Raw genomic sequence first — 71,911 nt, 5'->3', positions numbered from 1 at the left:
TATATATATATAATATATATATATATATATATATAGGGTGAAGCATGTAATTATGTAAAAAAAAACATCAACAGACAATTTCGGAAAAACATATTTCTTTTCAATAATCACGTCACTGATGATTTGAAAGACGAACCAATTATTACTTAGAACCCAGTATTCACTCTCATTGTAGTATGTCTCCTGTCGTGATATGTTGGCTAAGTTGTACTGCGATGGTAATGTTTGTGGTTTTTTTGGCTTGGTTTTTTTGCTTCCCTCGAGATGGCTTTTCAGGGAAATAGTATCCACGTCAGACAAGTGTCTCAAAAATACACGTAAGTTTCGTCTCTATGGTTTCTTGATATGTTGGTAAATTAGCACCAAGATCAGCTGTTGATGTAGTGTCCCTTTCCACCAATTTAACAGATTCGTATAATGATGGAAGTTGAACGGAACATCGAATAGCGCCCTCATCGGCTTCAACAGTTCTTTCAATCTTCCTACAATGCAAAATGAGCAAATAAAATTTGATATTTAATTTCTGTTTTCAGTGTACTTTCAGCCAGTCAGTTCGTCCATCCGCCTGTCTGTCTGTCTGTCTGTCTGTCTGTCTGTTGTCTGTGTGATCCGTCCCACACTATCCCCTCCTCCCCGCCCTCCTCCCCGCCCTAGCTCTTTCTCTTTGTACACGGAATATGCATCTATTCAACAATGAAACAAATATCAACGAGAAAACCATCCATGAATGCGCGTCATAAGTTTTAAATTCTAACGACAAACTATCACTGGCAATCCAGAGATGGTATTTAAAAAGCCTTTCAGCTACTTGAAATGTGGTGATAAAGTCCATGAAACTGATGTCAATGTCATATGTTTCCAGCTTGAAGTGTGATAAGACCGACCTAGCTAGGCCATGTCTCTAAGATAAAGCGTCAACATCGTTTCCCGCCAAATGTCATCTCGTCAAAAAATTAACATCGTTATTTGATCAAGTAAGGTTGTACTTTCAGAGATACACAAAATATAAAACGATAGACTGTTTTTTTTCAACTATTGTTGGGTTCTCAATTCTCACCACATGTACAGGAGGAGATTAAGTTTGGTACCCAATAAACGAACGGGTGTAATGTCTGGCCATGACATACACAAGGGCTACTTGTTTATACAATTGATAGATAGAGTATCTGAATTAAATTGCTTCTACATAATATTTACAGATAAGGTGATAAAGGTCAATAACCTTAAAAATAAACTTGCCATCAACAAAAAAATCTGAAAACACTCAGTAGGTGTAGGTGCAACTAATGACAATCTTGATATTAGTGTATTTCAGAAATAATGATGAAGTTGACACAAAACAACCTGGTATAAGTTTGACTACGTCATGCAGGGCAATATTTCTAATCGTGTTTTGAACTTTTGGCTGTTTATCAAAACCACTGCTCGCTGAACTGCTTTCTCTGTCTGTCTGTCTGTCTGTCTGTCTGTCTATTTGTCTGTCTGTCTGTCTGTCTATCTGTCTGTCTGTCTGTCTGTCTGTCTGTCTGTCTGTCTGTCTGTCTGTCTGTCTGTCTGTCTGTCTGTCTGTCTGCATGCATGCATGCATGTATGTATGTATGCATGCATGCATGTATGTATGTATGTATGTATGTATGTATGTATGTATGTATGTATGTATGTATGTAAGTATGTATGTATGTATGTATGTATGTATGTATGTATGTATGTATGTATGCATGCATGTATCTCTCCTCTCTGTCTTTCTCCCTGTCTCTGTCTCTGTATGTCTTTGTCTGTCTGTCTGTCTGTCTGTCTGTCTGTCTGTCTGTCTGTCTGTCTGTCTGTCTGTCTGTCTGTCTCTGTGTGTGTACGTGTGTCTTTCTCTCTCTCTATGACATGTATCGTGTGTGAACTTTACCTTGATACTGTAAATTCGCTCTCTTCGATGGCAATAACAGATTGCTCCAAACTTCGCGCGTCTCTGTTTATAACAGTCGTTGTTTGAGTTGCATTCCCAACCAACAGCGTAATTAAATTGGAATTGACAGTCGAAGTTTTCCCAAAATTATTACCGTATTTGATAAGCGAAAGATATTCCATTTTTGATCTTTGACAATGCATGCTAGCGTTGTCATGATGATGCTCCACAATACGATTACAATTTCTATGGGAGTCGGAGCAAACAGGTTGCTTATTACCAGGGTACCGACAGGATCGTCTGAAAATAAGCGTCTCCTTATTACCACTGGTTATTACAGTACACTTTTCGGGTCTTTTTTGTTCCAGGTATTCTTTTATACACCTCCAGGGCCAGCAAACACAAGGATGGCTGAAACAACAAGCAGCAAGAACAGAAATTCCACAGAAAACTCGTCCCACAAATGTCAAGTCAGGTTCGTCCATGACAACTCCAGATAACCAGAGGGCGATCGACATGGTTACCATCGTAAAACATATCACAACAGAGAAGACACAGTCTGGATTTAAAACACACACGCGTTTCATAATTCTTAGTTTGAATTTTGTGAACGGTAGCATGGACGATGTTGTTTTAACGCACACGTAACCTAAACGTATCAATGAGAGTGTTACTCACACTCTGGACAAGATAGTGGAGGCGTGACCTCGACCTGACCCCGTAAAGGTCATGGGGTCAATTATTCTGCTAGCAACACGTTACAAAATATATCTATAATGCTTTCTTTTACATTACGCGCTGATAAGTCGTCGTTACGAAAACAAAGATATATAATTTTGTAATACGTACGATATAAAAAAAAAATGTGATACCCAAAATACCTGATGTGCACGCTATTACTGTATATAAGCTTCAGACATATTCAGATATGAGATACGCTTTCAGAAATATGACAAATCGAGATTGCTATCAGTTTATAAATCATGGCTCATTCTTACTTTACAACATGTTCACCTTTTAAATGGGCTGTTTTATCTGACTTAGTTTTGTTTATTTTAGGTGCTTCAGAAGTTTCCGCTTATCTACACACGTATACCTGGTACTTGTCGAGGGCTGTGGTCGTGAACAAGCAGGAGACATAGAGCTTGACTTTGAAGGTTACATAAGCAAGTAGAGTTCATGACTCTAGCTAGAGGTCACAATCACGGTCAAGGATGTTGACTAATGACGTGAAGAACACAAAGAGTCTACATCATTGTATCGAAGTTTGGAATACCATTTTTCAAATCCACCTAAGGTTAAAGATGCAGATATTGGGTGTATGAACTTTGATATAACACAAACACACACGCACGAGCGCGCACACACACACACACAAACAAACAAACAAACAAACGAACGAATGAACAATCACGCACACACACACAAACACACACGCATGCATGCACGCACGCATGCATGCATACATACATACATACATACATACATACATACATACATACATACATACATACATACGTACGTACGTACGTACGTACATACATACATACATACATACATACGCACGTACATACATACATACATACATACATACATACATACATACATACATACATACATACATACATGTGTACACATACACACACTGCGAGGATATAATCTTTTTTTAGAGCACAAATTCGAAGCAGGCAGTTAAGTGCATAATATTACATGCTTATTTCATACAGGTAATATTTACAACAATTTATAATAAAAATTACGTCTAGTTAAGTAATGTACGATTGACATAAGGTGACTTATCGCCAAACATAATGGTGATTTGGAAAATAAGTACTCCAGAACCAGTGACATAGACACAGGTTGTCATAACCTTGGATTATCATGGTATACGATAAATATATATTTTTTATTCAACGACAACATCTTTTCGAGCGCATGCTATGATAGAATATATTTGAATCTATTTTGGACTTGGTGAATATCAGCTACACAACCAAAATAAATAAAGAAAAGCAGAAGTAAACAAATTAATTGCAACGTGGTATTTTATATATATCCTTTAGGCCAAAAATGAGAAAATGGAGATTGTTTCTGGTCCGGACATTTTGTCTAAAGTGATGCGACGACGTGATTTTTTTTTTAAAATTCTCAACAAACCTGTCACTCAATCTACTATTTATGGCAGTTACTGTTCTTTTTGTTTAGTACTTTAGAGCAAGTGTGTATGTGGAGCAGATGTCATTTGCTTGTTCATGATTGACTTTGCAGTTGTATTCATTGAAGTAGGCATATGGAGGGTTATTTTTGTGTTTCCCACAGATTTGCAGACTGCACGGGCTGTGATGCACACGCTGACCAGAAACTATTTTTGGCCTTACTATATAACATGCTTACAGTTCATTTTTTTCAATCTTTGTTGTTTGTTATTTCGTTTGGTTTTTACACACTATTGGACTTAAATATTGTCGTCAAAAATAATATCATCGGTTTTGTGTTATTGCCTTACATAGACTGGTTCGTTCATCTACAGACTTGGACGAAATCGCCTATAATTAACCATATACACAGGGCACCTTGCACACCCCTGTATATACCTAGGGTTGTGCATATAGCTGTACCACGTTTTAAGTAAAACTAAAGTCGTCGCCTCGCTCCGATCGGGAACAATACTACTATAACCGCCTACGGTGCTCGCTATCAGTACGCCGTTATAGTAGTATTGCTCCGGATCGGAGCGAGACGACGACTTTAGTTTTAGATAAAACATAGCAAAAAAGGCACGAGCGACTGTCGACAGCTAAATTCCCAACAGCGAAATTATATTATATCACCCGCTAAAAATATTATTTGGGTGCGTTCCGATGGTACAGGCTCTGAATGACCCTTGACCTTTAACCTTATCATGAAGGTTTGGTATTGTCCTTACTGTTGTCTGCTACTTTCGAAAGTTCACTTCAATTCACGTCTACAATAAATAAGACGAAGAAGTAACTATAATTATTTATCAACTTTGATATAATTGCATTGTTTCCTGTGCAATTCACCCGTTGTTCAACAATATTCAACAGCTTCGAATAGTTTTTTTTTTGTGTGATAATGTGATAATGTAATGATTATCTTTTTAATCATCAGGAAAATTTGTTGCATTTTTCACTGAGTTATTTTGGAATTTAGTTTTTTGGAAATATTTGGCGCTAACCTGCTCCTTTCTGTCTAAATCTGTCCATATTTTATGTCAATGGTTCTGGAAAGAACATGTTTAACTCGGTGGAACATGACTGTGTAGATAGATGTGTGTATGTGCTATTTTCAGTGTACGAACTGACATAGAATCTATATGCCTATATAATAATACAAGCTAGAAAGCAAATAAAACATATTATGGGACAATACTTGGAAAAATAGTCGTAAGATTCAATTCCAAAATGGCAAAACGTGTATGGGTTGTCATAATCATAAGATAAAGATAAACTCACACGCAATCTATAACAACTTATTACGCCATAATGCTCTTTGTGCGAATCTGCGCACTACTATGATAAGTATATACTCACCTGCGGCTCAAATTTGTGGAATCATACTCGGAGCATTACGTAATTCTTATATTAATTCCTTGGGATAAGCATAGACGTAGGGTCTATGGGATAATATAGAAAGCAAAGACCAAGCCTATATGTTCCAGGTGCGCAAAGACATATTCTCAGTATTGCAAACGAAATTGTGACACTATAGCTATTTAAAGAACAGCAAAGATTAGTACATCATATGTGCTACTTTGATATAAGTTGGAATTCTTCCAATCCATTCACCATTGTTAGTGCAAGTTCTGGTAGTGTCACTACAGGCAGGGTTACACCCATCATCGACGTTGATTGTCACTTCTATTCAGATGGCAATGGCAACAGTAGACAACATATCATTCGTTGGGTGTGATATTTATAAATATACTGTTACATTAGAATTATCTTCTGGCATTGTTAGAACATTTGATTGGCGGCTGCATATTTGGGGATTTTCTCGACATTTTTAAACTTGTAATATATTATGTCGTTAGGATTTGAACGTTGACAGAGACATAAACAGAGACGAAATGGTCACTGGACATTGCATAGGTTTAATTTGTAACCTCTAAATAGGGCAAGGTCATTACATTGTCGACGTCCTTTTATTGATTTCAAGTTGTAAAGACATCGTATATTGTCCCTTTATTGATTTCAAGTTGTAAAGACATGGTCTTACTTTGTATAAAAAACATAATAATATTGGGTTCTTATATAGCACTTTCCCACGCCGTGCTCAATGTACAATTATTACCTCTGGCTCGGATCAGACGGGTACAACGGCTCTTTAGTCTTCCTTAACTCCCCGGGGAGCATACAATTCATTGCAGCCATTTAAGCGGATGGGATTAAAGCCTTTATATTATAACCTACATCCTACCAGGTCCCCAATGATACAGCTGGGTTGACTGAGGCACCAATCTTGCCCAAAGACTTTAGTCACAGAAGCAAACAGTAGGCAGCAAGAGGGCTTGAACCTGCACCATGTAGATTCCAAGCCGGTCACTCTAACCACTCATCCATCACGACTCCACATATCCACTGTTATCAACATCTACACAACTGTTTCATTCAGGCATATCATTCCTTTATTTATTTATTTCAAGTTGCAAAGACATATACCGACCCTTAGTCTGCAATATATCTTCACAGCTGTATTTTTATTACACTTGCATTTGTCCTTTAAATTCACGTTATTTTACGAGCTCAAGAGGAGTGTCTTCGCTCGTAAAATAACGTGAATTCAAAGGTACCAACAGACCATTATCAGAACACACAACGTTGTAATATTTGTATAAATTGTCCAAATATCCGACATAGACGGGTTGTCGTTAATCAAAACACGCAAACGAAACATTTGAGGAGTTTTTGCAAAACTTGGCTGAAAACGTGTACCAAAACCTCGCAATACTTTCTTCCCGTTATTACTGAGAACACAACATAATCAGGTCATGAGCAACAGCTAAATTTCTTACATATAAATCTACAGTTCATCGAAGTTAATTTTTTTTAGCGACGGATGTCAAGAAACATTCCGTGGGTTATTACTATCTAAGTAGTTTCTTTACAAACGTATATAGTCTTTACAATCGACCAATCGGAGAATGTGTCTCTCAATGTGGGCGGGAATAAATCGTAACGCATGCGTATAGGTAACTATACAACCAAGTGCGAATTACCTATTTGTTATTTGTATTTGTACTGAAGACGGTGACAAGAGGAAACCAAGAAAATGAGGTAAACTTACTTTATTTTTCAAAGCAACTATTTGCCTTTTTAAAATTTCTTTTGCGATTTTGTTTGCGCCTGCCTTAACATACATGTTCTCATTTCTGCATATATTTACTACATATACGTTCAAAACACAGTTTAATTATCATGGATACTTTTGACCTGAGTTGATCATGACAGACCTCACAGAACACGTCCCTGCTTCAAACAGAACCAAGCATAACAACGTCGACTTCTCTAGCGCATTTTCAAATTCATTTGGACGTGAACTTTCCGATTGTCGCGTCGTGGAAACACTCGATGATGGATTGAATTAGCAGAGCTTATGACGAAGTGCCCAGGTATCTTCAATTCAATTCACTAACTTTATTATCCATATACGAATGCGGAAATTTGTCTTTAGGCTCAAACGTCAATTTACAAAACAAAGACATCCAGATGGGAGTTTATCAAAAGATCTGTGGAAGGGTTGCACATGCATATGGTCATTGACAATTTTCTAAGAGCGAGCTTTCCTGTTAACTGCCTTGTGATAGTGACATGCCAATGTAACTTGACGACAGTCAATGATCTTCTCTGCTGTGTTTACAATTCGGTTGAGTTTACTCCTGTTTTTAACTGTGAAGTTACCATACCAACAAGGATTACATTGAAAGTCAAAACACTTTCAATGATAGACCTATATACCAATTGCAGCACATTCTGATTGACATCAAATGACTTTAATGTCCTAATAAGGAGATACAGTCTCTGTTGAGCCTTTTTTCGCGATAGAGACTGTGTTTTCGGCGAAAGAGAGCTTGCCATCAAGAATTGACCCAATGTATTTGAAACTAGTAACAACTTCGACAGAATCGATCGTCATTCATTGATACAGGCGTGAAATGATAAATTACTTTGTGTGCTACAACCAATTCTTTTATTTTTGCAACATTCATTTCGAAAAAGCTGTCTTTACACCAATTATTTAAAATGTGAATATTACAAAAATAATCAACTAAAGAGTCTTCATCAAGTAATAGACCAATAAGTGCCATGTCATCGGCAAATTTAAACAGACAACTTATTGCAGTATTGCATCTCATGTGATCAGTATAAATGTGGGTGATACACCCAACCTTGGGGAGCAACAACGTTCAGTACAATTTCATCAGACATATAACCATTAACGCAAACCCGCTGAGGTCTATCCTTAAGAAAGTCGCGGATCCAAAGAACTAAGTTAGAATTAACATTTAACTCAATCAAATGCTTTAATAGAACGTATAACTGTATAGTATTAAATGCGCTGGAGAAGTCTATCAAAACGAATCCGTACGTACGTACGAATTCTAACGTTCTAAATGCTGTACAATTAAGATAGTGTAATAGATGCATCCCCTACACCCCTGTGGGCTTTATACGCAAACTGAAAGAGATCTAACTTGTTAACTACCTCACAAAGCAATAACTCAATTCATAACAATACTCCCCATACACTTGCACAAAATTGATGTCAAGGTAATCGGCCGGTAGTCGCCGTTTAACTGTTTAGGGTTGGGCTTCTTTGGAACTGGAATGATTGTGAATGTCTTCCATGTGTGTAGAACAACATGTCAATCTACTTGGCAACGTATTACAATCATACAGCCCCTGGTTATTAACTCAGACGATGGTCAGTGCTAAAAAGGAGTGTTGACTCATCATGTAAATTAGTCGGAATATTACCAGTTACTTTGTCACCATGGTAACATAAATAATATACAGTGTGTGGCAAACGTAGTCACTTTTTCCATTTAGCTTGTCTACCTTTTTTTATCTTCATTCAAATGTTTGGCTCTATTGTAGTCTTGAGTTATTGAAGACCACTTGAAAAGGCACAATAATACACAATGGTGGATGGACTGAGTGACCCGTGGAATCGAACGGTCGACGTCATGACCGGCTTACACCGTCTCTTGCTCGGAATAGTTCGGCTGAGAAATCAATCAAGTGCAGGCTGACAGTGTTCATATATTCAAATATGACATCTCCCGATAGATGTCATAAAAACTTGCACAGCTACCCTAATATTATATTTCAACTCTTTTCTTTATATGCAAGAACGTTATTTTGCTAATTTAAGTACATATAACATATATATATTATAAACTTTCATATTACGTTTATCACTCCCCGCCGCCATGTTTGACCATCTATCAGCCTGGCTATTCGGGTTTATTGCCGACAGAATGTGCGCCCACCATCCCATATCAAACAAGTGTAAAAAAACTGAACTGGTACACACTGTGATAAACCCGGTGAGGAATGGTGTACATTGTACTCATTAGAGTTAAAAAAACAAACTGATTTAAATGTCTCATAAAGGTGATCATATTGTTTTGTATGTTTCTCTTAGCAACTATATGAGTCATTCGGTTAATTATAAAAAGTATAAAAAATTTTTTAAAAATCATCTTCTTCACGTTTCTCTCCCTCTCCTCTTCCTCATCTCTAACTTCTTTTTATTGGATTCCTGGTAACAAGCCCTTCCCATAATCTCCACAAAATTGGCATGTTCTCAAGTCCACTACTTGAATAACTTTTGTCATGAAAGAAATCCTCTGTTTGTGAGCAATTGTCGTCGCCGCTGCCATGACTGTAGAGATGGCGTCGACAGTCCAGACACTTGCCTATTTTGCCAGCGAAAGTGCTGTGTACAACCGACATTTGTAATAATTGCCGAAATTTGTAATAAACCGAAATTTGTAATAAAAAAAGTAGATGTCGGAGCTAAACATTTGGGTCGGTTGGGTAATGAGAAACATATTGTTGGAATACAGTCCTATTAAGATATAGCCTAATTACCGAACCTAATTAATTATGCATATTAATCTTTAAAAATAAAAACTATGCGAGGCTTTATAGGATATTTTGGCCTTTTCTGGTTGATGTATGCACCACGAAAGTTTGTGGAATTTGAAGTATGCACTCTCTAGATATATATGACTTAATTACTGAAAATCAATAATTTATGCAAATTACACACTAACATTAAAAACTAGGCCAACTGCCTTTATAGGGCATTTGTGCTTTATTATGTTAGATATATATACCAAATATTGTGGAATTTGAAGTGTGAATTCTCTAGTTATAGCCTAATTACCGAAACTAATTAATTATGCACACTAATCATTAAAACTAAAAACTATTCCAACAGGCTTTATAGGATATGTGTGCTTTGTTATGGTTGATGTAATTACTAAAAACCATTGATTATGCAAATCACTAATTAATCTTCATTGGATATTTACCAAAATCGTATTAGTTCTGGTGTTTAGCATAGGGAAGATGTGTAGCAAGTATAATTAGAATCGGTAAGATAGGTTTTGAGATATCATGTCCCCAGACAGACAGACAGACAGACAGACAGACAGACAGACAGACAGACAGACAAGAGTATAACATAACCCCCCCCCCTTACGAGAGGTAAAAAATAGGATCACTCTAAGGATAAAACCATAGATCTTCTACATACATTATTGGAATGCAAAATTCTGAGATATAGCTATTATAAATAAGTACCTCTAAATTGGAAAGTTAATTATATGAAACTGTATAAAATGTCAAGCCTGCATAGTTAATATATTACCTAATCGAAAAATTATTAATTATGCAAATTATGAATTAAAACTATAAGCTACATCAACAAACATTATATGACATATGAACTCAGAATTTGAAGTGTGCATTCTTTAGATATAGCCTTATTACCAACACTAATTAATTATGCACACTAATTGTTAAAACTGAAAAGTATGCCAACAGGCTTTGTTATGGTTAATACACGTACAAAATTACATTGAATTTGAAGTTTGAATTCTTAAGACATAGTCTAATTACAAAAACATGAATTTTGCAAATGATTAATTAGTGTTCATATGAAGATATGTAGCAAGTTTCATTAGAATCGATGCATTAGCTTTCGAGATATCGTGTCCTCAGTCTGACGCACACATACATACATACATACATACATACATACATACATACATACATACATACATACATACATACATACACATATATACATACATAGACAAACAGACAGACAGACAGACAGACAGACAGACAGACAGACAGTTAAAAGGTATAACATAAACTGCCCTTACGGGAGGTAGAAATAACATGCATATTACGAATTAAATTTATACTTCAAAATTCGCGTCTACGTTCAGCGCTACATTTTCTTGCGTTTTTCTTTGGAATGTTACCATTATTATTATGCATCTGTGTTACACAATCCCATACACATACTTGTTACTAGTATTATGTTAATGAACAAATTGCTTCATAGTTAAGTTGTTATCGATTAGGTCTTGATACAGAGAGGTATTGGTATTGAGGTCTAGCGAAAATATAGCCATTTTTTCCTTCCATAAGGAAGGAGATACATTAGGGCTGAAATGCCTCTGTGTGTGTATGTGTGTGTGTGTGTGTGTGTGTGTGTTTGTTTGATTGTTTGTTTGTTTGTCTGTCTGTCTGTCTGTCTGTCTGTCTGTCTGTCTGTCTGTCTGTCTGTCTGTCTGTCTGTCTGTCTGTCCGTCTGTTTCATTGTTTTCTCCAAAATGGCTGGCTCAATTCAAACGAAATTTTGCACAAGTGTTCCGTTGAGTAATGGCAAGAACTGATTATGGTTTGGTAAAAATCCCATGAATATAAATGTAAATTTGCGTAATTAATTACTCGATCGGCTGGTCGCACATGCACTTCGTTTCGAAAGTGCGCCACCAACATCAATGTAAGGTAAACCAGGAAGCTACGGTACGGATACACGCTGTTGTTCTACACTGAGAAAGACTCTGTTTTCAGGGGTTTCAAGTATTTGTATTGATATTTTCATTAAATCTGAAGATTATTACATCAAATTAAAGCAAGGAGGAGAGCACTAAAAATACACATAATCTGTAAGCTTTATTGCAAAATATACAGTCATCACAGGAATCGACTGTTACTGTTTATTTGATGAACCTACACGTTTTGGAGAAATGATCCAGCACATGATAGTATGCCATGACTGTATAGAGAGGGCTCGTTTCAGTTTTGTGTCATCGTCTAGAGAAGACGAATGGGTATTCAAACGTAATGAGAGAGGGTATATAGATATTTTACATAGAATAGACATTTAATATTGAGCAACTTTGCTTATATGCACTCCTCTGACTTTTGTATGCATTTGTTTTGGGTAAATAAAAAAATGATATATTACACAAAGTTGATAGTAATCGTATTTTTTATTTTTGAAAAAGTAAATCATTATCAAACATCATCAAATTGTTCGGTGCTATCTTTTGTGATAGTGTGAAGGATATGTTCTTCTCATCAATGTTTATCGTACTGTATGACTTGCATTCTTCCAAAAATCAAGATGTGTCTTTCCAGATGATCGTCAAGATGTCTGGTCATTTAATCTTGCCAACTGTTCCAATGATTCGTTGTCCCTATTGTGTGTACGGGTCCTGCCTGATAAACAGTTCCATCGATTCTTGTAGGTTTAGGTTTCGATTCATAACAATATCCATTTTCTCGATGTGGTAATCTATTTTGTCTTCTAGATACCTTCTTCTCTTGTGCTCTTGTATCAAAACCCCTGCAAGTAGATTGCAGCTGCCCGATCTCAGTATTTCCAATTCTCTCTCCAGTTTCGCCTTTTGACTTCGTGTACAGACATTGATGTTTCTTATCAGAGTCTCGACGAGTTGCGAATCGCAGTCACTCCTTGTTGAAACGTGTTGGAATTGCCTCATACTGGACATTTTGTCAGTATAGCAGTGATGAGAATGTCGCTCAAATGGAAAAGCATGCAGATATTTATAGGCAACAACAAGACAATTATGACGTCGTGATGTGGCTTGATGGGGCACGTGCATGTTCTTCACGTCCAAAAAAAATAGTATTTTTTCCACATCCAGAAACTTATGACGTCATGTTTTCTCTACACGTGATGTGGCTTGATATAATATCGTATCATGGTGCATGTTTTTTACGTAAAGAAAATGACGTCACAGTTTTTCCACATCCTTGTGCTTTATACACTTTGAATTATACGTCATGGTGAAAATCAGCGGGTTAAAAAGCAGATCGTTTATTACATCGATTTCGTTGTCGGTCATTTTGACAAAAGAATTTTGTTCCCATATGCGAAGTGACGTTTCGACGATGGAGTGATGTGAGTTCCTTAAACCATAGAAGAGCGACGGCACCATTGTTATAATTTAAGTTAAACTTCTTTTCTTTCATCGCTGCATGTCAACTTCACCCTCGATTTACTAGTAGAACACAAGTAGTCATTGTTCGGGACACATACGTTGTCAGGGTATTTAAGGTATTTTTTTTTATCGGAAGGTTTTGGCAAACACTGTGTCTATAGCTACCTTGCCTTCGTTTGGCAGAGACCTTGTTCCGATGCCGGTAAAGTTGTACGTCAGTGACGGAGTTTGAACGTCGACGAATTTCTCTTGATCCGTGTCAAAGGTGTACCACTTTAATGAACCGCGAGTTTTGCTCGTCTTCTTGTCTTTTGTACAGTCGTAGACATATACACGAATGTTATTGTCGACGGCTAATTGAACCGTCCATCCTGTTCCTCCCTCGCATGTTTTTCTGTCTTCGGTAAGTAAACCGACGGCAAAGACTGCATGCGAGTCTTTGACTTGGTACCAGTTCCTCCGTAGTAAGTTGTCACAGAATTTATTCCGCGTTGGGAAATGTCTTTTCAGAGTTTGGTTAGCTGTTTTCAATTTATCATCCGCTAAATTGAGATTGTTTTGACTGAGAAAGACCCTTGCTTTGTTCTTCACGGCGTGTTTTTCAAACGAATACACTTTAGAGATGATATTGTACTTTGTTGCCGTTTCCTGCCAGTAAAGATCGCTGCCCTTTGCTCCGCCAGTATGATTGATGTATTTACCCCCCTCGTCGCCAAATTCAATATTGTTGTGTAATCCCGTTTTCGATTTTGAATTCGTTGGTAAAAGGTCTTGCCCATTTCCCCGCTCTGCCCCGACTCGACACCTATTTTCCATCACTCATCTGAGAAATTGACACTGTGCACACAAACCCGCTACTTATCTATTCTGCCTCTTTGTGTGTGCGACTTAAAAGTTTAGGTCGTACGAGCGCAGTTGAATTAATAACACAATGTGAGAGACACACACACAATTGACACGTGACTTCACGTGACTCGCTGCCTACGTCATTAGACGTCTTAGTGGTCACAAACGTGTGTGGTGGGGGCAGCTACGTGTAGCAAGAATGTTACTTACAACACTGCGAGTGTGCTTGCTACAGTATTGTTAGTGTTAATACGAACGTGATTCTGTCGAAATGCATGTTGTCGACATCATCACATGGACACAATGAAAGAAGACGTGACGTCATAAATATTTGTGAACATCATATCGTTGGACGTGCATATTTTTCACGTCAAAGAAAAAATGACGTCACATTTTTTCCACATCCATGAATTTACAACTTGCATGCTGTCGACATCATCACACGGACACAATGAAAGAAGACGTGACGTCATAAATATTTGAGAACATCATATCGTGGGACTTGTGATTAACGTGCATATATTTTCACGTCAAAGAAAAAAATGACATCACATGTTTTTCCTCATCCATTTTACAGCTTGTTGACATCACATATAATGTGGTATATCTGATCACGTGATGTCAGAATTATTTGAGAAACAAGGCAATATAAATGACGTCCATGACGTAATGAAACAAGATGTGACGTCAGAAATATTTGCAAAACAAGGCTATATATATGACAACGATCATTATGTGCAGCAACATAAGTGAAAGAACATCATCAGTCCACAACATGACATCAGCTACTAAGAGGCACCAGGAGAAAATCGACAAAGAGTTAGCCAAAAGACACAAACGTAAAATCCACAAGATGACATCAACGAAGAAAAAACTACAAGTGAAAATGGATAAAGAGGCAGCCAAAAGATGCAAACGTAAAATCAGGAGGAGCAAAGAAAGGTCGAGGGCTGTACAACAAGTGGTGCATAAAGAGATGTTGAAAGAGATTGCACAGTGTCAAACGATCAGACCACCAAAATCAACTCGTCCTTGTAAACCAGATGATTACTTGGCATATTTGGTGAGTGACAAATGACAAAATTTTCTTTCTGTAGTACTGTGAAAAGGGTATATATATATATATATATATATATATATATATATATATATATATATATATATATATATATATATATATATATATATATATATATATATATATGGTGTTTTGGGGGTGTGGGTGTTCTTGCTTTCGTATGAGTTTATTAAGGTTGTTTTATTTGTTTGTTTTCGTTTGCCTACAGGAACTTCGAGAAAGGGTTTACCAAGAGTCCAGACTTTTCAAACACAAGTATCCACTGGTATATCTGTACCTCATGAATTGCAAGACAGTGCAGAAGAAAACGTGTTTGGTGAAAACCTCTCTGGAAGTATGTGTGAAGGGAATGGCTAGAATGATGTTCAATACCAACCTTGAAGATAGAGCTGCATCTGCATATAAACTGAATGTGATATGCAAAGCATTGGCAATTTGGGCACCTTTCTTCTCCCCAAGTATGCTACAGGAAGAAGAAGGAGATAAAGCAAGGCCATGTAGATTTCAGTTTTTCCTGACAGTCTTTCCCTGTGGCAGACATTTGCCTTCTGATGATGAAATCAACAAAGTTCAATGTGCATACGAGGACCGTGTTGAAAACTCTTTGGAAGAAAAACCAACCATGGAAGAACTTGTTCTCTTCATGCAACTTGTTACAAATGAAATGCGACAAATGAAGGCCTAATTTAATTAGCCTTGTGATTCGAAAATAAATCTGTTTAATATTAACCACATAACAAAAGTGTATTTCATAGTGCTTTGATTGGTATGTAAGTCACACACACACTTCAACAGAGATGGTTTCTTTTGTTTTTAACATTTTATTTTATTTTATTACACTTTAACTTGTTCCATGGTGAAAGCGAATGGTTTTGACGAGTAAAAATGGGATGAATGTGATTGCACATGCAATGAAGTAGGAGATGTATCTCGTCTTGACAACGTTGTCTTGCTGCTAGATGGCGTTTCACGTGGCGTAGGGTATGCACTAACATTAACATTATACTAGAAGAGTTTAGTCAAGGCTGTATGTAAAGTATGTTCACTCGTCGACGCGTACAAGGTATATAAACTCTAAGGGGTTTTTTGCCCCAACAAATCGTATATCCCTGACTTGATAAATTTGTTTTTATCTTTGCTCATACTAGATCAATACTGTCGGCATGAAGAACTTATTGTATAAACTTCATATCGTCACCCTTGTTATACTGAGTGTCGTCTCCTGCAAATTCTTCTTCGAGCTCAGTTATTCCAACTTCAACTCTAATTGGAAAAAATACTCTTCTATTCCTGTTCATGACATCTTCAGAGGAAGAAACGCTGATGCTAATGTCTCGGTGACGGTTCCAACATGTAAACCAAAGAAAAACATAGCGTTTTCTAAGCTACATAAATGCGGTAGCAGTACAGTTCTTAATATACTGCTAAGGTATGGTGACATGAACAATCTGACCTTCGTTCTCCCGCCTTCAGGAAACTATCTGGGATGGCCCAAGCCATTCGATAAACGAAAAGCGATGAAAGTGCCCTGGAACGAGTATAACATATTTACACACCATTCACGATTTAGCTATGAAGGTATCAGCGCCATTATGCCCCCGAGCACTGTATATGTTACTTGTTTGAGACAGCCCGTATCATTATTTCAATCCTCATTCACTTATTTCGACTTTGGCAATTATGTTGGTCTAAAAGGCCCCGCAGGTTTGAAAGAATTCGCTGACGGTATCGAATATTATTATAATAAATCACATAATGCACGATTATTGAATCCTATGCTGTTTGACCTTGGTATGAACTCAGAGGATATGTGGAACGTGACAAATATTGACAACAAAATTAAATATATAGACGAAACATTTAATTTAATAATGATAGCAGAGTACATGGATGAATCGCTTGTGTTGCTCAAAGAATTGATGTGTTGGGATACAGACGATATTGTAGCATTTTCAATGAATGCACGAGCACCAAAATCAAAAAGTAACATTACTGAAGAAGTGGCAGGAAAGGTACTGAAGTGGCATGCTGGAGATGTAAAATTGTATGACCATTTTAATACAACACTTTGGAAACGTATTGAAAGTTTCGGAAGAGAGCGAATACAAACAGAACTAGCAAAACTGAAATCGAGGCGGGAATACTATTCCAACCATTGTATTGAGAAAGTCATTACAAATGATCCCAAAGTGTGGCGCCCAAATCATGTAAGTGTACAAAGCATCAAAATCAAACCATCTGTAAAGAATGACACAATGTGTCTTGGATTGACGAGAACAGAACTTCCATTCACATATTATGTCAGGAAGAAACAGTTACAAAATGTGCGTAATTACATTTTTCCTGACAGTCTCTCCCCGTGGCAGACATTTGCCTTGTCATGATGAAAAGCACAAAGTATGAAGACCATTGAGTTGAAAAATCGACCAAAAACCACTTTTACACACAAAAAAAAACTGTTGCGAGTCACACACATATTTCCGTTTACAAATGATTTTTTATTAATCTCCAAAAAACGAACTTGAAAAATTCAGTTTGGCATATGTAAATGTAAGTAACTAACAAAAAAAAAACAACCACAACACTGGATGCACACACGCGTATTGTGTATTCTACTGCCTAAAAACACAGACAGTCATTAAAACATCTTCAACTAAAAAAGTATTGGAGCGTGCATTTCCTGCTTTTCAATACGCGGGGGGAGTGCAACTCACGAAACATTTTCGAGTGTTTAACATGTAGTATGTAGGCGGCGAAGCACCAGCTCCGTTATAGGCAGTGACAATGACGGTATAGTCGGCCATAGAAGTAAGATTTGTGAAAGTGTGTCCACGTAAGCCACTTTCTAGAATCAATTCTTTGCCGGTTTCATTCGTACCCTTACGAAGATCAAAATGGTAACGCTCGATAACGCCATTGGAAAATACAGGATCTTGTCTAACAACAACCGTCATCTCGACACTGTCCCCTTCCAAGAAAGCAAGACTGATTCTCAACTTTACACCATCGAAAGGCGCAGCCTGGTCTGTCAATACATGTAAGGTGTCACCATAATCGCTCCACGACCCGTTAACGCCGTATTCTGTGCGACATTTTGCGCGGAAGGAGTATGCCGTGTAGGGCTTTAGTGCAACAGCGACGAAAGTGTCTTTGTTGTAGGCGTCGTTGATGTTTTTCCACGTTTGATCTTCAGAAACATCATCTCTGTATTGTAAAGCGTACCCCACCTGCAAATAATCTTCAATCCAATTGTCCGGCTTGCCTACCCTGACGTGTACAGTGTAGGGTGTCTTTCGCACGAGTGTTAGGCTAGCGGGTGGTCTGGTACGCGTCTGCGTATCGGGGTTGAACTTAATCTCCTTTTCGTCATGGCCGTAAGCATTCGATACCACAATCCTCATTACGTGGAGGCTGCCGTAGTTGGTCCACCTGTCGAAAAAACACGATCGCCGACCTCTCGTCTCAACGTCTGGACAGTCACGCCATGCTGAAGTTGACTCAAAGTAGTGGCGGTACGTAAAAACCTCTACCGTGTCATTTGTCGAGTCCACCAAATCCCACTCACACCACATCTCGAGAATATTCTCGCTGTAACATTTAAAGTCCGAAATCACTGGTCTCACACCGACGTGCAAATTAACGTTGGCGTAGACCGCATTATGTTTACGACGTCTTCCCCCTACCTTCCTACATGTGTACCGACCAGTGTCAGAATAAGTGATGTTTTCTATTCGGAGGTTCAAGTCCGTCCCGTTCACATTAACGTCGAGTTTAGGTGGTAATTCACCACCTTCATACTGCCACAAAAGTCGGCGTGCATCTCTGCGTCGAGGGTGCCGACACGTAAGGATAACATCGTCACCAACACTGGAGTAAACCTCTTCGGCTTTGATGGAAAGACAGCCAAAACAGGCGATGAGGAAAACAACACAAGCGAGCACAGCAGGCTTCATACTTAGTTGATAATGAGGAAAGATCACCCCTTGCCTTCTTTTATAACCGTGGACTAACCGTCGTAATTTGCATAAAAGACGTGACGAATGTGTTTTACTTGCGTGGATGAAAAAAAAAACACCAGAAAATTTGTTTGTATATATATATATATATATATATATTTATCACATAAATACGTGCACATGTCGCTCTTTGTTACGCGAGGGAGAAGAAACTTACAGCATTCATGTGGGCATTTCTTTCGATGAAGAAAAAACGAATGGTGGACAAAGGCGTACAGAACTTCCATTCACAGATTACGTCAAGGAGAAACAGCGTTTTTCCTGACAGTCTCTCCCTATGACAGACATCTTCCTTGTGATGATGAAAAGCACAAAGTATGAAGACCGTTGAGTCGAAAACTCGTTGGTAGAAAAACCGACCATGGAAGAATTTGTTCTCTTTATGCAACTTATTACAAATGAAATGCGACAAATGAAGGCCTAATTTAATAAGCCTTGTAATTCGAAAATAAATCTGTTTTATTAACCACATAACAAAGTGTATTTTATAGTGCTTTTATTCTTATGTAATTCACACACACACACACACACACACACACACACACATTTCAACAGAGATGGATTCTTTTGTTTTTTAACATTTTATTTTATTTTATTATACTTTAACTTGTTCCATGGTGAAAGCGACTGGTTTTGACGAGTAAAAATAGGATGAATGTGATTGCACATGCAATGACAACACAAAAAACAATTGCTGTTATTGTAGAAAGGTACACACTGCCTGTCTTATCCGCTCTCGAAGGACGCAATGTCGAATGTACATTTGTCATTGTCATTTTGCCTGTCGACGTTGTTTGTTGTATTTTATTAAAAGTTTTTGAAGATATCTCTGACAATGTTTCTCCAACCGTCGACAATGCTTTATGAGATGTTACATCCGGTGAAAGAGATGGTACTTGCATAGTGGAAGTTATTTCTTGTGAAGTAGGAGATGTATATGGTGACGATGTTGTCCTGCTGCTAGATGGTGTTGTATGTGACGTGGTAGACATTTGAGTCATGTCGTCGTCCAGAATGGATGATGTTGCTTGTAATGTGGAAGTTGATAACGTTATTTCATCTTGTGTATTTTCAATTTCTGCTACCTCTTCAAGTATTTCATCTGTGGTTGATATTTCTTGTGAAGTTGGAGATGTATATGGTGACGATGTTGTCATGCTGCTAGATGGTGTTGTATGTGACGTGGTAGACCTTTGAGTCATGTCGTCGTCCAGAATGGATGATGTTGCTTGTAATGTGGAAGTTGATAACGTTATTTCGTCTTGTGTATTTTCAATTTCTGCTACCTCTTCACGTATTTCAGCTGTGGTTGATATTTCACGTGATGTATAGGATGTACCTTGTGGTGACGACGTTGTCTTACTGCTAGATGGTGTTTCACGTGAAGTGGTAGACATTTGAGTCATGTCTTCCTCCAGAATGGATGATGTTGCTTGTAATGTGGATGGTGATAACGTTGTTTCATCTTGTGTATTTTCAATTTCTGCTACCTCTTCACGTATTTCAGCTGTGGTTGATATATCACGTGATGTAGGGGGTGTACCTTGTGGTGACGACGTTGTCTTACTGCTAGATGGTGTTTCACGTGAAGTGGTAGACATTTGAGTCATGTCTTCCTCCAGAATGGATGATGTTGCTTGTAATGTGGATGGTGATAACGTTGTTTCATCTTGTGTATTTTCAATTTCTGCTACCTCTTCACGTATTTCAGCTGTGGTTGATATATCACGTGATGTAGGGGGTGTACCTTGTGGTGACGACGTTGTCTTACTGCTAGATGGTGTTTCACGTGAAGTGGTAGACATTTGAGTCATGTCTTCGTCCAGAATGGATGATGTTGCTTGTAATGTGGAAGGTGATAACGTTATTTCGTCTTGTGTATTTTCAATTTCTGCTACCTCTTCACGTATTTCAGCTGTGGTTGATATTTCACGTGATGTAGGGGATGTACCTTGTGGTGACGACGTTATTTCACGTGAAGTGATAGACATTTGAGTCATGTCGTCCTCCAGAATGGATGATGTTGCTTGTAATGTGGAAGGTGATAACGTTATTTCGTCTTGTGTATTTTCAATTTCTGCTACCTCTTCACGTATTTCAGCTGTGGTTGATATTTCACGTGATGTAGGGGATGTACCTTGTGGTGACGACGTTGTTTCACGTGAGGTGATAGACATTTGAGTCATTTCTTCCTCCAGAATGGATGATGTTGCTTGTAATGTGGAAGGTGATAACGTTATTTCGTCTTGTGTATTTTCAATTTCTGCTACCTCTTCAAGTATTTCATTTGTGGTTGATATTTCTTGTGAAGTTGGAGATGTATATGGTGACGATGTTGTCATGCTGCTAGATGGTGTTGTATGTGACGTGGTAGACCTTTGATTCATGTCGTCGTCCAGAATGGATGATGTTGCTTGTAATGTGGAAGGTGATAACGTTATTTCGTCTTGTGTATTTTCAATTTCTGCTACCTCTTCACGTATTTCAGCTGTGGTTGATATTTCACGTGATGTAGGGGATGTACCTTGTGGTGACGACGTTGTTTCACGTGAAGTGATAGACATTTGAGTCATGTCGTCCTCCAGAATGGATGATGTTGCTTGTAATGTGGAAGGTGATAACGTTATTTCGTCTTGTATATTTTCAATTTCTGCTACCTCTTCACGTATTTCAGCTGTGGTTGATATTTCACGTGATGTATAGGATGTTCCTTGTGGTGACGACGTTGTCTTACTGCTAGATGGTGTTTCACGTGAAGTGGTAGACATTTGAGTCATGTCTTCCTCCAGAATGGATGATGTTGCTTGTAATGTGGAAGGTGATAACGTTGTTTCATCTTGTGTATTTTCAATTTCTGCTACCTCTTCACGTATTTCAGCTGTGGTTGATATTTCACGTGATGTAGGGGACGTACCTTGTGGTGACGACGTTGTTTCACGTGAAGTGATAGACATTTGAGTCATGTCGTCCTCCAGAATGGATGATGTTGCTTGTAATGTGGAAGGTGATAACGTTATTTCGTCTTGTGTATTTTCAATTGCTGCTACCTCTTCACGTATTTCAGCTGTGGTTGATATTTCACGTGATGTAGGGGACGTACCTTGTGGTGACGACGTTGTTTCACGTGAAGTGATAGACATTTGAGTCATGTCGTCCTCCAGAATGGATGATGTTGCTTGTAATGTGGAAGGTGATAATGTTATTTCGTCTTGTGTATTTTCAATTGCTGCTACCTCTTCACGTATTTCACGTGATGTAGGGGACGTACCTTGTGGTGACGACGTTGTTTCAGTTTCACGTGAAGTGGTAGACATTTGAGTCATGTCTTCCTCCAGAATGGATGATGTTGCTTGTAATGTGGAAAGTGTATGTAGAGTGTTTAGTGATGTAGGACAGACAATGTCCCTTGTTGCCCACTCGTTGAACCTGTTTTGACAATAAAGGTGCTTGAGCCTGCAGTCACACGCACAGTTATTACGTCTGCACTGAAAGGCACTTCCGTTCCAATGCCTCAAACACATGTCTGTAGATATACATGATTCCCTCTCTTGTGTGACTGTCGTCCCAGCATCACAATGGCATTCTTGTGTACCATTCTCATACAGCTCTCCCATATGACAGGTTTTTAGTGTTCTATCCGTCATCCAGGAAAAGCATGTATCTGACGTGGAGAATGTTTCATAATCTGTACAGTTCTGCGAAAACACGTCCCATGATTTACAGTTGACTTCCTCAACAGAAGCAAACCTACAATTAAGTGTCACAATCAGTCTGGTTGTTTGGGGCAGTGAACATGATAGAGAATATTCGCCTGATGTGCTGTTGCAGTTGCATTCACAATGTCTATTGCTGCATACGATACGTTGCCTACCGTAATACACACAATCAGTTGACAATCTGCATGTGCCAAGGTGCTGACCATCACTGCATGGGCAACCATTGCTGTTTGACATACACTGTGGTATTATCTTTCCGTCACCGCCATGTGGCCAAATGCCACAAGATGGGTCAGGGAGCTGCATTTCACAAGATTCTCCAACCCTGCCTTGTTGTCTACACAGACAGTTGCTATTGTTGGTAGCAAGGTTTTCAATGAGAAAACCTTTGCCGCTTGCACACGGTGTTTGGGTTACATCATAAAAATGTATGTCACTGATCTTCTCACTGAATGCAAGACAAAGTGTCAAAAATACCAAAAGGAATAGTAAACGAGTTTTCTCTTCCATTCTTTTGTATTTTATTTTATCACAATATATATATATATTGCATAAATACATTACTTCCAGAACTATGTTGTGTGTGATAATGTTACTTGATGATGTTTGATCCGAATGACTAAATTATATGTCAAAGTGGCAAACACAATTAGAAACGTCAATCCGATGATTACTCCAATGACTATCCCAATTATGTTGTGTTGTTTGTGACGATCAATATTTTCTCCACTCTTCCTCTCTGTGTTGGTATTGGTGTTGTCACCAGTTTTGGTATTCCTTATGTTACTCTCACTTGGTTTGGTTTTCGGCTTTTTGGGACAGATTAATTTGCCAAGTATTTGTTTTACAGGAAGCTGACATGCCCAGACGCCTTTTTGTTTACCTTTGTCCAGACACAAACAGTTACAGTATTTGACTTTGCAAGTGTACGTTGGATGAGTATCCAGTGCTGTGAAACGCATATGTTGAAGACATGTGTCTGTTTGATTCATGTCGTGTGGTAATACTGGACAATTGGCAGTTTCATTGAAACAATCACACTCCTCCCCTTCGTCGAGAGCCATGCATTCTGGTCTACCAACATCTTCTGTCCACCGTTTATGCCAATACCACTGTGCAACACATGGTGATGATGAAACCATAATACCATTTTTTGGCTGAATTGTTGATGCGCTTCTCTTTTCTGTGATAGGGGTTGGTGTTGTTGTGTGTTGTTGTCCGTTGGGAGTAGGACACAAATATTGAACTCGATACATCTCTACAGGCTGTGTTTCGCCACATTGAAAAGTACCCTGTCCTTGTGAACAACGACAGGTACACAATTGATGTTCATAGAACATCTGAAACTGATGTGTGGAAGTTTTAGTTGTGTTGATGTGATCACCGAATTTATAACATGCCGTATCGTCGCAAGTACACGTTGTATGACATGCTATGTCTCCAAATGCAATCAATGACCTCGAGTCTTTGGGTAAGACATAGATATCATCTCGAGGAACACATTCACATGAAACCATGTACACGAGAATGCTTAGAATTAAAACACACAAAGACAACACCTTCATTTCTCTCTTTTCTTTTAAAAGTTTCCAATTTGTTTTACGTTAGTATAGATTTTCCCGTCACGAAAATCCTACACTAGTTTTTCTACTGTCCTTTCTCTTAAATTGGAACATGATGTGGATGGAAGGGGTTGGTCTCCTTTATTGACTGGATTTTTATCTTTTTTTGTTGTTTGTTCTTTTGGCCTGGACACTTTTATGTCAGGGGGTAGTTTTCCACCATAAGATGCCATGGACAGTGCCGACTTGATGGATACTGGCTCGTAGTGGCTATGGACGCCTATTAAAATACCGTGATAAAAAACAAGGAAAAACACCCTTATGCTCCACGACATGTACATCACTTTTGACCAAAAGGGACCTAGTCTGTTTTTAGGGCAGTTGTACACGTCTGTTCTTGCTGGACTCGTTCGAAGAATAACCTCCATGCATTCCTCCTCACTACTGTCTAACCTGTAACATTCTGGGAATAAATGCGTGTTGTCAAATAAACAAGGACCTGTTAACAAAAATATGCCTCGTTTTGCAAAATCGAGCAGGGCAAAAGCAACAGATGTTATGGCTATTGTGTACGTGACCATAGATAAGCATCGTCTGATTGCATCGTTGTGTTTTGCATTGGACACAAGTCTTCTTCCTTTGTCTTCTCTCAGAGAGTAACTGAGCAGGCAACAGGCCAAAAAGGGTATAGTGGGTAACCAACTGATCATACTGTAGCTTTCATACCCTGGCAGTGCCTCCACAAACAGACATGCACACAACACAACAGTGGCCACAAGATAGCGTTGAAACGGTATGACACCATAGGCTAACTCTTTGATATTGCCTTCGTATATGCAAAACTGACTGTCTGTCACACATCTTGGACGTCCTTTCGTGCGTATGTGCAAGAGAAGCGGTAAAATGCCACTTGGAATGTATCTGAATACACACATTGTTAAGTAATACAAAGCAGATGCTCCATTACCTAACCGAACTTCGGGACACCGCTGGTGTTCGATATCAAGTCTTGAAGGACCGTCTGTGATGATTTGGTGGCATTCGCTCAGGGTGTTATTGTTGCAGCCGAATGCCTGTTTTGCAATGGCTATGTGGTCACCGTCTGACAAGGCACAAACACTCAAGTGGGTAAATATGTTGTAAAGCAGTGACAAATTACCACTCACAAAAAGGACGATGCAGTTTAACCAAGCCAGTTTGCTGAAAACTTGATAAGTGACCGAATCTCTGACTTCATGGGCTTCAGTTGCAAACCTGGCCAGAAGATAATAGCTGGTGGCAGGTACAATGACCTGCCAATCCACAAGGGGATAGATGTCTATTTGAATGAGAACTTCAATGATCCATGTCAGAGAAAGACAGAGGAGAATCAATATTGAAATGCAAACTTCTCTCATTTTGTTTTCATTTTTATTTTATTTTTCATAACCTTACAACTCATTTATACATTCTTTTGTGACATTGCAAGTGGCGATATTGGAATTTCCGTACACAATTTATTTTGCCCTATGATCATCATAGACCTGAAACTTTTCCACACTCCACGGCATGCTCTGTGGAAATCGTCCAAGTAGGCTAAATCCCAGCCCGAAGATTTCAAGACTCTTGCCAAGGTGTCTTCGTTTATTATGCTATCTAATGTCATACATTCAATGTTGTTGATGGACTTGGCTTTCCCCTTCAGTAGAGGTCTGAATCCCTTTTTGGTTTCTTTTCGTTTCAACTGTATGATCACTTTTGGCATGTCGACTGATTGTATTAGCTGCATGTTTTTGTTTTCTAGGTACAACCTCAAAGCTGGGAACTCGTGTAAACCTTCAGTCATTTGTTTGGCAGACACTTCAATAGACCTGAACCTGAATGGAGCAGCTTCCCTCGGCAATGGCAATCGTAATGTCTGCCCATTGCATGTAACAAGCCATGGTAGATGTGAGAAAAGCATCAACATTGTGCGATGGTAGTGTTCATAGTGATCGAATGTGTCAGTTTTCAAATCAAATGAACAGTCTCTGATATCAACAGTTATACGTTTTCCTGTTTTTGCAGAGTAAACTGGTATGTTTGAATATGCACATTGATAGGGATTGTCTGGATCTGTCAGTGTCAGTGCCTCTTCGTATGTGTCAAACCTAATATCATCAATGTCACAGTCTAGTCTTACAAACACAGATGTTGGTATGTGCCATGCAGTGAGTGTTATCCAATTATCACTCCCTTTGTCTTCCATCCTTTCTCGTTCCTTAGCAAAATGATGTTGTTCGTAAATAGTAGGTATGAATGAACGTGTGAATAAGTGGAATTAAACCACGATGGCTCATTTGTCCTACAAGGGTTGTGAAACAAAACCAAAAAGACTTGTCGCGAGAAAGGACCATGACGAAAATAAATATGACAAATACGACAAATACGATGCAGTGGTTGATATGTTGAGTGACCTTTGTTTGAAAGTGGATGACGGTAGTGGGCAATCAATCAAACCACTTGCTTCTGTCAGACCTCAACCAATTCCAACACCTACTAACAAAGAACCTCGACCATCAGTGCTGTATGCTAAGAGAGCAGTTGGAGCAGAGTGTAAAACGGAAGCCTTTTTAGGTCTAAGTGGTCGTCAGTCACCTAAAGTCGTATTTGCTTCTGAAATAGACTTGCCTGAATATGACGTTGCACTCGACATGTGTTGGACTGAGAGTGACTGTGTTTTGGACGAAAGAAAATCAAACCATCATATCGATCTCACCAATGCAGCTTGCAAATACGACGCACTCATGAGAAATATAGGTCAATCCCCCGGGAAGACTGTCTGGAGATTGTTCAATCCACGTCTTGTCAAACAAGTGAGACTTTTGTCTCCTACAAGGTTTATGGTAATGAGAAAATGGAAACCTGTTGAAGCTCCTTTGTATGACAATGATTTCCTGCAGTGGGAAAGAGACAGGGACATCTCTTGTTCTATGTTACCGTTTGTTCTCCAGCCAGAATGCAAAAACAATGAGTACACATTACATGTACATGAAGAACTTTGTAAGAAATTCGGTGACTTCTACAACCCCATTTTTGACATGATTGATGTGGAATCGAGCGCGCGGCGTCTTCGTCGAACCCCCAGTTCTCTTTCTGACTACATTCTTCAGACTTTCTCTGCATGTGACGTGTTTCCACCCAGTGGCTGCTGGCTTTCTCCCCAAAGTGCCACTTACAGAAAAGTTGCTCTGTGGAAGTATTCGGGCTTCAGGCCAGTTGATTTGTTTTCCCACAATGGTGACAATCTAGAGAGACACGTGGTTCGACATCACCCTGTGAGATGCGAATTGTATTTACATGATGGAAATCATGCCAAATGCTGCAGACCTAGTCATTTGTGTTACGGTTCCTGTAGGGCCAATTCAAGAGATATGGAACTGAGAAGAGCAGTGGCAACTTTTCTTTCTTTAATAAAGACTGACACACGTGACTTCACATGGAAAACTGTCCGTCAACACGTGGACGGTTTAGCTAAGTTGTTAAGATTAGAACCCTAGATAAGAGAGGGGGAAAAAGTCAAAAAAAGAAACCATTTTTTGTTTGTGTATTCATTTATTAACTTTTGTATTTTGTGTTCAAATGAATATTCAAAAAATTGGCACGGGATAAGTATTTTGTACTGTTCTGTCTTCCTCTTCATCTTCATCTACACTTTCGACGTACTTGCATTTCATGCTTGTGTCTTCATTGTAGCGAAATCTTGGTTTCTCTTTTGTTTTTGGCATGGCAAATTCTACTGTGTTTTCGAATCCTTTTTTAGAATGCAGGTATTCCGCGGTTCGTCTTTGTGGGAAGTACTCTTCGCTTAAACTTTCGACATTCTTGAATTTCATGCTTGCATCTACATTATAGCGAAATTTTGGTTTCACTTTAACTTGTTGCATGGCAAATTCATCTGTGTATTCGATTACATTTTTAGAACACATTTTATCGAAAAGGTTCTGCACATTTCGTTCTTCTACTCTTCGTGGTAAATACTCTGTGTACTCTTTGAGTGTGTACTTGGGTTGAGTTTTGTCATTGTATTTGAGTGGTGGACGAGATAGCGACTTCCGTATGGTGGACTTCAAATCCCCAATGTCCCGTGACGATGAAAGTTGTATTTTCTGAAGTTTGAGACTCACAGTTTCACGTGCATTTGACATAGATTTCACATCAAATGTATTTTGTGATATCTTCGTGTCTGTACATAGTTTGAACTGAATGATGTCCAACTGTTGTCTTTGGTATATTGCAGTGCGGCATATTGGACATGAAAATTGAGACGTTTCTTCGTCCATGGCATTTACTCTTAAATTCTCCTGCAGACATGACTCGTGAAACAAGTGACAGCCGTTCCAGTCGTCGGACTGGTGTTGACTGTTTGCATAACGAATCAGTTCGTCATCTGACTGGTCAACACCTAGACGCTTTCTGAGTCTCTGGCCAGCACAGTTAAGGCCCTGCAGTTCCCTGTTGGGTCCCAAAGGTTCCAAACATAGTGCACAGTCTGCTCTCTCCCACTTTCGATTTGAAAGGGGTCTTTCCTCATCATTGTCATCTCTGTCACTGTCATCATCACTGACTCTGCAACTGTCTCCACTGCATTGTGCTACAATGTCGTCGTAAGCTGTATCTCTGTCAACATATACAATGCACTTGTATGGGTCGTTTCGTTTAAAGTAGCGTTTCAGGAAAAAAGAATTCTTATGACCTCTCTCGTTTTCGTTGAGAAGTTTAAACAATTGCTGTAAACACTGAATCCATGTCTGTCTAAATGTAGTGGGGCTTCCCAAGCTTTTGACCAACACTTGCGACTGTATGTGTTGTTGGAGAAACAGTATTCCTTTCTGGCTCAAAAGGAAAAAATTGTTCAGTGTTTGCACGATTAGAGTCTTCATTTCAAATGCCCTGCTGTGTTCAGGATTCTCTACAGTTACTATTTTTTCCATGATGTTGCACACGTCCACAAAACAATCAGATCCGTGGACTTTGATTTTCGTTGGCTCTAACAGAATCAACTCATCATTGCTGTCGTCACAAGCAGGTTTAAGTTGATCGATCTGGTTGAAGAAATGTTTCTTAAGGGACGGGTTTTCCATTGGGAACATGCTCGATTTCTCTCTGCTTTTGTTGCCTTGGGCTGGAAAGCGAAGTTTGATAACCCCGTCATCGTGTTTTCTTTTCACTTGTCTGGGATTATCATGGATGTTAGTGTCAGTTGCTGTCGACAGCTGCAAGAAATCTGTTTCGGGATGATTTGATGGATAAGCTTTGACACTGGAAACCATTTTGGTCAAGTACATTTTCTTTGCATCTGTGTTGTCATTGCTTGGTGATGTTCGACCCTGGATGAGTCTGTTAGTTAGAATGGATGAGCGCAGACTTCCTGTCTGTGGGTCGTTTGCATCATTTACTAGTTCCATTTCTAGGACCTGATTGGATGTAGAACTAAAGTCTCTGCCACCACATCTTTCTAGCGAGTTCTGAAAATCCGTTTCTGCCAGGTTGAATGCTTTCCACGATTGGTTTAACGATACAGCCTCTTCACACTCTCGTTGAAAGTTAGCTATAGTATTGTTTTCCTCTGTTCTGTCTCTGATCACACCCAACCACATGTTATACAGAGATTCAAATTCTTCTTCAGATAACATGCGAGACATACTGATGTCAAGATGTTGTTGTCGCCTGGCCAAAGTCCTTTTCAAAAGTGTTATAACATCGGTGTCATGTGATTTCTGCATAAACTCTCTCAACCGCTTTATTTCCACTTTTAACCCGTTTCTTTTCACTGTGTTTTGCACATGCATTTTTACAAACTCCTTACTTTTTTCTGTAAGGCTGGGTAGCAGCCTGCATGCTTCCCTGTGTCGAAGTCGTTCGTTTCTGTCCAACCACCTACACTCGTCGAAAAACCTGTAAAAGTTAGCCGTTTCACAAGTGTCCAGTGCATGCGTTTCCTCAATTTGTTGCTCAGACAACCCGTGCTTTTCAAACAGGTGACGTGTTACATACCTTTCATTAGCAAACCTGTCATTGCAGTCTCGCATTCTACAGCTGAATCTAAGGCCCAACAGCACGTCTGCAATTTTTGGATGGTTTCTGACATCTGCTGTTGGTTCAAATGTCTGTAGTAATGATAACACACATCTCCTCTCTTCTGGCTGATCTTCGAATTCTAGATCGCCATGACTCAGGTGGTCCCCTTTCATAAAAACTCTGACGTTAGCAGATGCCCAGTCATGTGCCAAGAGGTACAGTTCGATACCAATGGCACTTTCGACTTCATATCTTTGCTGCAAATGTTTTATCAATTTTTTGAATGACACAACACCATGCTTTTCTTCAGATACAAACATGACACTGTCTGTTACAATGCTTTTTGGAATCTTGGCTAAGAGTGTTTCTTCTCTTCTTGGCAGAATGGTTATTTTGTTGTTACCTTGACGACAATTTAGAAATGAACGAAGTCTACCTAGCAAAAACACATAAGCCTGAAAACAGAAACCGTCCTCCTTTAATTCATCAACTGAAATACACTGGCCAGAATTCAACATGCCCTTTAGTGCCTGCCACGTTTTGTCCATGAGAGGAGGGCTACCAACCACAAGGGAATGGGGAGCATCAAGGTAGGTTTTGGCCATAGTCATGGTCCCATCAAGTCTGTTGATGGTGTAAAATTTATCTAAACCGTTGATGTCACACAGTCTTTCATGCCACACTGAAGACGTCTGTATACTTTTGCTACCACCTTTAAGTCTTTTGCCTTCCGAGAAATCATCCAACAGAGGATTGTTGTTCACTGTACAGACACTGTTGAACGCACTACTGTTGGAATATACACCATAGACAACAAACTCCCTTTGATGCATGACCATTTCCCTGACTATGTCATACAGGTTACATGGTTTGCCATTCTGCACAACAGGGACTTCTCGAGCCAAGTTTGCTATTTCGACAAGTGTTACACAGTCTTGGCTACTTGTTATTTTGAATATTTTTTCGAGAAAATTGTCGATCCGTATGGGGTCGACAGCTTTTAACCTGCTCCACGTCTTTTCAAGGGACTTGTTTAGAGACATTAAACAGCAGCTCTTGTTACTCGATCCACCCCCTAACCCCCTCAATACAGTTTTGTCTAAATCTGGGTACAACACACCACTTTCCATCTTTCGTTTTCCAAAAGTATACGACACACGCTAATATGGATGTCTTTTAAAACAAATAACACTACAACACGATGTCTTTTTCAGTGTGTACGACAGGTTTTAATATCTGTATGTTTGTGAATGGTCGCCTGGGAATAAACCTTCATCGGCATCCATAACAGCCTCTGGCTCTAGCAGTGATTTTGTTTCACTCAAATCAGTCATTGTCATGTCATGACTTTGTTTGGTACCTCGCAAATCTATTTCTTTTGTCAGTTTTCTGTGGTGGTAAATGTGAGTGAACAAGTGTATGAAAGATAACACTAGCACAGCTATTAGCAATGCCTTGACCACACCAGATGTGAAGACTTGACACCAGCCAGAATCCCTGTATTCAGTGGTCAAGAAACACATTGGCACGCTTTGTGCAGTCACTGTCCAGATAGCCACAACTAACAATGGATAAGCATGTACAGCAATACGTTCCCATGACATGGGTTCATTCAGGGCTACAAGTAACGAGTCTTCACCCTTCAAACCACGGTAAATCAAGTACAAAACGTTCAATACGGTCATGCTGAAATCCAAATACATTGGATAAATACAGAATTTGAAAATACCGTACAAGTCAGTCATTTTGCAAGGATCACCACCTGCCATATTCCCTTCGACTACCAGCATCACAGCGGCAATGGTGAAAAAAACAGCATATATGAACTTTTGTAAGTTGAGCAGTATGTGATCGTGCCAAGCTCGCAGGCCCTTCTCCCTGTAGCAGTCAATAATTTCATCATCTAATCTTCTGAAACTGTCAATTGTACGATCAAACACATTCCTAAACTTTCGTTGCACACGAGTTTTAATGCCTTTCTTGCTGCCCCCAAAAGTACTAGGACGAGCACTCTTACCAACTTTCCTGGTCGAAATCATGTTGCTCAGAGCTACTACTAATGACCTCTCAAACAACCCACGTTAATAGAAGTAATACACCTCAATGACACGAACGCAGTTTTTAGCTGATTTAGATTCTAGAGATTTGAGAAATCATCGGTTGGACCACCTTCTCCAACATAAAAAATATAGCATTGTCAGAGGTAAAGGCGGATTTTATGCAGACGGGACTCCTTTGTTAGGACTTACGAAACAAATCGACCCACACCATACGCCCCTGAAGTATTTCCATCGTCGGTCTTGGAAAAAGAAAAAATGTTCTAAATCTGGACTTCATCCGCATGCTGCCATGAATGTTGGTAAAGCCATAGACTTAAAAGTTCAAGCTAAAATCAAACACAATGACGTAACACATTGCCCATCTGTTCAAACCATCCTCTCTACACTAAAAAAAAAAGGTTACCTTCCACTCGTTTGTCAATTACCCGTGACTAATTTTAGGCATGGAATGAACCAGGCAAGTGTAGCTTTGACTGACATTGTTGCTTTTCATGTAGAAACCAAACATTATACTGTTATCGAACTCAAGACAACAACAAGGAGTCACCGGGATATCATTGAAGAGCACAAATCAGCAAAGAAAAACAAAACCACTCGATACAAACGTTCGTTTTTCTCTAAAGCCGTGCTCCAGGCTCAAATCGGTTCTGTCATGTTAGCAAACACATACAGTCTCGGCAGAGTCTATGCTTTGGTCGCTATACATTCCATGCAAGAAAGATACACTTACATCCACTTTATGGGCTGTTTTTCCAAAACCACAGATTCATTCTCATGGATTTTAGGGTATGAATAAGAGAAAACGTTTATTCAATAAAAAAAAATAAAATTAAAAAATAAGATTCTTTTGTGTGAGCAATTTATGTAGTTTGCCATGCATTTGTCAAGTTAATGGTACATGTCAGCGTATGACAAAAGTGTTGTTCGGTTGCCCTAGAGGTTTAAATTTCTTGCGAGCTCCAGTTTCAATGAAATACGGATCGGTTCTTTTTGTAGACAATTGACATGTGTTAGGGTCCATCAACACCATTCCTTCATCTTCGCGAACTGTTGCAATGTTGAGGACATCTTGGAAAGTGTTTGAACTATGCTCGTTTTCTCCATAGTAGCCTTTGTTCAGTGTCTTATATGCAAGGTCGCATTTCATGTTGTCATGGTACTGTCTTCCTTGAACTGCAATGTTAGATTCATTGTGGAAACCATTGGTATCCACTGGCCGGTGAAAAGTATCAATACCAACTTTGAACTGTGTGATTGGTGCCTTGGCCTGCAGAAAACTCTTGTATGTTCCATACTGGCTTTCCTGAAAAGACCAGAGAGGGTGGCGCATGTTTCCTAAAATGACCTGTGCCTCTGACAGTCCTAGAGTGCCCCAAGGGTTGTTTGTGAAGAAGTCCTGAACCTCGTCAATTGTACACGGACCCTTTGCTGTGTTGCCATCAGAATGGGAAACGCGTCCATTGACTGGTTGTATGTGACTCCACTCTGTAATGTCTAACGAAGGACACATGGGCACGGCCACAAAGTCACCTTTACTGTCTTTGTTGAAAGGGTCCCATATGTCTGTACCCATACCACCTCTATATCCCAGGCCTGCGACATGGTGTTGAACTCTTGTGTTGTTAATTGGGTCTTTGTCCACTGCCTCTGCCTCTAAACGTATGTTTGTCATGTAGCTAGACGAGTTGGTGTGGTAACTGTCTGTTTTACAGTTTCCACAAAATAGGTATCTGTTCTGTCGTCCCGACCTTGCCATAGCTATCCCACACGTCGTTTGCTGCACTGTGCGAAACAACAGGAACCCCGTGTTCAAATACACGCCTGCATTGCCAAGTGCCCTGGTAGTTGCAGGGTTTTGCAACATGCTTATGAAGAGAAGTGTGAAACATTTCACCAATAACCCATATGCAGAAGAACATATCCAATCGGTTCTGTACGAGTAGTTGTCATTAAGAAAGTGATCACCTCTTGCGTACTCTTCGCTACACATTCCTTCATTGTAACACAATAACGGGCAGTAGACAGATACAAGGAATTTATGTTGTGGTTGGATGAATGATGGGTCAGCTATAGTGTTAAAAGTCTTGCGAGCCACCAGTGATTTGAAGTTACTGTTGTAATTGTACACTTCCTCGTTGAAGTTGATGTTGACATGGTCGACAACCCTAACCAGATTGTTGCCCAAAGCTTCCTCCAGACTGTTGCAACCAGCAATGTAGACGACAGGTGAAAACGATCGGAGAACAACATTGTGATAAAGGGAAGCCTTGTGGAGCTGAATATCCATGTGCTCCTCATGTGGTGAATGGTCTCTGAAGTTTTCTTGGAGAGTAGTGTGACCCAACTGGTGAAAGAGCCAACTGTGCGTGGTGTCTTGTCTTGCCCTCGTTATGCTCTTGTACTTTTCATAAAGTGTCTCAACAAATGCCAATATGATTGTAATGTTGATTATGGCCGATTCCAATGGATCTAGACTATTGTCATTTCTTTCTTTTGTCTTGCCTTCTCTGTTTGAAACCAGCTGACAGAAATGTCTCACCATCAAAAGTTGGTCATAATTAGTGAAATGTGTTAAGCCATTGTTAGATCTGACATCACCAATCACAGCTTCACTCAACCTTCCTACATTTTCCACTTGATTGTTGCCCATTGCTTCTTCGAAACGTGTGGCGTCAAACAAATCCAGTGTGTTGAAATCCTTATCTGTCCACTCGAGAGAGAGACAGTCTTTCAGGTAGTTACATAACAAGTCCTCGTCTTCACCATCTTCGCCATTCACCATGCACCTGGACATAATAGTCATACCCGAAACGATATCACCCCTGTCCACAGGACAAGAACTTAAGTTACTGTGTCCATAGGTGAAACTTGGACGAAAACTCCGTCTCTCTGGATCATAGAATACCTTGCGACTTGGGTCTAACAGACAACGTTTGTTTCGCAAATCTAATGGTAAAGCAAAACCTTGGTTATACTCTTCAGGTGAGATGTTTCTCAATACCATGAAATCTACACTGTTCAATAGGTTGTTGTATACCCTGGCATTGTAAGTTTCTGGCAAGAAGTAACCACTCTTCTCCATGATATCACTTAGAGTGATACGAGAATCACTTCTCTTTTCAAAATCAGTCACTATTATCGAATTCCAATCCACTGAGGCTATTTCATTGAAATCAAACAAACCCCCTTGTCGGTGAAGCAAGGGATTGTATCCAATCACATTGAAGCTCTTGAAATGGGCTTCCAGTTCACTCAAATTATATGTGTGCCCATCGATTTTTGCATCAGGGCACGGAATGATGTATTTCATTTTCCCATTAACCATGGTCCCCAATGTAGGTGGTCCTTCCTTGTGACTGAGATAACTGTTGGGTTTAATGCCGCTTTCAAGGACTGTACCACTTTTGGACGTACACATGAAATAGACTTCTCTGTCATTGTCCCAGATTTGTAAAGAGTCGGATGCTTCAAAGACCATGGTACTCATCGCCCCTGCAGCCACTGGATGACAAATTATCGTATCAGCATCACCAAAGTTCTGACTGGAATAATTCAGACTATTGTCTAGATCAATTAAAATGGCCTGTCTGTTCGTTCTCCTCAGATTCCATGCCAGAAACAAATTTATTCTTTTTTGCATAGTGCCATAGAAAAGAGATCTCTTGCTAATGTCTCTCTCATTCCGTACGTTTCGAAATTCCATATACTCAAGTGTGGGTGCACGGAATATGCTTCCATAAACTATTCGCTGTAAGGTCATTGCTATACTGTTAATTGCTTGGGTCACTTTCATTTTAAAGGCGTTTTTGATTTCTTCATCTGACGCCCGTTGAATGAGCTCTGGGGATAACGAAATGGCAATACCATACATTTCCATAGTGTACTGGCGCGATTGTTTCTCAGCTCCAAGTGTCTGCAGCTCCGAACTGGCCGTGCACTTGTCAATGACGACTGGGGGTGCTAGTATCTCTTCCATTGAAAATGTACTTAACCCATTCATTATCACCACTGGACAAAACCATCCCAATTTGTCTTTGTTCATTCCTATAACACCATCTGTAGGTGCCACGGCATCAAAAAGTATTCTTTGACTGAGAACAACATCTCTGTATGCTACCCAATCCTTGTCTGTTACAGTGTGTCCCTGATTGCGATATCCGATGTAATCAGCATCCATGGGGAATGGTCGAGAGGAAGGTTTACCTCCACCAATACCATCCACAGCGGACGAACCATCTCTCAACACACCAGAAAACAACATATCAATATCTAACACGTCTTGACCATCAAATGGTTTTGCCTGTCTATGGCGTGCATTGGTAAATCCAGAAGATGCCATGTTGCAAACCAAACAATCTCATACTGAAACATGTATGATCGTTAGTAATAATATTAAAAAAATGCAGGCGGTGCTAATGATAATAACTTTGTAACATTTGAATCAATTAAGTCAGGTGACCCATAATATATATATCGACACATTTCACCAAAAGCGTTGTCCATTGTTTTAATGTTTTCCTTGGTAAACGGTGGTTTATTTGCATTTGCTGAACGATATAGTCTCATGAAAACATGGACAGTGAAATGTTCTTCTCTCCAATTATATTTACCATTGAATATTTGTGCATAATTGATATAATTCGGTTTTATCATGCTCTGGGGCTCGATGTGCAACAGGTTTACATTTTCCTTTGCCAAATTATGCTGCTTGACAACTGAGTTGCAAGTCCAACATTCGCTGTGATAGATTTTGTAGCTGTTGTAAAAGATTTTCAGAAATGTCGCGTTTTTATTAGCCAGAATTATACTGTTTGATATAGTAATATCGTCTGATCTGCCTACGACATAGTCGTAATATCGTAGTGGGTCTAAAGATGCTAAAACAAACAAGTCTAAGTCAAGATAAACACCTCCCCACTGCATCAAAATTTGCAGTCTTGCAACATCAGCAGCATGCTCTGGCCATTTAGTTGAAAGGTTATTTCCAAACACCTCTGTAGGCATTGTCATGTTACGGATTATTAGTGCAGGAATAAATTTCTTGGCTTCCTGCCACCATTCGCCCTCAGGTTGACAGTCTGTGTGGAATAATATTTTATCTGCCTTCATAACCCTGTGTACACTCAGCATGCTGATAAGATTTTCAAAACGAAATGGGTGACATGTAAACCAGATGAAATGTGCTATGTTGGGTACCACAAAATGGTCATGAGGTTGTAGGTAACCAAACTGTTTCCCATGTTCCTTGGAAGATCCGGTAACATTGTGTAAGCCAATAACAGGTTCGATTGACCTTGAATTTTGTAGGTCATTAACGGACTCATTTGACCTTGAGTAATGTGGATCAATAACATTGACAATTGCGCTTCCGTTTAGAGGTCTTGATTGTTTCTGAAAATATACGAGAGAAAACAAATACAATGAATCTAAACACTGAAGAATTCAAAGTGTCTTGTTTATTTGATGACAGTCATGTGAATAGATTGATAAAGTAATAAAGAGAAAAGAAAACATTACTGTATTTCGGTTCAAACAAATCATATATCAAGTACCCAGTAGAAAGATTAACTTACAATGCGGGGAGTCCGGTCAAATAGATTGGTTAATTTAAAAACCGCCACATGTATAAATATCATTGAAATTACAGCCAGGAGTACTCCAATTAAAGTGACCTTCGTCAGGTTGTTCCTCATGTGGACCATATTTACTGCAACACCTCGTATATGTAGACAAGGCATGATCGGAACCATCAATGATTTAAGTTAGAAGCAAACTCATTAACATTTAATAAATTGAGAGTCACCAATTCGGTTATCGGTACTGGTAGAGTAGTAAGGCTCTGGGTCAACAAACCTAGTTAGGTTATATACAGAAGGGTTTACAGTGATGTGTGTCATGAAATGAAACATATCTTCAACGTATCGTCGAAATTTCGTGTGTTACACTTGGTTGTTGCTGTGTAGCATCGTCCATGAATGTTTAAAAGGAAGAGATTCTGTTAGTGTTTGATCATTCCCTTTTTGACTCTTAACGAGTAGGGAAACAGCCTACAGAAGTTCTCTGACAAGCATTAACCATGTCCGAACATACCGACACAACGCACATCGACGATGTTGTTGAAGTAGCAGAAGCCATCTTTATGGCAAGATATGTACCTTCAGACGATAATTTCGATGATGATATCAAGCCATTGCCTCCATCACGAATGCAACAAAAACGTCCGTCAGACTATGATGATTTATCGCCCACAACAAAACTCGTTAAATTTTGTATGAAAGACGATAAAGAACTAGTTGATCGCAAAGATAACTACCAAGTGGCAGACATCACTAAATTCACAAAAGCATATACAAAATGGATCGGAAAGCATGGGATGGGTTATCAGCAAGAAATAGATGAGGTAGCAGAAGCCATGTTGAAGCCAACAAATTGGGCAGACTTTGACGAGGATACAATGAATCTATTGGTATCAAGGGATCATTGTTACAAGTGGTCAAAGGGATTTTGTCTTGGTGACGGTGCACATCAGTACAATCCACACTACAGTCTACATGACCCATATAATATAAATGCGCATGAACAAGTGCAAACCGACTCATTGTTACTGAAAGTCAACAACTCGTGTACTTTAGCTACATATGTAGGTGGAAACCTTAAAGACAAATTGAAGGACATATGTAACAAACAAAAATGTTACACTTTGATGAATAGGCATTGTAGAATGTGGCTGTGTATGTACAATATGCACAGAAGAGATGATGTAGGTTATGGCTATATCTGTATGGCAGATCCAGATATCAACTGCGATAATACAGCTCTCAATAAAAAACCAGTCCATTGTAAGAATGATACTGTATATCAGCTACACACAGGACATTTAAAATGTAACCACACAGATGTGTATAGTGATAAATATACTCATTGCCTGTATTGGCTTTGGATACACGGTATGGAATCGTTGGGCATAAATGAACTAATATGCCCAATCACCTACTCTGGGGTGGACAGAGACCGTGCTGTCCGGTGGGGATGTGTGTCACCACATATCTCTCGTATGAACTTAAAGTTTGGCCAAAACAAAGACCAATAAAAGGGAAGATAGAAAACGATCAACAGGCATTCTCATTTGGAAGTCGTTTTTTTATTGATTCAATAAACTAACACACAAAGGCATCATTTTCATTGTTTGATGTGTTTTTATTGCTACACAAACATTTCGATTTTCCCATATTCATAGGGTTTTATGTCCTGTCGTGCCATTCCAAGCACAACGTAATCATTCGTTGCTTGCAGACAGTCAGCCAATTTTATGACGTTATGTAGAAAATGCTGCAGTGGTATTCTTTTTGATTCGTTTGTGTACAATTCGATGGGTATTTCGTGTGAGTATGCAGAATGTTTCCACTTGTGAAATTCGTCCATGTTCATCATGTTAGGTAGACAGCGGGCTTGAGAAAACTCGACACATTGTGCCAATATGCTAGTCAGTGCTTTTAGACCTTGTTCTTTATCGTTGCAGTTCGACAATGCAGCAGTTCCTCTATTCAATCCTAAATAGTCAATGAAGTCGTAAATGCTCCTGTATCTGTCTCTGTTGTCACAGGAAAATGTGGAGAACTTTATTGATCCATACCGATTGAGGTGCTGTTGCACTTCTTCGTGACTAGGTAGACGAACACAGACGAGTTGGCCGTCTGCAATCCATTGGCTACCCGTGTGCAGGAAACCCGTGCTCGGCGACTTGGAAACCACTGACATCAGTTTGCCCTTCTCCCACTCGGTGCTCTCGGTAGATGCTATACCAACGAGTTTGAATTCTTGAGGGTCGAGATGCCACTCACTTCTCTGTTGTTCTATGTCCTGCATATGATCCAAAGTTTTTCTAGAAAGCCCAACAGGCGATGGTACAACACCCCATTTTCCTGTTATTGCATCTCTCCGACCTAACAATACTTGGCCTGGTACAATACTGACATTTCCATCTCGAGGGTAAAGAACATCACGGGTGTCACTGAGACGGTTGCTGTCGAAATTCTGAAACAAAAATGTTCTATCCGCTTCAAGAGCAATGACTGGGCCCTGCACAGGAGGAGCCTTGATTTGTGTATTGTAATGAGACATGACATACAAAAGACAATTGCATCACAACGTTAATGTTACATCTTCTTGGTCAATGGTTGCTGTGGTTCTTCATACAAATTTTCTGGCAATGCACCAGTAATACTGATGGGTTTTCTCATTTTCCAGTAATTTAGTTTTCCGTCACTGACACTACTGGTGTTGAAACTTGCATCAATTCTTTCATTTGTCTGCTTATCTTCTGTGATTTGAGTTTCTTTTGGTTTTTGGTAGGGTTGCTGTTGTTGTGGTTGGGGTAGGGGTGGGACTGTGGGTGGGGGTGCTTGCTGTTGTTGTTGTGGTGGTGGAGGAGGAGGTGGTGGTGGTAAGGATGTGGGTGTTTGGTGTTGTTGCTGCTGGTTGTAGTCAATTAAAGCTGGATGAATCGTACTTTGTGAAAAGGGTGCATTGGATGAAACAGTGTGACTAAATTGTCCAATTGTATTTGGATATGCCTGCCCATTTGCATACAGTTGTTGCTGTTGCCATTGTTGTTGCTGTAGTGGATGAATTAAGTTGACCGGTTGGTTTGGCCAGGTCAATTGTCCCAGGTATGGATATGGTTGAACAGGAGGTGTTTGAAAGGCAGGGTTGTATGGAAGAGGGGCTTCAAGAGATGAATATTGCTGATGTTGGTTTAACACTGGCTTCTGGGTTTGCTGTTGTTGTTGTTGTTGTTGTTGTTGTTGTTGTTGTTGTTGTTGTTGTTGTTGTTGTTGCACTGTAAACATATTGTCTGTAGCCTTTTCCAGCATTGAAATATACTCCTTGAGAGATTGTGTACTTTCATTTTGCTGACCTTGTTGTTTCAGTCTTTCTAAACGTTGCATTTGTTCTGTATTTAGATTGAACATGGCATTTGATCCTTTTCTCTGTAACCTACTGGCTACACGTTTATAATAATCATTCAATTTATTTTGTATGTTGGACGATTTCTGTTTACCACCCATCTTTGATGCTTGAAATACGTTTTCACATGTTTCAGTGAGTTTTTCAAAAGAGGCATTGATGTGTTTCTCATCATGTGGATGACGCATTATTTTGTGTTGGAGTTCGGCTAAATCTTCACGCCTTTTTTTGGCTTCTAATGTGTCTTGTTTGTCAAGCAAGGAGCTAACATACTTCATGAATTTTTGCAACTGCAGAGTCACAGTGTCCCATTTACAAGCCATTCCATTCATTTGGGTCTGTCTCTGTTGCATGAGGTCAATCATATCCGATGCTTCTCTGTCAGGGAGGTCCTGGGCTATCTTGGCCACTAGAGCCAACTCTTTGGCTGTCAATTCGTCTTCACTTGTCTCTCCTTCACTATTTCTTCCGTCCATGTCGCATGTTATTGCATCGTGGTGGTCGCCCTTGTTATCAGGGAGTCCATCGTCTCTTCCCTCCATTGTGTTCATGCTAGCTTTGATGGTTTTGTAGTTGCCTTTACGTTTATACTGTGATCCATAACCGAACGCATTTCTTCCAAGACGTTCTATGCTGTCTTTGTCCTTAACGAACACCACTCTGGTCCCAGATCTTGCTCCAGTTCTCACCATTGATACGTCTAAACACCTACCTCGATCGTTTGCATCCTGGCTCAGAGAGACGCTGTCATAGATTTCTCTCAGTGGACTTTGCAAATAGTCTTCAGCTGTGATTTCTAGCAACACAGCAACAGCAAAGGGTGTGTTTGGATACGAGTAATCCAACCACCAGTTTTTTACACGACCTATACCTTTGTCTGACAAAATACTGGAGGTTGACTTGTCTTTCTCATTTCCCACAACGTGCTCCCATCTCACGGGAAGATTCGTTAGGCGCCATTTGTCTACTTCTGAGATAAGAACATCGTATTTTGGATTCCTGATGTCAGCTACACTCTCTTTTACATCTGTTACAATATGAGCCAAACAGTATTGCATTTTTGTAACCAATAAAAACTATTTTATTCTTGATAACTCTCTTCCGTAAATAGCACGTGTGCTTTCTACATTTCTTAAGAGTATATCTTTTTTTCTGTAAGGGTGTATTCGACGACAGTGTTTCCTGCACTTTTCTTTACGTCTTAGGGCATCATGGGCAAGAAGTGACAATGTTTTGGAAAGTAAAATGTCTTTTTGTAAATCTTCATACCTCACAGTCATGTCTATCTTTGTGTGTTGTGTAACTGTGAAGGTCCTCTGTTGTAGGTTGCACACAGCACTCAAACATGGTGATTTCAGTATGAGAGAGAACACGTCGTGGCTGAGATGAACAACATTGTTGAAAACAAAACTGTTTTCCTCAATTGTCACATCACTTGAAAACGGTGCTATCATATCTGCTATCATATGAAGTGTTGCATGACCCATTAGTTGTGGTTGACAAAACGAAGGATCATCATTGGGCAATTTCATTTGGGCTATTGTACATTGGCAAGTAGGACTAGAGGAGAAAATGACCTGGCCTACCAGGCCAGACAAATTGATACAACAGCACAGATCGATAGGACTGTTTAATAGAATCATTTCTATGTCGACAGTGGAAACTATGTCCCATATGTTGCAGCTGTTCATGCTGATGACAGTATACTGAGAACGTTTTCTGGCAAGCTGTTTACTGGGCAATTGACAAAGGCAGTTGACAACCAGCGTATTCTTTCGTCCACTCGTTCGTATTCTTTTTTACCTGTAGACAAAATGATGGTGCAGTCTTTCCATGTGTAATTCCACTTGTCTTGCACTCTGATTACTTGGTTTGAGATGCCTATACATCGAACGTAAATACCATGACCCTTTCTCAAATTTTTCACGAAATGATCTTCCTGACTGTTTTTCAGCCAAATAGTCCCGATCATCCTGTTAACCACAGACGACTGGTGTCTGTAGTCATCACATGCCATCTGGAGCTTCTTTGCAAAAGCATACACATTGCGTCTCATTGCAGCATTATCCAGACTTTCTAAGACAGAGAAAAACACACAGTGCATGCTGGGATACTGTTCCACGAAAAGGCGTTCGAAAATTACACGTACTGCTTGACAACCTACACGATCTGACCTCGTCTTGAACCTACTCACTATGGCAGCTTTCAAGCGAAGGTCTTCAAGGCGCTTGCACACTATCAGCTTGATCAGTTTGTATGGAGCATACCCACAGCTAGAGTTATCGGTCTCTGCAGGCAACAATACAGAATCACTCGTGACAAAATTATCGCGTGGCCAAGCAAGGTGTAATTTGCCCTCCTTCTGGACCAAAAAAGGTCCCTGAATGAACAGGTCGAGAGCTCTTTCAACATACTGTGTGATGTCGGACATGGCACAGTGAGTGTGATACTCTGCTTCTACTTTGTCGTATTGAACTATGTAGTAGGCAAGTGAATTATTGCAATAACGTTGGTTTCTTTCTCCCATGATAACCATGGATGGTCAGACTTTAAATGAATACCTCACCCTCCGCGATGGGTATTTGAAAGACTCACAGTTTCAAAGAGAATGCAATAACGGTGATGTGACAAAGGAAGACGTGGTTCGATATCTCTCTATGAAGGACAACTTTGAGCAGACGACCAATTACCATGCTCAAGACATACATCAGCGATGGTTCTCCAAAGACGTCCAACAACAGCAGCTGTACCATTTACTGGAAACACACGTGTTCGCATATGCAAATGCAAATGCAAACTCGAGGACAAGTGCAAATGAAGTACCCTTGTGCATGTGGACAGGTGAAAGAACGTCTAACATAGAAAACCTCATAGCACTTCCAGACCCAATAAGTTTTTGGCAAAACATGAATGCATTGCAATGGTTAGAGTACACATCCTTTGAATCGTTTCTACAACAGTTTCAGTCATTGCATGAATCTCATGTCAAAACAGTCAGTGTTACCAGTCGTCTAATGCGATTGCTACACTTGTCCTGGCTTATTATCAATATGGAAAAAATAGTTGATGTAAATTTGACAAGTGGCACGTCACCCCAAGAAATGACTGAATTCATACTGAACTGCTGGCTGGAAGCAAATGAACCTCAGTTGTTGAATATAACATAACGTCTTGTATCGGATACATTTGCATCACTAAAACTCATGTACTCATCATTCTGCACGTAAAAAATTGGACTGGACAAGAATTGGTCCGATTTCAGTCGAATAGGCCATCTGAAGTCACTGGCATCACATCTTATATACAAATACAGTGACAGGTTATTTGAAAGAGAGATGGTCACATCATTCAGACAGATGAAACAGCTTGTGGCAGTGGAATTTAAACATTGGGTCACGTGCACTATTCTCCAATCAGATACTACATCAATTCGACAGTTTTGTAAATCAATATACTCTGACGTTATTTCGAATGCTTTAAGATGAGACTTTCCTTCTGTAAACCAACTCACACTGTTATTGTTATGATCGTAGACAATGTGTTTTTCGATCTCTTGATTGTATCGATTGCAAGTGAATACGACATGGACAGGAGTGTAATAAGGCACTGCAGCTACCAGAGCAATAAAAATACATCCAACGAGAAATGACAAACATAACAAGGTCTTGTTTGATTGCTCAAAATGGCTAATATCGCGTGAAAACAATATGGAGGCTTCCTCCTCATCCATTGATCATGTGACGTTAACACATTTTCTCTTCGTTTATATAGACCTTGCAAGAATGTCTTTGAATGACTATATACGTTGCTAGATTTCTATTGGATAAAAACTCACGAGTGCAATGGTCCGAGGAATGCTACAAATCCTGTTTGCATTATATGTCTTTGTTGTCGTATGTGGATCAGAGACAGATGTAAGTCCTATCGTAATCATTGGAAACCTGTATGTTGGTTCCAAAGACTACTTAATGTCACCTATACTGTATCCAGAGTCATGTATTCATTCATCAGTTGGCGACAATGCATGTCTACAATACAGTCATGGACTCTATTGGATTTCGTGTAATTCACAGAACAGGTGTGACAAACCACTGTCCCTCTTTCGTTGTAGAGGCATGAGACCTCCAAATACCGAAAAGACCATTACTGTCGTCCAAGACAGAGGGTGTATGTTCCTGGGGAACCACTGTGCTTACATCTATGATCAAAAGGAAGGTATTTGTGTGCATGCACTGCAGCACAAGAACAAACTCGTTCCTTCAATGTTGTGTCCTACACAAGTGTGTTGGAACACTTGTGGAAGTTATGCATCCTTTTGGAATGGAACTCACATCAAGTGCACATGTGGAACGACTTGTGACGTCTAAAGAGCTTGGTCACACAGGCATGTATGTGTATGCTCAAAAGAGTACGTATAAATGAGTATATGCAAAACAATAAACATTAATGCAATGCAATGCACTTGTCTTCTATTGTGGTCATCCTTTTTCTCTTCGGTGCACACACAACAATAAACTCATTGAAATGCACAAGAGACTACAAAAAATGTGTGGGAACCATTGACGAATTAACAACATTATGTGAACAAACAAACACAGAGTTGTCACCAAGTGAATATTTCATCATTCCTAACACTCTTGTAAACTGTGACAACTTTGATAAAGAACTGAAATGCACATGTCCAGACGATACAGAACCCATTACGTTTAGAGGGGGGTCACTCATAGAATTGGAAGAAAACGTGTCTGTATCACCAGGATGTGAGAATTTGCCTACCATACGTGTTGTCGAACCCCTTTTGCAAAGAAAAGGAACAAATGACAATCACAATGATGTTGGTGACTTTGGGGAAGAAGCCTATTTTTCTAGAGGCCCTGCATGTGGTTTATTTGTCATTAGGGGTGATGATGTGTCAGTTCGTGACCTGACAATTAATAACACAGAATGCATGGCTTCTCTTGAAACAAAACACGACAGTTGGCACAGAACGGAGTCACCAGTGGTATTAGCAACAGCATTGAGAACCCTGTCTAACATCTCTATCAGAAACGTGTCAATGTACACATTCGACAGTCCTGGTGAAGAAATGGGGACACGTCCTGTTTTGATTTACTTGGCGAGTATGTCACCCGATGAAAATCTCAATTTGATGAACGTTCAAGTAACCAACATCACAAATGCTACAGTGAAATGCGACAAATGCACTGGTGACATACTGGTGACAACGACACATCCAGAGTCTGTTGTCATGGAATACTTTCCCTGTTATTTTGACACCGAACCGCTCAACTTTACAAATTCTAACATGGGACGTCTTTTTGACTTGTCACAGTGGATGGGACCTGCGCTCTTGTATAATATTTATAAGGGCGATTCGACTTCCCAGTTTGGTCAAAGTAGCACAGAAAATAACTTGTTAGCCTATGGTATTGCTTTGGTTGCCAGTGCAATACTCGGTGTTGTTTTGGTAGAATTAACAAAGTGTACTGCCAAAGCAATTTCAGTCACACATCCAGACAAAGTATTGGACATGGACAGATACTTTGCAGGTGAGGTCTTGCTTAGGAACAGAGAGAGAAAGCACACGGTTCTATGTTCAGAAAGGAAATCCAAAAAACCTAAATCAAAAAAATCAAAAGGAATGACACACATATCGCTGAATTTGGCATCAACAACAGACAACGATGGTGATGATGATGATGACGACGATGACAGCTGCAACATCGACAATGAATCAAGTTTTTTGTTAGACCATGTGATGTAAGACTTTTTTCACGTGAAATAACTAAGGTATTTATGTTGTGTTATCATCTGCTATCGATCAGTTACTCAGTGTGTTTTGGAAGAAACAACTTGCCATGGCTTCTTATTCTGAACCATCAGTTGTAGATGAACTTAGTGAAAATGATGGTATATCAGTAAGTTTGTTGTGTGATTATCACATACCACTTCACACTAATTTGTTTTGATAGATTTAGATATTTAGGATTTCTTTTCTGTTTTGTCTCCAATCCCACAGGTAATAGTGAACGAGCCACCAATACCATGTCAACCTTCCACACACCATAATCTTGGGTTTTGCACAGAGATGCGAGACACATACATTTTTTATCGAAACCAACTTGCAGAGTACAAAAGGAGACGGGTACACCATAGCAAAGAGAAGAAAGACTTGGACAAATGCATTGACTTGGTGCTAGAAGTACTTGGATATGATCACGTAATAGAAAACCTCGAGCAGAGTTTGAGCAGAGCCATAAAAGAGTCTAATCAAAGAGTAATATTTTATGCTACTTTGATGCATAAGATGTCAATGAAGAAAGCAAACACAAGGCAAGTCAGAGCACGAAAGAAAGAAGCAAAGCAGTCATATGTGTAGTGTTATTTTAAATAAAGTGAACTCTTGTTCGAAAAAAAACAAACATTTTTTATTGTTATTGCATTTTGTCGTAAGTGTTGTCACGTTCGAGGTAGTTTTTTCTTATCATGTTCTAGGGGCCATACCATATTATATATATGAAAGGTCTGTGAAAGATTTATTCAGTCTCACAATGACCATCTACAGAGAATCAGTGTATTTGTTGAAGCTAGAAGTGAAGGAACGCACCCAGTCTCCAGACCTCTGTACTTTGTTTGCAAAGACAAAAACAGGGGAAGATGTGATCATTGACATTTGTGACCCTTTCTATCGCCTGTATTTCAAACCAAAACTTGGTATATCACTGGACATAGAAGACGTTGTGGCAGTAATAACAAATGGTCTACAAGTGCATTCCTCTCTCTATAAGTTTGGTTCGACCTCTAAAACCCTTGGAGACTACTTCTCTCCCAACAAACAGCATTTCTTTTTCATTGAAACAAGCTGTCGAAAAGTTGTTGTTCAGACAAAAGAGATATTGAGACAGTGTATTCATGCTGACCGACTCTTGATTGCTGCTGACGATAGTCCACATTATGGCAATTTGGACGTGGCTAGCAACTTGAAACTATGTGGTGCAGGTTGGCACACCCTTGCCTTTCGTGGTTGGAATGGCTTCTGTCATTGTCAGTCTTTATGTGGGCGACCCCATTGTCATGCCACTGTCAAGGGTCGTGACTTTGTTGAATTAGCAATACCACCACAATTGCCTCCACCACCTTTAAATGTGCTATGCGTCGATGTGGACACTCATGACATCATCATATCTTGTATTCAACAGTCGTCAAAAGATGAATTTCAAGAACTTAGAACGTGTCGTTATTCCTTGACAAATGAAATGGACAAAGTACAAAGGTTTGTGTGTGAATGCAAGTATGATTTTTTGTGTGGACATTCTCTCCTGAAAAACATTTTGTCCTGTCACAAGTTGTCTGAACTGTTGTTGGTGCGTGACAAACGACACAGATCATGGAAAGGAATCCAACGTGAAGGGGTTGGCATTGGGATTATCGATGTGAGAAAGGAAGGAACAGAATCCATGGAGAGTCTTTGTGAACATGTTTTTACGAAAAACATGCTTCATGCTTATCTAGCCGTTTGTGAAGCTGCCAATGTTTTCGTTAGCTTCACAGATGCAGATGTGTCTCTCGTAATACACAGTCATTTCTTCCATTCGGTTATGTGTCGAAAGGCCAAGGAAAGGGATTTCGTATTCTCGCTTCCTCAGAGTGAACGTGGGGTCAAACGCAAAGCCACTGTCCATGACGATTGCGATAATGATGACGTGAGTCCAAGAGGAGGTCTTTTCCTTCGACCTTTACAAGGTTTACACTTGGGCGATGTTGAAATTAGAGATTTCAAGAGCATGTATGGCACAATCATTCTTACCTTCAACATCGATGTGACAACTTTCATACTGGAAAAAAACGAGACATGTCAGCCACTGCATCAAGTTGTTGCAGATGGTAGTTGTTTTGTTCTTTCGTCTGTGAGACAGGGCCTGCTACCAGAGGTATTGGCAGAGCTGATGCACCAGCGTAACGAATATCAGAAATTGAGTTGTTCGAATCCCTGGTACGACTGTCAACAGAAGGCACGTAAGTTACTTGTCAATGGAGCCTATGGCATGAATTTTCTTTCTGGGTTGTTTTCACGCGAACACATTGCCCTTGCTATAACTGCTGTGGGACGACATATGTTGACAACGGTACAACATGCTGCTTTGCAATTCCAACATCCCTTGCTCAGTTCAAAAACTAACCCTAAAGTTCTGTGTGGTCTGACCGATTCACTCATGACCCAACTCACTCCAGATCACGAGCTTACACCAAAAGAATGGAATTGCCTCATCACGGCACTAGGTGACCACTACAAGCATGCACTAACAGAACAACTGAAATTGAGTAATGCCACTGACAAACATATTCTATTTGAGTCACAGGGGCGAGCTAAGATAACCGTTTGTACGGGTATGAAGCAGCGCTATGCCATGTGCATTAGAAACGAAGGGGCAATGGGTGGACACAAAGTCATAGTGAAAGGGTTTCGATCAAAAAGTAAAAACGCACCACCTCTGATTAAAGTAATGGAAGACCAGTTGTTTGCCTTGCTTTTCCAAGGCCACGTACTTGTCAAATTCACAGTGACACAGTTTGTTTCTGTTAAGCATCCAGAAACTTTGTCTGAATCATCGCAATGGCAAGTGTACACTTTGGATGATATGCAGAAAGGAACATGGGTTGATCTAGGTCATGTCGAATGCAAAGATAATGGAAGTATAAAGACCTTTGTTTTGGTGGGAATGAACAATCAAGTGCTGTGCAAAAGAACAATTGACAGTGTTAGTCAGATACAAATACTTGACAAAGAGAAAATTAAGTGCATTCGACATGAGATGGGAACGTTTATTCTTCACAACCTCAACAGCATTGTATCGGGCAGACAAGACATGACATTGTTTTTAAAACAACTTCTGCCAAATGCAGACCAGTGTACAAGACAAAAGATCGAGGAACAATATCGTCACATCTGTGGCAAGGTTCCTGCTTCCATGTATTACGTGGACACACTGAAAGAAGGTCCCATGCACCCTCTTTATGCACTTTGCACGGGCAATACCTTGGACGTGCAGAAATTGGCCAGCCTCATGAAAACGACATTCGTTGAAGAGAACAAATCACATGGTGGTATTGCACAACTGCTTCAGCCAACTGTCAAAACCCTCTATGGTGTGTTGTGTATTGCTTCAACCTCCACCATACAACTTGCTGTAAAAGCAATGACAAATCTACATCGCAATTTCAATGCTGTTCTCCAAATCTCCACACAGATGACAAGCCAAGGGGCCAAAGACGTTGAGGGTGATGACTCATTAGAGTCTCTCGAAGCAAAACTAGCAAAGTTCAGCCAATGCTCGCATTGTCGAGTCCTTACCATTGACAGGAACAATAGACAGTATAACTTTCACGATGTATACGGTGTTGATAAAATCGTACGAGCAGAGAACAGGATCGTGTTATACAATGTGACGATGTCTGACAGAAGAACCTACTACCTCGTTAACTGCCCAGATGTACACTGCAAGGGAGTGTATGTGTTTGCAACAATGGTGAACAGACTGAAAGAATTACACACACAGAAGCAAGGAAATGATATTGCACAGCGTTTATTTCACATGTTTGAGAAAAGAGTCACACATATTTTTTGATGGAAAAAAAAATGCAAAACATTTAGCTCTGGGTACAATACCACTCGTCGACTTCTTTCAAACTGTTAAAACATTGACCATTTAACTTTTGTAGTGGCCCAAAAGTAACATGATGCACTCGTACTGGCCATTTTGTCAGTCGTGTGTCACCACTCTTTTTCAATGGCCACTGCATTTCCAAATGATGGCGATGAAGCTTGTATTTTCCATCCCACACAACTCCTTCCATATCTTGTGTATTCATCCATGCTTTCATTTCACTCAATGTACATTCTTTTGGCATTTTGTCTAATATAAATATACCATGGGGAACCAAGAAGTGGAAAGGTTTTTTTTCATTGCCCAGTCGATACGGATTGGCATTTACCTTTGTTCCCACAAGCTCAACTGTCTGACCCAGTAACTTTTCCAGGGGTACTGTCGTGAGTTCACACATACTGTCGTTCAATGGTTGCAAGACCAAACCACAACCCGAGTCTTTGTCAACACTACTATAATGCCACTGGTAGTTTGCTTCTTCAGAAACAGGAACCCACCCAATACGTTTATGTGTTTGTGCACTCATCCAGTCGTCAGGTTCCCTCTCTTTTCTCTTGATGTGCCGAGCCCATAACCATGGTTCGTTTTCGAATTCATGCACAAAACAACAACTGCCGTCTATCTTTTCACTCGGATTTATGAGTGGTTCATTAGTATTCAGTTCAGGTGTAGCTATAGCCCCTCTCTTTGTTACGAAAACACAAGGAATTTTTTTTTGAACACTTATCATATTGTGTGTTTGTGAACCACGATGTTAACAACATTAATAAACATATTCTTAAAAGAAAACCACATTCATTACAAGTGTAGTGTCATTTATTTATTTGCTTGCTTTATACATTGAAGTAGAATTCTACTAAACAGTCCTATCGATCTGTCCTGTTGTATCAATTAAGTTAATCCTCTGTGTGCATGCCTTGCATCTACATGACGTGGTTAGTTGCATCATGATCTCTCTAATACTGCCATCTGGACAGTGCAATGCCACCATCTTGCGAGTAAACCCATCTCCCACACATCGCATGTCTTCGTTGTCTTCGCGAGAACATCGTCCAACACATGTTTTTTGAGTGACAACATCTTTCGAAGCACATCCGTCACTGGCAATGTAACTTTTTGTAATGAGTTCCTGACATGGAATTCTGGGATTGTCTATTTTGGCCATGGTAGGTATATCACATCCATCAGTGTTTGGCAGTGCCAGTGCCATTGGCGTAAGCAGTACGAGGAAATGCAACACATGTGCCATCATTCTTTTTACTGACTTAGACGGTGTACGTTTATACTATACTTTATTTGTATCTTGACTCCTTGATGACTGATCAAGTTATCATTTTACAGTTATTTGACTTGTGTTGTTTTCTCTGTTGTGTTGCAAAAGCATTCTCACGTATGGGAAGAGTGTCGTCATGTTTCGTTTGCTCCGGGTGACAAGCACATGTTTTGCTGACGTGGATTTAAACTCAAACTCTCTTTCCTCTGTTGCAAAAAAACATAGTGGTATCATGGCGTCGTGTCTGTCCACAAAGCGCACATTCGGTGTCTTTCCCAGTAACAGAATGAGACGGAACATGGTAACTGTAGATTCGTTTGGTTTGTGTGGAATGACCACTGGGTAGAAAGTAGCCACTTTGGAATTTCTCATTGCACAACTTGCACCCATGCGTTTGTACTCTTCTTGTTGGCCTTCAAGGTTTAAGTTGCTGTACGCCATAAATAATCGGGCCTGTTGTATTAGTGTATCAAAGGTCACATGTGGGTTCAAAGAACTATTCAAAACATTTATACACATGTCGTCAGAATAAAATCTTGGCAATCCTCTCACCGATGTCACGATTGGTATGAAACACGGGTTGTAACTGTATGAGGTACTCTCTTTTCTGCTTATGACTTCCCAATTTTTGGAGGATGACTTTGACAGTGTAAGGTTTTGCTGTTGTAAACGTTGTATTTTATCTTCTAGCCTGCCCATTTGTATGGTCAATTGTGTACAACTGCAACATTCTTTCCCCTTACCGATCTCTTCTTCATGTCCTGCTCTCGGTGATTTGTTTTCTTTCTCAAGACCACGAGTTCTTGCTTCACCTGTTCCTACACTTCGAATTCTTTGTAATGCATCCTTTTCATTGCCACTCTGTTCTATCTCTTGTACTTTTTGTTGTTTTCTCAGTGTACTATTTTCATGCTCAAGATGATTTATCGTTTCTCTGTCTCTTTTAATTCGCTCAACTAAATCGTTAATTTCACCGTGAAGCTGTCTTTCCCTCTCATTCAATTGATCGTGCATGCTTTCTATATTTCTGATAATGTTTTCTTTGTCTGTTTTTAACATTCCAACTTCTCTGGCATAACTGTCAATTTCCTGGGCATGTTTTTCATTGGTTTCTTGCAAAACATTTTCCAATGTCAACAATCTTTGTTTCACTACGTTGCCGCTTGTTTCCCCTGAGAAAAGAGATAGTCTTTCCTCTCGCAAATTCTCGATCAGTTCTTCGAGAAACTGTAAGCGCCTCTTACAGTTGTTCAACTCATATTTTGTTTCATTTGTCTCGAATTTGGCTCTTTCAAGTTCATCCATGCCATGATCATGGCGTTCTTTTGAATCTCTCAACCTCATTTCTAACCGTTCTATCTCACCTCCCATTGTTCTCTTCAAATGATCTTTATCTCCTTCTAAGTTCTTCATCTGCTTGTCAACACTTCTAACATATTCAGAGAGTTCCATGTTTTCCAAGTCTGTCTTTCTCACCTTTAATTTTAGTGTGGTCACTTCGTCTTCCAAAAGCAACTTTTTATGTTCAAAAGGTTTCAACCTTTCATTGTCACTCTCGAATTTCTCGCACCTGTGTTTCAAATTTTCCATAAGTCTTCGGTATCCATAGCACTCTTCAGAAAGCCTGTCCTTATCGGCTTCTGTCTTTCTGACTTTCTCTTGCATTTCATTCACTTTGCTTTCCAACAATTGCTTTTCGGATTGTAAATTTGCCACTCTTTTCTCTTTGTTCTCGTTACCACGTTTCAATTCATTCATCTGTTGCCCGAGGTCATCATTGTCTACCAAGAGCTTAGTCTTTTCAAAATCTTTATTGATAGTCTTGTCTTTCAATTCTTTCACTCTTGTTTCCAACATCCTATTTTGATTTTCCAAATGCCGTAACCTGTCGTCTTTGTCATTGTTTTGACATTGCAGTTGTGCCAACATAAGATTTGAATCCTCAATCTTTCCCAAAAGTTGTAATTTTTGGGTATTCAGTTCGTTTGTTGCTACCAGTTTCTTTTCAATTTGAGTCCTCAAACATTCATTTTCCCGGTCACTCTTGGTTTTCTCGATCAAAAATGACTCGTGTTCGAGTCGCATTGCTTTGATTTTGTCCTCAAATTCTTGACGGTTCTTGTGTACAAGACAATTTAGTTCATCTGCCTGAAGTTGTGTGTGTCCTAGCTCTTCAGCTATTTTGATTTTCTCTGACGACAATTTGTCTTTAATTTGATGAGCAATCACTTTCATCTCTTTCTCACTTCTTTCTGTTGATACCTGCAACTGGTTCTTCAGTAAATCGATTTCACTGTTCTTCTCTACCAAAAATTGGTTCCATTTACTCTCCACATGCCTTGCATCTGCATCTTTCGATGACACGGCAGTTTCAAGTTGTGCCTGCAGCGCTCTGATTTCCTGTACAAGACCCTCGTTTGTGTTTTGCAACTGTCTGACTTTCTGATTGGTCTGAGCTCTGTACAAATCATTCTCTACCGACATAGATTCACTTTCCCCTTCGTTTTCCATTATTTGCAAATGTAACTGCTCCTTGCTCTTCTTAAGTGCTTTTATCTGTTGCAGATAATCACTGTTTTGCTTAGCGAAATCTTCGATGACCGCTTTGCTTTTTCCCAATTCTGTCATCAAAGTCGTGTCCGTCTCCTCCATCCTCAGTTTCATATCCCTATTTTTCATGTCGACCTGTTCTATGTGTTGCTGCAGTATATTGTTTTGATTTAACAAGTCAACGTTTGCCTTTTCCGTCTCCTTTGATTTCTGCTGTATTGCCAGTCTTTCTTTGTCGACAGTCATCAACTGTTTTTGGATGGTTTGATTTTCCTCCTTGAGTGTCTTTATTTCAGACTCAAGGCGTTTTTCGTTCACTTGTTCTTGTCTCAGATTAATGTTTTCCCGCTTAGCTTCAATGTTTGCCCTTTCCTTCTCCTCTGATTTCTGCTGTATTGCCATTCTTTCTTTTTCGACAGTTATCAACTGTTTTTGCATGGTTTGATTTTCCTCCTTGAGTCTCTTTATTTCAGACTCAAGCAGTTTTTCGTTCACTTGTTCTTGTCTCAGATGAAGGTTTTCCCGCTTAGCTTCAATGTTTACATTTTCCGTCTCCTCTGATTTCTGCTGTATTGCCATTCTTTCTTTGTCGACAGTTATCAACTGTTTTTGCATGGTTTGATTTTCCTCCTTGAGTCTCTTTATTTCGGACTCAAGCAGTTTTTCGTTCACTTGTTCTTGTCTCAGATGAAGGTTTTCCCGCTTAGCTTCATTCATTTCTAATTCGACCTGCTGATATTTTCGCATTAGGCTTTTCAACTGCACACTTGCTTCATCAGAAGAGCCCTTAGTTTCTTCTAATTTACTGCTGTTTTCCTTTACCGTTTCTTCTAAAAGTGATTGTGTTTGCAAACATTTTTGTTTGAAGCTGTTTAATTCTTTTGTCTTCTCGTCCAGCTCTTGACTCATTTCTTCAAGTGTGTATTTGAGAGTTTCTTCACTACCTTGCACTTTGAAGAGAGCAAATTCCGCTTGTGCTTTCCTCTTGTCTTTGTATTCGTTCTCTTGCTTCATTTCATGTAAAGCTTTGTTCAGTCTATCTACTTCGCTCTTAAGGGACGAGTCTACCTGAGGCATCTCGTTTTTGGTTTCTTTGGCCAATTCAGATTCAGATTCAGATTCATTGTCCTCACTATCTGATGGCAAAACAATCGGTTTTTTCATATCTTCAGCTGTCTTCAAATGATCTTTAACTGAGCCTGGTGCAACAATCATATAGGATTGGGATGTGGAAGCTTCCTCTATTGTTGACATTGGAAGTCTGCGCTTTGCATGGGACAGCTCCTCTCCATCAACAATAAAATCCTTACCACCCACCAGAGATGGTGTCTTTACTTTCACTTTGGGTGTGTGCAAAGATGTTTGTTTTTGTTCTTCCAAATTACTGTTATCATCTTCATCATTAGTGTCATTTTGCCAATCAGGTGTAGCCTGAAGAATAATGTCTTGTAATGTCACAGTGTCAACCAGCTGACTTGTTGCGTCATCATTCTTTTCATCATCATCCTCTTCGGGTAATTGTGTTTCATCATCATCATCATCATCAGCAGCAGCAGCAGCAGCAACAGAATCATTAGCAACAGCATGTACTGGTGTATGTGAACCTTTTTCAAGTGGTTGTGTCTGTGGTTCATCATCATGTACTGACACATGTGAAGATACTTCTACTGGTTGTGCCTCTAGGTACAACTGTGTTTCTACATTGTCTAGTACTGACACGTGTGTACTGAGTTCAAGTCCCTGTGCCGCCATGTCCATTTGTGTGTCGTCGTCGTCATCAAAATCATTGCTATGTACTGAAATGTTTGAACCCAGTCCAATTAGTTGTGCATCTGTGTTCAACTGTGTTTCATTATCGTCTCCACTGTGTACAGATTCGTGTGAACCTAGTTCAAATGGTGGTGTCTCTGTATTCAACTGTGTTTCGTCGTCTGAAACATTTGGACAATAGTCCTGCATTTCACCACCATGTTGTGGACTGGGGTCACTGATTAACGTTATGTCATCATCATCATTGAAATCTAATGAATTTTCTGAAACAACGACACTGGCATCTGACACTGTGTACAATTCAGTGTCTTCGCTATTCGAAGTAACGACTTCGGCAGTGTGCTCACGTGACCATGGTTCATTTTTTTTCATCCGTTCGTACTGTTGGTTGTTCATACGCTCACCAGATAGACCGTATCTCTGTGTACTGTCTGTGGTCCTGACAAGCTTATTTTGTCTCTGATTTGCACTGTTTTCTATGTCAGAAGTGACACAAAAACCACCATACACCAATGCCACCCAATTGGCCTCAGTGTGACCACATTTCAGTTGCCCCATTTTGTCAGAGTCGAACAGCAATGTCGTAGATGGACTATTCGTGTCTTGTTTTAAAAGTTCCTCTAAAGCTCTCTGCACAACCATGTTTGTCTTGATAATGTGATTGTCATTCCCTTTCAAGAACGTTGCCATTTGGCCAAAGAGCTGATTGAAGTCGATGTGCATGTGACTATCTTTGTGCATTCCAAACATTTCCTGAACCCCTTTGGCAATGGAATGAATAGCACTGCGAATACTTTCGAATGTACCATCTTTGATACTGTTTGGCACACCCAAATGAGGAAAGGATGTCAGAAAGTTGTCAAAGTACTTGTTTTCCGAGTGTTCTCTGTATAGTTTGGTGATCATTTTCAGCAATTCATTCCTATCTGTGTGGGCATCGCTGGACAAACGCAAAGCATTTTCACAATCACCATATACAAAACTCCAAAGGTATGGATACATATTTAGGTTCGCATCGACTTGTTCAAGAGAATGGAAAACCATTGCATGAACCCTTGCAACCAACAGTGTGAAGAATCCAGGCATTTCTTGTCTTACAGTCTTGTGGATGTATTCAAAGAAACGGTATGACGTACCTCTTTCGTACCTGCACAACAGTGAACATATGTCTCTCAGCTCAGTGATTTGTTTGGCTTGTACACCCTCAGTGGCAAGCAGTTGTCTTTGTTGTTCAATGAATTTGGCTGCAGCATAGGCAGTAAACGTTTGGCGAACGGATTTGGCTTTTTCATAGCTCACTTCGAAACCTTCTTCGCTATCTCTTCCACTGTACGATGTTGCACCTGGCAAACTCCGCATGTTCTTGTAACACACCACTTTTGTGTAATCGTACCTGCCAAACTTTTCTGTTGAATTCGTGAATGTAATAAACTGGTTGTGATTCGAATTTTTTTTTAAAAGAAATCCCCCACCAAACACCAACATGTACATGATTCTATTTAAGCTGTTGGGTGGAACCCCATTCTTTGAGCCTTTTGACACGTCCTTGTATACTTGCAACAGTCTCTTGTATGCATTCAACAACAATTTCAAATCCTTGTTGTCGGATACGACACTGTCTGGTACCTGCAGGAGGCACTTGATAAAATCTGCAGCACACCCTCTTGCATGAAACTTAAGGCCTGTTTTTGTGAACACATCAAAACCATTATCGAATCCTGTTGCTAAAATCCTATTGAGTCGACAAATAGGATTTTCACTTTGTAGTAATTCGGACTCGATTCTGTTGCCAGATCGACACACCCGACGTTTGCTATTCCCTGTGCCATCATTTGTGAAATCATCGTCACTGGTGTTGTCCTCATCTGGTGTTGTAGTCCTAACCCTTTTCTTGCTGTTCCTTGTCGTCATGACAAATCCTTACATTGTAGTGAGGTAAATACAGGTGCGTAAATATCCCCATTCCTTTTAGAAACACACAAAACGTCTGTATTTATGGGGAAAAGTCAGCACACCATGTAAAAAAATAAACAATTGACATGCACTCCACAACCTTTCGTCCACAGATGAAATGGGCTCGTTTGCTCGAAAAGAGGCAGAACAAGAAGAGATCTATGTTAATGAAGCGAATGGGATATAGCAAACAAAACGTCCATCCTGTTGACAACAAAAGTTACAAAAACTCTCATCCCAAAACCACATCCCAAAAACAAAACAAAACACCTGTTCAATGTGAAACGCTGCAAGTACCGGTGGTTAAAATTCCTAAGAAAACACACAACAAAAAACAAACAATCAGTAAAAGTAACAAATTTAGTAAACTACCCAAAGACACAAGTATTGATGGTAAGATCTGGCATATCATACAGATAAGTGGCATAAACGATGCATGCTTCTTTCGCTGCTGTGTTGTTGCAAGAAATCAAAGCTACATTCAGAACTATGTGGATAGAAGATGGAGTAATTCAACAGTTGTTGACAACCTGGAATGGGAAGCCACAGAGTTCAGGCAAAATCTTGGAGCATATATGGACAATCTGGACGATACCCAAAAAGAACAACTGTTGGAAGATTTTGGGCGGGGTAAATTTCTACTTGGAGGATTTCAAACACTCGAACAAAGTATAAAACACTTACTCAGTAATGAACCTCATGCAGCAATGACCATCGAAATTGTATGTGCCAGCCAAATGCTAAGCCTTCCAATCAAAATTTATGGGAGGGACAGTAGGAAAGGAAACAAAGCCTTAATTCTGGAATTGGACACAACAAATAGATTGAAAGGAATAGATGCTGCCAAAGCACCTATACATCTTAGAATGTGTGCTGACCATTTCGATATAATGCTTGAACAGAATAAATAAACAAGACAAGAGAATGCATTGTATGCGTGTGTTTTTTCAATAATTATTTTATTTTATTTTCTCAAGTGCTCTCAAACAAGGGGCTGATGTCATAATGGTTTGCAATATTTTAGCACATTGAGTTAATTTCCTGACATGTATGTTGAATATTTGATATAAATGTCTGTCCAAAGGCATGGGGCCCATTTGTTTGTGACGATTCTCATCAAAAATGTTTCTACTTCCATGACCAAAACCTTCAAGAACACATGTCAGGACATAGACAACAGTTGCTTCTGGATGAATACAGAGAAATGATAAATGACTTCGTGAAGCGTGCTGCAAGACGACTTTCAGTATATCCCTTACACTCGATTCGAGGGCCAGTAATTCAGAGAACCGACAGTGGATTCTTTTCAGATGGTACGTTTCACTACTATAGAGACATTTCGTCAAAGCCATTGGTAAAGAGATTCGCTTTTTAAAGACATTCATTTGAATAGCTGCAAACAGGTCATCAACTGACAAATTCTGTATGCGTTCCAAGTTGTTGTACTCATTTCGATTTGAAGGGTTATAGAGTTTTGTCAGGACAGGTGCAACTGTCTTAAAAATAGCATTGGACCTCTTGACAAAAGTTTGGCTTCTTGTGTCGCTATTGATGGGTGTAATAGAGGGATACAGTGGTCGGTCAAGTCCTACATATACACCTTTTTTGTGAGACCGACCAGTCAATCGACAAACAAGTGCATCTTCGGAAAAGACAAGGGAACAACCTCGGTTTTCTCCATTGCAATTGTGATACTGTAAGGATTCCGTACATATGTAGTGTTGTCCTCTGCCAAAGGGATTAACCAGTGTACACTTCTCTGTGCACATGTGAAAGGGTACAATGTACCAGACTTCAATGCCACTCTGTTGTATATACGTGTTTCTCGTTTGCGATTCCATGTATTAATGAGTCATCAACTAATAAAGCATATCTTTTAATAAGGCCATGCAACTACTCTGTTATTTCATGTCGTACGAGGTTAAATTTGCATATTAATCTTTTTTTTTTATCTTTTCTTTCTTTCTTTCTTTCTATTAGGCATCAAGAGGAGCAGGTTGCACATTTGGCTGGGTGGACGAATTCCCATGGGTGAAACAGACTTCTTTAATCACCTCAGCCCCTATCTTTCAACCAAAGAACGTGTCGGTGTTATTCACGTCTTCAATGACGAACAGAGACCACTGGTCAAGTCGACTGCTGGAATTGTCTTGGAATGGTCGACCACTCGTCAAAAGCATAGTGCAGACGTACATGTGTGAAGAATGTGTGAGTAAAGGTCTTAGAGGAGTTTGCATTCACAAAAGCCATCTTGTCCCTCGTCACATTGATGGCAGTGAAGGCAATCCTGTCCGATTGCTGATGGACATCCTGGCCAAGGGGTCTTATGAACTCGAGTGTCTAGGGATTGCTGATTTTGCAGACACGTCCATAGAAAAACTGTTTGCTGACACCACTCTCGATCATCTGGCCGAGAGGCGTATCTTTGTAAATGATGACATTCTATTGTCGTGTACATCAGGACTTTGCATCACCATAGACCCCACTCCATCCAATGTTTCTGGCATTGGTTTTGTTGGGGGCATTGTCTGTGGAGGCCAACGTATAGTAAGTATGCTATGTCAGAGAAGTGGTATGCGTGTCTGCTTGGATTTTTCGTCAAACAAATGACAAATTTCTTGTGGTATTTCCACTGTGGGGGAAGGGCATACTATTACAATGTCAGACGGAGGTTGCAACATGCTTGTTACTATTGTGGAAATGTGATTGACAGCCCCCAACAATGGATTTCCTTCACATGATGCTTGGGAGGGATTACAAACGAGTAGGTCGAGTACAGCTTTTTGTATGACATCTATTATCCACAGGTAAGCTGGAGGAGTATCGGCTCGGTATTCTTCTTCTACCGATTTCACCATTGTTATGGCAAACATTTCAATAGCCATGTAAAGTTTGGCCTCCAACACTTGCAAACGACCATCTCTTTGATCTTCAGCACACTGTTCAAGTTGCTCTAGTAACCTGCATGTTTCGAATGCAACAGTACATGTCATTTTTTTGGCAAGATATGTGTTTATGTCTTTTCCTATGTACAGGGAACCCGTTTCTCTGCCTAGCTCTGTGATAAGAACTCGAGTCGAAACAGGTCTTTTGTCCTCTTTTCCATGACACTGCAGAAAATGCAAATGGAATTCCCTGTCCAATTGGTACTTCCATTCAAAGAAATGTTGTCTCCTTCGCTTTAAATGTTCCATAGAGAACAGATTGAGATGAAACGAAGTGGTCAGCATGGCCATCTTTGCATGAAATGAAGCTAGACGACTATTTCACTCTGCTTTTCTATTTTTTATCTCTTTTGTTACGTCAGATACTTTCATTGGATCACGTAATTGCCGAAACTCAAGAAGACATAGAACAACTGCTACCCAAACACAGCCTCCTGTGCATAAGATCGATCGAGTACAGTCTTCAACAGTTCCCTAAGCTAAGACAACGACCCATTCGTGTATACATAGAGAGAAACACTTCGCATGCACATGCTGCCCTAATGGCTAGTGAGCTAGAAAATCATTTCTTGCACCAAGGTGTGACGATTGATATAGAGAAAGAAACTGGTCGGGACGGGAATATGAAAACGGGTATATGGACAAGGAACAAGGCCAATCTCGTTCATCTTGCACAAATGCTTATTGCCAATGACTTAGTATCGTTTAGTAATAGTATAGTCACCATTGGAAAATGTTTACAGAACCCATGTGCTGGCACGAGTTTATTGAGAGAACCTAATCAGGACGACGAAAAACTTGTCATGGAAGCTCTGCTTACTCAGTTGCGTGATTTTAAACGATCGATTAAAGTGGATGGGAAACTTTCCTTCAGTGGTAAGGGTACAAATAAAAGGGACGATTTAGCCATGGCCTTTGTGTTATGGCTAGCTTGGTCGTGTTTCAACAGATGTGAGGATCGTTAAGAAATAAAAATAACAAGAAAAAGCAATACACTCTGATGTTTGTTTATTTGTGATTTATTTTCATAACACGGCAATAACAACTAACATACCCAATTGAATAGTACACAAAACAACACTCAAGCTATCTTCAAACGTTTGGCAACTGATTTGTAGTCTTCGTAGTTGTATCCCAAAGTCTTGCATACCAATTCTTCACCTTCCATGTCAGGTGCCAAACTCTTGACAAGTGCAACGTCGTAGCTCTCGTCCAGTAGACACTCTCTGTCTTCAGCAACAAGGGCACTGTACTCGTTGAAGTCAAGACCAAGCATCTCACAGGCATCGGCCTCGTTTCCCAGTCCAATTGCCAATCCTTTCACGTAGGCTACAGCCACTCGTTTGTCAAGATCATCGGCACTCTTGGATTCGGACTTCTGCATTGGTTTCTCATACAGAAACTTCCAAGGTATCACGTGGATCGACTCTGGAACCGAGCTCACGATGATGTTTTTTTTACACCTGTTACTAGCATAACAGATTATTCTGAACGAGACATTGGCAGAATCTGGGGGAAGAACATGACCATCTCTCTTCCCCAGGTCCTTTCTTACACTGTGAGGTACCTTGATACAACTGTCGTCTCTAGGTGGTACAACAGCAGGATGAAATGAGACATCCAAGGGCTTGTAGATACAGTTGTGACTAGTCATGATATCAAACACATGATCCATGGTCTGGTAAACTTTCTTGTCTCTCACGTACATGTTTTCTTGTTTCAGCAGCTTCAGATTGTGGTCCCCAATTTCTCTAGTATCTTTGTTCTTCAATCGTATACATATGCTAGACATGAACTTGTTGTAGACAGCAGCAGTTGCTTCATCAGTCAACTTAAGTTTTCGACCCACATTGTCATTCTCTCCATAATACAGTCTTCTGACTTCCTGAGCAAAGAGGTGTGAGAATGTTGCCACATTGAATTTCCCTTTGGGTCTGACATCTGTATAGAAGCTGCTTCCCCTTTCCATCATCATCAAGATGTACATGTAGGCACACTGCACATAGAGGTAAATGAGATGCAGTTTGATGCTTTTGAGATTGCCCAGGCTGCCAAAACGACTGGTTGTTCCCAACGTGTAGCGAGCATCATACACGTTACGCAAATTCGAAGCATTCATAGCACTGATACCTCTTGCTTCCAAACGAGACTTCACTTCTGCATGCTCGGTATCAGTGGCACAGAAGTTACCCTTGAATGATATATCGGCAAAACTCAAATGTGCCGTACCAAGTTTCAACACCTGAGAGCTCCAAGGAGGCCGAGAGTTAGTCGGTGTGACAGTAACAACATCTAAGTCATGCTCAGTACCTTCGGCAATCTTGGCATGATCACCAAAGGTGAATGTCACATCGTAATGAGCATAAATATCGTTATTGTTGTCGCCACCTTTTTTCAACTTTGGAGTGAGTTGAACATCAGTCACATGAAAGATATCGTTAGCGGATGCAACATCAACCTTTTCGATTTTGTCCACGAGTTTGTGTCCCACGTCTTTCAGCATGTGCGTGAAATTTGCACAGGATTGGGCTCTCACAGTTTTCACTATGCGTTTTGCAATGCTTGCAAAGAAAGGTGTATGGACTAGTTTCTTCATGAAAAGGGCAACATCTCCCTTTTTGATCTCTGTGGGAGACATCTCTTTCCAACACCCGTCAGATACAAAACCATTGACACCGTTTCCAGTCTTGCATAGGAGATCGCCCAGAGACAACATTTTGTACTCCCGAGTGCACAGGTCAGACACCTGAACATCGTCATCGAAATAGAGTTTCAACAGATCAGATGTAATGGGACCAAATTCCAATTGCTCCATGTCCATGTTTCAGCTGACAGCCAGACAGGCAGAATGAGTGGTTTTAAGATCTCACCTACTTATATAGGATGCCAACGACATGATATGGGCATGTTGAGAGGCACGACACGTCACGATAGACGACGTGACGAAATCACGTGACGACACAATCTTCACGACAAGAAATATTTGTAAAATATGACGTCACGACACATGATCAACACACGTGTAATTGACCTGTTGAGAGACAGGAAAAGTATGACATCACTTTTCTTAACTCTACATCAACGTCAAATATAAATAAAATAAAGTGACGTCATCTATGCCAACGACATGATATGGGCATGTTAAGAGATACGACATGTCACGATAGACAACGTGACGACATAATCTTCACGACAAGAAATATTTGTAAAATATGACGTCACGACACATGATCAACACACGTGTAATAGGAAAAGTTATGACATCACTTTTCTTAACTCTACATCAACGTCAAATATAAATAAAATAAAGTGACGTCATCTATGCCAACGACATGATATGGGCATGTTAAGAGATACGACATGTCACGATAGACAACGTGACGACATAATCTTCACGACAAGAAATATTTGTAAAATATGACGTCACGACACATGATCAACACACGTGTAATAGGAAAAGTTATGACATCACTTTTCTTAACTCTACATCAACGTCAAATATAAATAAAATAAAGTGACGTCACAATATGTACAACCTTTAGTATTCGTATAGGATGCCATCTTCACGATATGGGCATGTTGAGAGAGAGGGCACATTATTCGTAATGTTATGATTGCAAATATTGATAGAATGAAAATGTAGTGGTGTTTTGATACCTGTATGTCATGACAGAGGAAATAAATAGAAAACACATTCAAATTTGTTTAATAATTCTTTATTATTTATTTATTTATTTATTTGTTTGTTTGTTTCATTCTTTCTTTGTCTTTAGTAGTTACTCATTGACAAATACTCTTCCTTAGAAATGTCTCCTCTAAGAACTTCTCTTTTGTTATGAATATAAGTATCAGAACTGTCCTCTTCGGTCACTGGAAATTCAGTTTCAACAGTTTCCTCTTCACTAATAGTGGTAAAGTCTGTTTCCCATGGATATTCAGTTACCACAGTTTCCCCTTTAGTATTACTGATCAAGTCTGTGTCTTGGACGGGTATTGCCCATTGATTTTCAACACTGTCACTGTCACTGTCTTCAGTTTTAAATCCACCAAGTTTTGGTGACATACCCAGACATCTTCGCCTCAAACGAGGTCTCATTTCTGCAGCAGGTCTGATTTCATAACCCAGTACTCGACCGAACTCCAAGGCTACGAAATCGCCAATACTTATTTTGACAAAATTACACTGTGCTTCTTTAAGAGAATATCGTACTTTGCACTCAAAACAAGCATCGTCCATGGTTCCCAATCGACTGACGTGACAATTTTTCAATATCTGTGCATCTTCGCCAATGAGTTCAATCTTTGAAAAGAATCCGAAATTGAAAAGATCATTTTGGATAACAATTATACCTTCGTCTTGCCAACTATGTACCATTTCGTTCTTTTCGAATTTTCCAGTCAAGTCTTTTATAGTGTAGTCATTTCCCTTTACAGCATATATGTTAATGGCACGAGGGTGATAACAGTCTTCATTGAATTCACTCTTTGGCCAGTAGTATTGAAATTTGGCTGTCAAAATATCACGAAATTCGTCCAGAGGCATTCCTTCCAATGAATTGAAACGTAGGCAATAAGCATATTTGTCTGTCGTGGATTTTGCCTGGCCCAGACAAAGAACACAGGCCGTGACCATTATAACAACAATAAATTTCTCCATTCTTAATAGTAGATACGACATGAAAAACAGTATACGTTAATACTCTAAAAGAAGACAGAGAAAGCGAGAATGCATGTGTATGCATGAGCACGTGTTTGCTGATATGTAAACATTAAAAACAAGACTACTGTTGTATGAATTAAAAAGTTTATTTCCTTCTCTTTTTTTTGCACATGTCAAAAGAATTTACATTTGCACTAAAACGTCTTGTATTAAAGAATCTAAATTCTCTTCAGACCATTTCTCTAGTGACGAGTAATTGGCCGGGCAGTAAAAGCGCTTTGAGAAATAATGCACAAGTTTGCTTTTCATCATCTTAAACATGTTTGCATTAAACGGTACTCCCTTCTTTTCCATCATGCCTGCAAGTGTGAGTAAGATTTCGAATTGGTTCATCTGCGAATTTCTTTGAAAATGATTTATTTTGTTCAAAGCATGGACAAAGAAATCTCCATTGTCAAAAGCAGTTTGGAAATATCGACAGTCAATGGACCGATGATCAATGACAGACTGGATCAATGCTTCGTCTTTCTTGATATTTGCCAAGATAAATGGTTCAGAAATTCCTGGATGTCTGACCAAACAACACAGATATTCAGATGTGTCCACGTCACCTGTTGAAATCAATACTGGAATGGACCTACGACCTTTCAAATACTTTTGCATATCACTGTCGTATTCTATCAATGCTGACCAGTAATTCAGTTTGTCTTCCTCGAATTCGACTTTTACCATTTCTCCTAAGTTTCGTAAACATTTATATGTGGGATTGGCTGCAGCTGTTTTCAACTTGTCTTGTATCAAATCGTAGACTGGAACTTCGTCAACACGTCCACAAGCATAGGCATTGTAAAAATGATATATGACAGCTGCCCTCACTGCCAAAACTGTAAAACCCATACCATGGCCTTTGACCTGTGGGAAGTCGTGACTGGCAAATGCCTCAGGAAATACAACAGGTGTAAATTCTTCATTGGTATTGACCAAAGCATCAAAGTCACCAACCTTTATATGTGAAGGTCGAGCACAATCGGGTACGAAATGATAAGTTGCTCTATCATACTCATTGACAAGACTTTCTTGGACGAAATGTGCATCTGGCGGTATTGACATTAGTGCTGCGGGCGTATTTCCCAGATTTGTGCCAGCGACATAGACACTGTGAAATAACTGATGATTTGTTTTATCAACAAACGTCAAGTACTTTGGCATGTCTCCAGGTGTCCATACGAAAAGATGAATACCCCACGTTTTGTCCCACAAATTTGTTGCATACAACACTTCAATGGGTTCCGTTGCATAACTTTCAAGAGTACTCTTGCTTTCGACAAACACATAGGCATACCTGTACATGTCCCACAGTTGTCGCTTGTATGCATCTAAGTATAAGTTCTTCACACTCTTGTCAGCAAAATCCAAAATTTCTCTTTCTACTCTTTTCCACGTGGACAGTGTCGGCAAGCGAAAACACTCATCTAGGAATTTCTGTTCGAATAATGTCACATGTCTGTATAACTCTCCAAGACAACTGACATAATACTTATCGTAATGACCACTGTATTCATTCCACAGTGCGTGTTGGCCCAAACCGATGGCCAGCACATCTCTGACTGCACAGATTACTTGAAAACCTGTTAAATTTGAATCGTCTCTTGATTGCTCTGCTACCCAATTGATTTCCACACCACTTTCCCTTATCTCTTGAAAACAAATACTGTCTGCATCAATGAGATGTACAGGCTCAGTCTCAAATGTACAGACCAATCGGGGCACAAAACACGGTGGTGATCTCACATAACATTTCACTGTACATGTCTGAAGAAGGGCATGGCATTGAGTGGTGTTTACTTTCATCTTTTTGAGAGTATATGTCGATGGGCATGTAGAGAAAAGAACCCGGATGAGGCTACAATTTTCATAAGTCTGCCTGTCATCCATATTTTCTATTAGGATGTGGATATCATTATCTATTGGACGGCGAATTTGCTGTAAGTGATTGTATGGTGGTGACATTACCACCCTTTCCCTTGCTAAATTACAGTACACTGTTGCTGAAGAACTTGCTAACACACCAACAAAAGTGGCATTTTGTAATTCATCACTTGTTATCAAAGTTTCACCTTCTATAGGTGTTGACATGTGTTTCTTGCGCTGCTCTGTGGCCGGCAGTGCCCACAACAGATAGAACGAATGTGAGAGGGGATCTTTTTCGTTCACAGCATAGACAAGGAGAATGGTCGACCCTTCCCTACTTCCCCATTCGCTTATCACATCGACATGCCGTTTGCTATGCCAATTCGCATCGTGTAACCTACTCACTGGACAAGAAACAAGAACGCTCCATGTTCCTTCGAAAGTACTTGCTTCCAAAGCAACTTCTACCGGTATTCTTGCTGGTAAGAGTGATTTTTGCCAGAAGGCACGGGCATTTTTCACGGGTATACCTGGATTGTGAGTGAAATTAGACTCTAGCATGACCAGAAACTCATCTTTTTCCCTTTGAATCATATCTTCAACAGTTTTAATGAAACCGTCTTTGTCATCAGAGGCAAAAAACATATCAATTTTCTCTTGAATCATACATCTCGCATGACAGGTTGCTACATCCAAACCCTGTTTATGGTACATGTATGGTATGACAAACTGTACCAACAAAGGATTGAATTCCCTCTCCCTCGACTTATGATTCTTTTTTAGGTTTCTGAATGATTTCTTATTCCAATGAGCCTTTTCGAAAACACTTGCTCTGACATACTGAATGACAGAGTTGGCAATGACAAGATCCTCTTCTGTCACTATGGCTTTGCAAATGACAACGGGCAGTGCATTCCAGGGCATTATGGTGTAAAAGTGACATAACTTGGATTTCTCTCGGTTGCCAACGTGCCATATTACACGTCGACAATCTGTTTCTCTGACAGGTGTCCATTCGTAGGATTTAATGCTGGGAAGGTATTCCAGTAAAATGCCAAAATCTTCACTGTCCATCTCCTCTCACTGTCTGTCTGCAAATGAGTGTTCGTATCCAATGTTTGTAATGTTTATATGAATTCATATCGTGACATACCTCAAAGTAAACAGAAAGTAAACTTGGTTTCGAAACCTCGGATGAATTCCTTCTGCATTACCACTCAAGAACACCTCCGTTTTCCTTTCAGGATCAGTTGACATGACGCAGTTCATGCAGGTCACGTCTATGAAAAGAAAACGTGCTATGATACTGTTGCAGAATTCCGTTTCAATGCAATCTTCAATGTATTGGTCTCCACATACAAACGGTTCACAGTTCAAACAGTACTCTCCCTTACACTGCAAACATTCCAACGTGCAAAGGGAACACGTGATCGTTTGACAACGCTGGCACTTTATTTTACTACTTCCAAGGTTAGTACAACAGTTAGGACACTGGTCGGGTAGAATTTTGGGAAACTGTTTGTACATGGACACACCCGAAAGGATGTACATTCTACTCGGATTAATGTATTCGAATAGACTGCTCAGAACATGGAACCTCACTTTGACCACGTGACTCATCAGATCTGTAAAACTCGTTAGGAAGTATCTGACAAACTCGTCAGTTTCATCATCTTGCATTTCGTTGCATTTGGCCAAGAAGAAATGCAAGGCAAATGAAAATATGATCTTGCTGAATTTATGTTTCACTCTTTTGGCCGCCCTTCCATTGGTCAGAATGTCAACAATCAGTATGAATATTGGGACCGACCAGTTAGAATGACCAAGAGTTGTCGTGATATCACATTCCTGAACAGTCTTCCACAAATCTGTCATTTCCGTAGCTGTGACGTTTTTTATCATTTGTGGTCTCCTACTCTTTGTGCCTACAGAACAGTGACAGACTCGATGCAATTGACGTGGTGTTAAAGCTTCAAATATAACTTTTTCTATGAACAGTGAGATGCTAGGATTATTTACGTCAAAGGTTATGGCGAGTTTTCCAACCACATTGAATAATTCCTCTAATGCATTTGCAGGTTTTTTTTTGTGGCGATACATTGCTATGGTTTTCGATGCAATGTCTCTAATGAACCAATCCATCCCCAAATAGTCAGCAACGGTTACAATGGATGTCAGTTCGCTCAATGGCGGGTCGTCTTTCAGCATGTGTAGGTAATACTTTCCGAATTCACAATGGAGTGAAACATATTTCATTAACCACCCAAAGGCAGTCACATTTTCAGTACCCAAGTAAGCATGTGGTGTCAAATGTATTGTCTTTAGACCATCCACTATGTCAAGAGTTTTGTAAGGCCATGACAATCTTGCCGCCAAGAACGGAACATATTTTTCGAGGTTTGATTTAGGTAATACAACGAATTGGCATCGGCCAATCTGGTCAGCATAGCTAAAACACACAAGATCAGCCCTGTTATACCTGTCAAACATGTTGCCTGCACAAATGCTTCTAAACAACTGGTGTACATCTACTTATGTAGCTGTGTATGTGAATACTAACGTACACGTGCAGTATTTTCAAGACGAAAATAAAACTATAGCTATCAAGTCATGAAACAAAACGCAACAGTTTTATTGTGTAGCTTACTGTATCTCACACTGGTCACGACATTGACTTCCCAACAAGGAAACCTGCAATACGAGATCACAGACAAGTCTTGTAACAATGGAAAGGGACGAGAACTAATAAATAAACACAACACAGAAGACACTATATGTACATGCAATGCAAATGGCATGGTAGGTGCAAATTGTGACATACCAATACCGTCTACAAACTGTCTTGCTTGGTGGTTGAAAAACAAAGCCATCAGCACAGAATCTGTTTGCAACTTCAATTTGGAAAAGCAATGTACTGATAGGCAACAAGACAGATGCACGTTACTGGATGCTTGTCATTTTCAACGAGTCAACTATCCAGGAAAATCCAGAAAGATTGTGTGTGACTTAATGGATTGCACGTGTAATGGTACCATGCATTGTTCTCGTCCAACCCTAAATCAAAAACTCATCATAAAACAAAAGTGTCTGCCTGACAATGACGATTACAACAACAACAACTGTTTTTTGAGGGATGGTGTATTGCAAACTTGCACAAATCAAAACACATTACCAACACATGGTTGTCTAACATTGTGGAACCGATCGCCAGGCATAATGCATTTACCCACATGTAACTCTCTCCAACTGTCAAATGAAGAACATCGTTGCAAATGTGTGGAAAATGTTTTCATTGGGAAAAGATATCAGCCTTGCAAGAAAATATTCGATTGTGTTAGTCACTGGAACAATTCTGCATACCACTGCCAAACATACACGGCTAAATGTGACTGCAAAATGCTAAAGTTTGCCGAGGTTGGTGAAACCGTGAACAATTGGGTTCTGAATCCAGCAGAGTGTCCAGTGAGGTCGAAGACATTGTT

The 71,911-nt window shown here is 39.8% G+C and overlaps 2 protein-coding genes across 2 annotated transcripts; both read left to right on the top strand.

The window, feature by feature from the left end:
* The first annotated feature begins 14,634 nt into the window (after positions 1-14,634).
* Positions 14,635-16,065, top strand: LOC144435871 (uncharacterized). The gene is made up of 2 exons (XM_078124509.1): positions 14,635-15,327; positions 15,551-16,065. Exons 1-2 carry the CDS (start codon positions 14,983-14,985, stop codon positions 16,025-16,027), a joined length of 822 nt encoding a protein of 273 aa, XP_077980635.1. The 5' UTR covers positions 14,635-14,982; the 3' UTR covers positions 16,028-16,065.
* Positions 16,066-16,495: 430 nt separating this feature from the next.
* LOC144435465 (galactosylceramide sulfotransferase-like) lies at positions 16,496-48,081 on the top strand. The gene is made up of 2 exons (XM_078124058.1): positions 16,496-17,549; positions 47,722-48,081. The coding sequence occupies exons 1-2, from the start codon at positions 16,506-16,508 to the stop codon at positions 48,079-48,081; spliced, it is 1,404 nt and encodes a 467-aa protein (XP_077980184.1). The 5' UTR covers positions 16,496-16,505.
* The last annotated feature ends 23,830 nt before the right edge of the window (positions 48,082-71,911 follow it).

Source organism: Glandiceps talaboti, chromosome 5 (assembly GCF_964340395.1).
Source record: "Glandiceps talaboti chromosome 5, keGlaTala1.1, whole genome shotgun sequence".
Taxonomy (NCBI): Eukaryota; Metazoa; Hemichordata; class Enteropneusta; family Spengelidae; genus Glandiceps; species Glandiceps talaboti.
Note: the sequence above shows the minus strand (reverse complement) of the source record. Positions and strands in the feature narration are given on the sequence as shown.

What these genes read in the sequence shown, in the direction of transcription:
- LOC144435871 (XM_078124509.1), top strand. Translation starts at nt 14,983, where the DNA reads ATGACAACGATCATTATGTGCAGCAACATAAGTGAAAGAACATCATCA. An exon ending in ATGATTACTTGGCATATTTG is followed by an intron (nt 15,328 to 15,550) that starts GTGAGTGACAAA and finishes GTTTGCCTACAG; the next exon opens with GAACTTCGAGAAAGGGTTTA.
- LOC144435465 (XM_078124058.1), top strand. Translation starts at nt 16,506, where the DNA reads ATGAAGAACTTATTGTATAAACTTCATATCGTCACCCTTGTTATACTG. An exon ending in AAGTGTGGCGCCCAAATCAT is followed by an intron (nt 17,550 to 47,721) that starts GTAAGTGTACAA and finishes CCAATCCCACAG; the next exon opens with GTAATAGTGAACGAGCCACC.